At 32.7% G+C, this 72,089-nt stretch overlaps 1 protein-coding gene across 1 annotated transcript; it reads right to left on the minus strand.

Annotated features, from left to right (window-relative positions):
- Positions 1-27,389: 27,389 nt before the first annotated feature.
- Positions 27,390-31,113, minus strand: LOC139898876 (probable cinnamyl alcohol dehydrogenase 1). The gene is made up of 7 exons (XM_071881676.1): positions 31,043-31,113; positions 30,054-30,153; positions 29,643-29,756; positions 29,290-29,520; positions 28,916-29,204; positions 28,669-28,819; positions 27,390-27,877 (listed from the first exon to the last, which is right to left on the minus strand). The coding sequence occupies exons 2-7, from the start codon at positions 30,140-30,142 to the stop codon at positions 27,681-27,683; spliced, it is 1,071 nt and encodes a 356-aa protein (XP_071737777.1). The 5' UTR covers positions 30,143-30,153; positions 31,043-31,113; the 3' UTR covers positions 27,390-27,680.
- Positions 31,114-72,089: the final 40,976 nt, after the last annotated feature.

Consider the following 72,089-nt stretch of genomic DNA (forward strand, 5'->3'; position numbering starts at 1 on the left):
AGCGGATGGCTTTTCATACATGTTAGATAAAGCCGCAAGCAATCCTGCCGTTGTGGTTTCACCCACGATGTTGTAAGCAACGTTCTTGGTCAGAGAAAGTCGAACAACTCCTAGGGCTTGCCTATCCAACAACTCCCACTCGCCTTGACTCATCTCTTTCGGTTTAACACCCTTCAACGGTTGGTAAAGCTTCTTTTGATTGAGCACATCTTCAATTTGCATCTTTCAAAAGCTAAAATCATTCCCATCAAACTTATCAATCTTTACATCACTCTTTTCCGCCATTGTTCCCGTGAAACCGAACCGAAGCTCTTGATACCACTTGTTAGGAATAAAGCACGTGAGCCCTAACAATACTTGATAACCCTAGGTTATCAAACCCACTATCAATAAACGAAAATAGTTGATGTATACGAAGAAACTAGCAAAAACGATAAAGACAAGAGAGTTCTTTATTGATAAAATTCGTGGATACATGTATGGGTTACAATAAGATACTTAAATAGGCAAAACTCAATAAGGAAATAGCTTTGGGAATAAGAAAACGCATTTTTGGAAACTTGCCCGTCAGGCATAGCCGCGCCGCGACCAAAGAGGGCCGCGCCATGGCTCCACTGCAAAATCCAAAACAGTAGCTTTCTCAACTTGACCTCTTGTTCTCGCTCTAGGTCACGTCGCGCCTAGGATAGGCCGTGGCGCGCCTCCACCGGTAAACCGAATTCTTGTTTAACTCGCTTCGCACTCCAACATTATTCCCCCTAGACATGAAAGTCTTATGCTCCACCTCAAATTGATCTTTTAAGCTCCCCCTTGACTAATGAACTACCCAAGCTCTCCCTTATAATATTCGTCAAATTAAACAAACTTAGAGAAGAATGGTTGACAAACTCTGGTTCAATAAAGTCTCAAGTTTGGCTACAGATAAAGAAGAACCATTTGTAAATGTCAATGAAGAAGATAGTGATTTCCTCGACATAGTGATTATGGTTTGAAGGGAGAATGTGTTTATAAACTCGGGTTCATGGTCGGACAAAGAGCTAATTGTATTTGCGGTAGATGACGATGTTGGTGTCGAAACATTTGTCGGGGAAAGGGATGGATGAACTTGGAAGAAACCTTTTTCTATCCATGTTTTCTAATATACTGGTGTTTCTTATGACATTGGTGTTTTCTTTGGGGTCTTATTTCTAGTTTTCTGGTTGCTTGTACCACCATTCTTGGTTTAATAGAAAGTAACTCGGTCATAAATGTGACGACCTGGGAATTTCCGACCAAATTTAAACTTAATCTTTATATAATTCCGACACGATAAGCAAAGTCTGTAATGTTGAGTCTCGAAAATTTTGGAAACTATGTTCATATATTCAAATTACCCTTTGACTATTTCCGACGATTCACGAACAACTATTTGTAAATAGATATGTATATATTTAAATAAATATATATATGATTTGAAATATAACTTATGATGTAATTGTTAGAAATTAATTATGTAAAAAATAATAATTATTATTTAAAACATATCTATATACAAATAAAGTATACTAAAAATAAATATTAAATAATTATAATACTCATTGATTTTCCGATTGATATTAAGTAAGTTAAATTCAAACTGATATTATTTTAAAATAAACGGTGATCCGAAAATGAATTAAATAAATTATAGACTTATTAAAAATGCATTTAGGAGCTATTTGTTTATTTCTTTATGCACAACTGGAGTACAAGATATTTAATATCTACTACTGTTTTGTGGTTTTATACCATTTTAACATTTAATATGCAAATTGCATATAAATCTCCTTTTTGCTTCCACACAACCCCACGACCAAACCATCCAATTTTTCTTTTCCTACTTTCTAATTACTAAGTGACATACACACTTAAATCAACTCCTTTATGTCTTTTTCTTCTCACCTTTAAACTATGCATTAAGTTAAATTTAGTTAAACGTATATAGATATAATTCATCATAACCAAACATAAAATTCATCATCATTCAATCATGAATGAGCCACCTACTGACCCTACTAGGACTAACAACTTTGAGAATTTTTCTCCTCTCAAATCGAAGTGCTTTAATTCTGATGTACATGTTGATGTAAAAGAAAATTATCCACAATATGTTTACTAGTTTGTTAGCTATCACTATCTATCATTTTCTATCTCTATATTTTCCCATCAATTGATAAATCACTTGTCTTCTATATTCTCCTTTCTGTTAAACTCATCTATCAATCTATTTACTTTATTTATATATAACATATATACATATATAAGTGCAGAGATCAAAACTAAGACATATAACACCTCACCACTCTTATTCCTCCTCCTTATCCATATAAACCACCACCATCATCAATTTAAACCATTACAACCTACTAGATGATCACCACCATCGAATTAAACACCACCATCAAGTACTCGTTCTTCTGTTTTGTTTCTGCTCCAATAGTAAACCAACAAGACAGGTTAAAACGTACAGCTACTGTTTCACTCCTGATGCCCGTTTGTTTTCTGATTCTCTATGCAGCCGTTTACCACCAAACAAACTCTGTATACAGCTTATGTTTTACTGCCCTAAACCACCATCTATTGCCACCTGCTCAATCCTTTCACAAACCCAAGACAACCATCACCATTAAATACCATCATCACCTCATACCCGAACCATAAACTCTTCATATCAAGATGTTAGACAAACTCTCACCTTCTGATCATCTTTGCTGCCATGATCAAAAACTATCATTAAACATCATTCAATACATGTTAACAACTAACTATCAATAATTGATATTAGCATTGAATGGTGACACACCTTGAATCTCTTTCCCACTCTTCGAAGATTATTTAACTTGGAACAACGATTGGCGATCCACAAGTAAGACAAAATTCAAAGACGGTTAAATATATCCTCATTTAGAAATGTAATTCGTTTTACCTGTGGACCATGAACTAAACAATCTCACCATTTCTAATTTGGCAATTGCAAAATATAATGAGTAGCTAAAAAAATTCGATTTAGACCTTTGGATCCTACCATTAGAATAACTGAATTACCTACGACTGCTACAGTCTCTGTCTTGCACCACCAATAATCAAACCATCATCAAAAATGAACCAAACATCAAATTACTGTAGTGACCCGAACTTTTCCATGTTTATATATATTAATTGAGATTGATATTTACATGACTAAATGTTTCCAACGTGTTAAGCAATAAAACTTGTTAAGACTTGATTAAATGAATTAAGTTTCATATAGACAATTGATCACCCAAGTTGACCGGCGATTCACGAACGTTACAAAATTGTGAAAACTACATGTTGTGGTATATATAGAAATATATATATGGTTGACATGAGATTATGATGAGTAAGTATCTCACTAAGTATATTAACAATGTGTGATATACATAAGAAATGAGTTTACTAAGTTAAGAAACTCAAAATGATATATATATATATATATATATATATATATATATATATATATATATATATATATATATATATATATATATATATATATATATATATATATATATATATATATAACGATTATCGTTATGATAACGTCTACTAAATACATATGTATCATATTAAGATATTGATACACTATATTTAACATGATAAAATGATATTTAAATATATCATTAAGTGTGTTAAGAATGAACTACATATGTAAAAACAAGACTACTAACTCAAGAATTACGAAACGAGACTTATATGTAACGATTATCGTTGTAACGATATTTTAATGTATGTATCATATTAAGAGATATTCATACATCATAATATCATGATAATATAATAATTTAATATCTCATTTGATATAATAAACATTGGGTTAACAACATTAATTGAGATCGTTAACTTAAAGGTTTCAAAACAACACTTACATGTAACGACTAACGAAGACTTAACGACTCCATTAGAATGTATATACATGTTGTGTTTTGATATGTATTCTTACATTTTTGAAAGACTTCAAGACACATATCAAAGTACTTCTACTTAACAAAAATTCTTACAATTACATCCTCGTTCAGTTTCATCAACAATTCTACTCGTATGCACCTGTATTCGTACTTGTACAATACACAGCTTTTAGATGTATGTACTATTGGTATATACACTCCAATGATCAGCTCTTAGCAGCCCATGTGAGTCACCTAACACATGTGGGAACCATCATTTAGCAACTAGCAGGAAATATCTCATAAAATTACAAAAATATTAGTAATCATTCATGACTTATTTACATGAAAACAAAATTACATATCCTTTATATCTAATCCATATACCAACGACCAAAAACACCTACAAACACTTTCATTCTTCAATTTTCTTCATCTAATTGATCTCTCTCAAGTTCCATCTTCAAGTTATAAGTGTTCTTCATAAATTCCATAAGTATAGTTTCATAAAAATCAAGAATACTTCCAAGTTTGCAAGTCTACTTCCAAGCTTTCTAATCCATTCCAAGTAATCATCTAAGATCAAGGAACCTTTGTTATTTACAGTAGGTTATCTTTCTAATTCAAGGTAATATTCATATTCAAACTTTGATTCAATTTCTACAACTATAACAATCTTATTTCGAGTGAAAATCTTACTTGAACTGTTTTCGTGTCATGATTCTGCTTCAAGAACTTTCAAGCCATTCAAGGATCCTTTGAAGCTAGATCCATTTTTCTCATTTCCAGTAGTTTTATCCAGAAAGCTTGAGGTAGTAATGATGTTCATAACATCATTCAATTCATACATATAAAGCTATCTTATTCGAAGGTTTAAACTTGTAATCACTAGAACATAGTTTAGTTAATTCTAAACTTGTTCGCAAACAAAAGTTAATCCTTCTAACTTGACTTTTAAAATCAACTAAACACATGTTCTATATCTATATAATATGCTAACTTAATAATTTAAAACCTGGAAACACGATGAACACCATAAAATCGGATATACGCCGTCGTAGTGAACCCGGGGGCTGTTTTGGTTTGGATAATTAAAAATTATGATAAACTTTGATTTAAAAGTTGTTCTTCTGGGAAAATGATTTTTCATATGAACATGAAACTATATCCAAAAATCTTGGTTAAACTCAAAGTGAAAGTATGTTTGTCAAAATGGTCATCAAGATGTCGTTCTTTCGACAAAAATGACTACCTCTTTAGTAATTGACATGTAACTTAAATTTCTGACTATAAACCTATACTTTTTATGTTTGGATTCTTAAATTAGAGTTTAATATGGAACCATATCAATTTTATTCACTCAAAACGGATTTAAAATGAAGAAGTTATGGGTAAAACAAGATTGGATATTTTTGATCTTTTTAGCTATGGAAAATGTTTAACAAATCTATACAAATCATATCCTAACTAACTTATATTGTATTATATATGTATTCTAATATATTATGTAATCTTGGGATACCATAGACACTTATATAAATGTTTTGACATATCATATCAACCCATGTATATATATTATTTGAAACAACCATAGACACTCTATATGCAGTAATGTTGGAGTTAGCTATACAGGGTTGAGGTTGATTCCAAAAATATATATACTTTGAGTTGTGATCTAGCCTGAGACGTGTATACACTGGGTCGTGGATTGATTCAAGATAATATATATCGATTTATTTATGTACATCTAACTGTGGACAACTAGTTGTAGGTTACTAACGAGGACAGCTGACTTAATACACTCAAATCTTTAAAACATAATAAAAATGATTGTAATTATATTTTGATCATACTTTGATATATATGTACATATTTGTATAGGTTCGTGAATCGATCCGTGGCCAAGTCTTATTTCCGAGGAAGGAAATATCTGTGAAAGTGAGTTATAGTCCCACTTTTAAAATCTAATATTTTTGGGATGAGAATACATGCAGGTTTTATAAATGATTTACAAAATAGACACAAGTACGTGAAACTACATTCTATGGTTGAATTATCGAAATCGAATATGCCCCTTTTTATTAAGTCTGGTAATCTAAGAATTAGGGAACAGACACCCTAATTGACGCGAATCCTAAAGATAGATCTATTGGGCCTAACAAACCCCATCCAAAGTACCGGATGCTTTAGTACTTCGAAATTTATATCATATCCGAAGGGTGTCCCGGAATGATGGGGATATTCTTATATATGCATCTTGTCATTGTCGGTTACCAGGTGTTCACCATATGAATGATTTTTATATCTATGTATGGGATGTGTATTGAAATATGAAATCTTGTGGTCTATTGTTACGATTTGATATATATAGGTTAAACCTATAACTCACCAAAATTTTTGTTGACATTTAAAGCATGTTTATTCTCAGGTGAATACTAAGAGCTTCCGCTGTTGCATACTAAAATAAGGACAAGATTTGGAGTCCATGTTTGTATGATATTGTGTAAAAACTGCATTCAAGAAACATATGTCGATGTAATATATTTCTATTGTAAACCATTATATAATGGTCGTGTGTAAACAGTATATTTTAGATTATCATTATTTGATAATGTACGTAATGTTTTTAAAACCTTTATTGATAAAATAAAGGTTATGGTTGTTTTAAAAATGAATGCAGTCTTTGAAAAACGTCTCATATAGAGGTCAAAACCTCGCAACGAAATCAATTAATATGGAACATTTATAATCAATATGAATGGGATATTTCAATTACCGCCATCACAAGTCCACGTTGCCACCACCTACTCCAATTGCTTTATTATTGCTGCCATTCTTCTGTTTCACTCAACAAACACACCTGTTACTTCATGTTACCATTCAAGCAATCACAAAACAAACCTAATTCCTAAAATACAAACAATTTCATAATCAAATAAAATAATTGTAATTTACAATTCAATCAGACTAATAAGATCCATAGAATTCGATTAAATTAAAGGTGAATCGAATTACTTACATAAATCCTTAATCGAATATTGATCGCCATAGCGTGATTATGGATTCGGATTTGTGCCTGTGATGATTTGATGAGGATGATTATTAAGGATGAACGATGATAGGGTTATGATAATGATAGTAAAGATTATGATGATGAAAATTGATGCAATACCTGTAATTATACGCTACCGTGATTGTTGAATTCTTCATAGTTGAATCCACCAATTACTACTTCGATTTATCTGTTGTTACTCGATGATGATGATGAATCGACGAATTACGGATTTTCACTTGATTAACTATTGATTAATGAATCGAAGAACACTTGAATCTTGAAACTTTCTCTCCTGCTTGTTGTCTGCTATTTCGATCTATTTGAACCGACAACCGAAACATATACGGTGTACAAATGAACCTGGTAACCCGATTTGTGTATTGGGCCAATTGCTTTGGTTGGGCCTTTAATGGACTGGATGCTAAAACCAGAAACTAATTTGGTATATTATTTATATTTAGTATATTATTATTATTACAATTATTATTATTATTATTATTATTATTATTATTATTATTATTATTATTATTATTATTATTATTATTATTATTATTATTATTATTATTATTATTATTATTATGAATATTACTAAGTATTATAAATATATAGATTGAAGATTTTGGATAATATTAATTTTGTCATTATTATTATTAGTAATATCATTATTAGTATTAAAACAAGTATTATTATTATCATTATTATTATTACTATTATTAACATAAGTACTAATATTAATGATACTATCATTATCATTATTAGTATTGTTATTATTAAAAATTATTATTTTTACAACTATATTATTATTATTATTATTATTATTATTATTATTATTATTATTATTATTATTATTATTATTACTATTATTGTTATTTCTACTACTAGTATCATTATTATTATTATTACAACAATATTATTATTAAAAGAATCATTATTAGTAAAACTATTATTTTATCAATATTATATCTAATTATTAGTATTATTATCTTTATTTTAGTATAATTATAATTACTAACTTTACAAACAAAAGAGAATTATATATAAAAAGTATATTACATACTATATTTTTAAATGAAATGTTATTAACTATAATAATAACTAAATTACATACAGTGTATAAAAATATTTTAAGATATTATAAGTAATAATATAAACACATATATAAATATAAATATTAACTTTAATACATTATATATACATAACAATAAGTTACAATTTACTAATATATTATAATAAGTATATATACAACTTTGTTCGATTACAATTATATGTATTAATATATCCACAAATGATTTAGGTTCGTGAATCCGAGGTCAACCCTACACTTGTTAAATGACGTCATATGTATTTTTACTACAAAATACAGTATGGTGAGTTCATTTGATTCCCTTTTACTCTTTACATTTTTGGGACTGAGAATACATGCGCTATTTTACAACTGCTTTATTAAATGCTTTTGAAATATATTTTGAACTGCGAATACATGAAATGCTTTTATAAATGTTTGACGAGATAGACACAAGCAAAACATTCCTCGAATGAATTATTATGCAGACGGAAGTTCTGTGGATTATTATTGAATTAGTTGGACGTTATAATTTCCACTCATTATTGTGAATATTTCCCCTGATTATTATTGCTTGGTAACCTAAGAATTAGAATCGGGTATGGCCCTAATTCACGCGAATCCTAAAGGTAGCTACCGGGTTTAACACCCCCACCCAAAATGTTCACTAGACGGAAGGGCTAGTGGGCGTGGTGTTTAGTACTTCGAAGTTTATATGATTATTATACAGATGAGATGTTCTGTTTTGGGGATATTATTATGCGCATTATATGTTAAGGTCGGTTACCAAGCCAAGCTATGAAAGCAATGAAAAATGAATGTTATGTATCGAGAGAATGATTTTATACACAGGTTATGTGTATGTTATTTTTGTGCACTAGATATGTGTACGGTTACTAAGATTTATGAAAATGGTTTCGTACACGAGAAATGTGTACTGTATTTAAAAGATATCGCATGTACATTACAGGTGGGTATAGGATTCGGGATCATTTGTAACATACACATTTAAATCTTGTGGTCTATCAAAAGTACTGAATTTTATTGTTTACGATAAACCTATGAACTCACCAACCTTTTGGTTGACACTTGAAAGCATGTTTATTCTCAGTTATGAAAGAAATATTCCGTTGTGCATTTGCTCATTTTAGAGATATTACTTGGAGTCATTCATGACATATTTCAAAAGACGTTGCATTCTAGTCGTCGAGTTCATCAAGATTATTATTAAGTCAATTATAGTTGGATATATTATGAAATGGTATGCATGTCGTCAACTTTCGATGTAAAGAAAGATTGTCTTTTAAAAACGAATGCAATGTTTGTAAAATGTATCATATAGAGGTCAAGTACCTCGTGATGTAACCAAATGTGATGTATTCGTCCAGATGGATTAGGACGGGTCATGAAAGTTAGTATCAGAGCGGTGGTCTTAGCGAACCAGGTCTTGCATTAGTGTATCTAACTAGTAGTTGTTAGGATGCATTAATGAGTCTGGACTTCGACCGTGTCTGCATGTCAAAAAGTTTTGCTTATCATTCGTGTCGAAAATCATCTACTTATTATCCTTAGGAAATTACCTGCTTATCATTCCTAGTCTAGACACATCTTACTACATTGATTGCATGAATAGTGTATAGACAAAATTCATATCTTAGCGTATATGTTATTGTTACCTTTGCCTGACAGCTTCCGTAGATTCCTCCGTAACTTATGGGATTTTAGTATGATATATGCATATGTAAATTATGTATTGTAGGGTACTAATCTACATCCTATAATCTATTTCTTATCAAAAATCCTTCATTTGATCGTATGATATGAATCCCTCAACCAGTTCGAATTCCTCAGATTCCTACAGTTATTCCGACACGGATATTCACCTAAGCTCCGGAAGCAGCGTCACCAGAATGAATCAACCAATCATCTAACCCCAATTCATCTGATGGGTTCGTAGTCGACTTAAACAATGGAGACGCGAAGAAGGCGATCCCTTCCACCAACCGAATTCACCTCTTGGAGAAGAACCTGAAGCACTTACCGGAGAACCTATCCGAAACACCATTTTCAGCCTCATCTCCAGAGTAGCTTGACACGATTATATTCTATCCACAATTCTAAACCTTATTCATCTGCTCGTCCCGACCGACAATCATCCCGGAATAATAGAAGAAGTCAACGAACTTCGCGCTCGAGTAATAAATTTGGAGAATATGGTGCAAAATTTACCAGCTTCAGCAACATCACTGGCACCAACAGTACCATCAATAACAGCACCAGTACCATCAACAATCCATGCCTCGACGTCTCATTCTATACCTCGAGTATAATCATCGTTCTGCGTATCGTTCTACATCATTTATCCTCGTTCGACATGGCGATTATGTAATCTCTAAAGTTTTGGAGATTATTCATTCCAGTTCCAACCAAAAATCAGATGAGATTAATATTATATTAACTCATTAAATCCATGATTACATCTGAAGAAAATATATATGTATATATATTTTCATAAAGATTGTAATTAAAAATTCTTTTGTACAAACTGTTAATGGTGAAAATATTTTAACGGGTAGGTAATACCCGAGAAATATTTAGATTTCACATTAATAAGTTACACTGTATATTCTTCGAATCTGATTCAACAGTCATTTACTATCCTACTTACATCCACAGATATACGTATCTGTTTACCGCAGAATAACCATTTTCCTTCAATTTCATATTTGAATTTTGACCTATCAGAATCCAACGAGTGGCATAATGAAGAAAACATTTGACAAAATAAAATTTGTTAGACACAAACAAATTAACTATGAGAAAATTTGTTAAGAAACCACGCTAACGAAATCTTAGCTAACTGTTCCTAGCTAACTGTTAATTCCGTATTACATTTTATTTATCGCAATTTAATTATCACAATTTTAATTCTCGCAATTTTATTTATCGTCATTTAATTTCTGTTATTTATTTTACGCACTTTATTTATTGTCATTTAAATACTGTTATTTATGCATTTTAAATATCGGGACACGTATACAAGGTTTTGACATATCATATCGACACATCTATATATATTATTTGGAATCACCATAGACACTCTATATGCAGTAATGATAGAGTTAGCTATACAGGGTTGAGGTTGATTTTTAAATAATATATATACTTTGAGTTGTGATCGAGTCTGAGACATGTACACGGGTCACGATACGTATTAATTAATTCGAATATTATATATTAAACTATATATGAATTATTGGACTGTTAACTGTGGACTATCGACCGTGGACTACCAACATTGGACAATTAAAATGAATTAAAATATTGATTATAACATATGAAACTAAACAATTCTTCAAGTTTGCCACTTGATTTCATCTTAAACCTTATTTGTATCTTGATGATTACAATCTGCGTTCAAACCTTTCATGATTCTTGAAAACACCTCGATCGAAAGAATGAACCAACCGCACTTCATCTACGGAAGAAAAGATTGATACATATAGTTATGCACCTGAAAACACTCAGAACCTGAGTAAACATTTAAAACGTATATGTGCTAGCTCCTTTGGCATAGTTATCACCAAAAAAAAATAACTTTGCAATCCCTTTCCAAATTAGCCAATTTTGTCACAGCTCCAGCAAGTTAATTTCGACTTTTCGTTCGAAACAACCTCATTATAACCTTGAAATATATGTGTGCTCTTTTATTATTACCAGAGAACCTTTTATATTCCACCATATTACCATCAGCATTTAATCATCTAAAAACACAATTCTCTTGAAACCACCTCGGATTGATAACTGATGATTCAGATATCGTAGCATTAAATGCAGAGGAAACAGAAAAATTGTAGATGGTCTAAACGTCCAAAAGTTTGATGATAAAGAAGGAAGTGTTAGGAACGCTCGATAGAAAATTTAGTACTGGAGAACAGATTGAGTAAACCATGAAGAAGACCAAGGCCAAATACAAGGACCATACCATATATTCAAAGAATCCAGGTAATTCTGGATCCGATGAAACCTTCAACGAATATCTTGCTCCGTACTCATGTTAAAATCTTGCGAAAAATCTTTCTTCATCAACCATCGGACTTAGAAATTCCAAAATATCGTCATAAATATCTTCGATATTTCTGAAGATATTTTCATAAATATTCTCGTCCGAAATTATTTATCTCTCCGTGCTATCTATATAACATCATAAAGGAAACTACTTTAGTTTCTAAAATTCTTTAAAATTTGAGATTTAATTATGAATGATTTTGAAGTAGTGTTGGAAATTGATGCATGAGTTAGTATAATATAATGACACTTGATCAACGTGGTTATATTACAGTAAGTCATGCTGAGTTTCTAATGAAACATGATGATTCACAGACCATAACATTATCATGTGCCATGTTACACGACTCTTACATTCTATCTAATTTCTAAACATATCAAGAACATATTTTCTTGATAGTTCTATCTTTTTTCTTGAATTCTGGTAATTTAACCAATCAAGATCATGCTATTATGATTTCCTTCTTAGAACATTAGTCATGTTCATTCGAAACTTCATACCTGCGAATTCTGGACTATTATTCGTTTGACTTAAAGCCGAGAATAGAAAACAAAAGGATGGAACTCCAAAATATAAAGGAAACGAAGGGAGTAGATTTATAGTGACATATCAGACGGAGCAATCAAGACAAATCATCGCATTTAACCAAAGAGGATTCTAATTTCCTTAATTACCTGAGAACCAAATCTTATTACAAAGATTTCCTCTAAATCCCTTGAATTCCGGAATTCAACCAAGACAACGTTAAAAGTTAAGACGCACCTTATTTTCTAAAATCAACTGTGACTACATCAAAAGTTAAGACGAACCTTTATTTCCTCATTCCACTATTTTGTGATAGTTTCATTCGAACTCTTCGAATAATCGAATTATTTTATCCTTATTACTTAATGGTAATAAAACTCTATTTATCAACTCATATGAGTCATAAAAACATACTTATTGTCAGCCATGATGATCCCACTCAAATTTCGGGACGAAATTTCGTTAACGGGTAGGTACTGTGACGACCCGGGAATTTTCGACCAAATTTAAACTTAATCTTTTTATAATTCCGAAACGATAAGAAAAGTCTGTAATGTTGAGTCTCAAAAATTTTGGAAACTATGTTCATATATTCAAATTACCCTTTGACTATTTCCGACGATTCACGAACAACTATTTGTAAATAGATATGTATATATTTAAATAAATATATATATATGATTTGAAATATAACTTATGATGTAATTGTTAGAAATTAATTATGTAAAAAATAATAATTATTATTTAAAACATATCTATATACAAATAAAGTATACTAAAAATAAATATTAAATAATTATAATACTCAATGATTTTCCGATTGATATTAAGCAAGTTAAATTCAAACTGATATTATTTTAAAATAAACGGTGATCCGAAAATGAATTAAATAAATTATAGACTTATTAAAAATGCATTTAGGAGTTATTTGTTTATTTCTTTATGCACAACTGAAGAACAAGATATTTAATATCTACTACTGTTTTGTGGTTTTATACCATTTTAACATTTAATATGCAAATTGCATATAAATCTCCTTTTTGCTTCCACACAACCCCATGACCAAACCATCCAATTTTTCTTTTCCTACTTTCTAATTACTAAGTGACATACACACTCAAATCAACTCCTTTATATCTTTTTCTTCTCACCTTTAAACTATGCATTAAGTTGAATTTAGTTAAACGTATATAGATATAATTCATCATAACCAAACATAAAATTCATCATCATTCAATCATGAATGAGCCACCTACTGACCCTACTAGGACTAACAACTTTGAGAATTTTTCTCCTCTCAAATCGAAGTGCTTTAATTCTGATGTACATGTTGATGTAAAAGAAAATTATCCACAATATGTTTACTAGTTTGTTAGCCATCACTATCTATCATTTTCTATCTCTATATTTTCCCATCAATTGATAAATCACTTGTCTTCTATATTATCCTTTCTGTTAAACTCATCTATCAATCTATTTACTTTATCTATATATAACATATATACATATACAAGTGCAGAGATCAAAACTAAGACATATAACACCTCACCACTCTTATTCCTCCTCCTTATCCATATAAACTGCCACCATCATCAATTTAAACCATTATAACCCACTAGATGATCACCACCACCGAATCAAACACCACCATCAAGTACTCGTTCTCCTGTTCTGTTTATGCTCCAATAGTAAACCAACAAGACAGGTTAAAATGTACAGCTACTGTTTCACTCCTGATGCCCGTTTGTTTTCTGATTCTGTATGCAGCCGTTTACCACTAATCGAATCTTTCCCGACTAACACTTAGAGCCGAACCCGAACTTCCATTCGAATCTTTCCTACGAATACCTTCGCTAAGAATCAAATTCGGGATTCCTTCAAAAGTTAATTTAGTAGTTCCGGTTGAACCACTAACCGCCGTAACCGTACCGGCCCACCTCTCGGGCAATGAAGATAGCAAAACCAATGCCTCAAGCTCATCATCGAATTTAATATTCACCGACTTCAAACGAGTCAAAATCAAATTAAATTCGTTAACATGATCCGCCGCCCAGGAATCCTCCATCATCCTAGCATTCACCAATTGTCGAATCAATAAAACTTTATTCAAAGCGGATGGCTTTTCATACATGTTAGATAAAGCCGCAAGCAATCCTGCCATTGTGGTTTCACCCACGATGTTGTAAGCAACGTTCTTGGCCAGAGAAAGTCGAACAACTCCTAGGGCTTGCCTATCCAACAACTCCCACTCGCCTTGAGTCATCTCTTCCGGTTTAACACCCTTCAACGGTTGGTAAAGCTTCTTTTGATAGAGCACATCTTCAATTTGCATCTTCCAAAAGCAAAAACCATTCCCAACAAAGTTATCAATCTTTACATCACTCTTTTCCGCCATTGTTCCCGTGAAACCGAACCGAAGCTCTTGATACCACTTGTTAGGAATGAAGCACGTGAGCCCAAACAAGACTTGATAACCCAAGGTTATCAAACCCACTTTCAATAAACGAAAATAGTTGATGTATACGAAGAAACTAGCAAAAACGATAAAGACAAGAGAATTTAACGAGGTTATATGTAATCACGAATGATTACTTTAATCCTCGGCCACCAAAGAGAGTTCTTTATTGATAAAATTCATGGATACATGTATGGGTTACAATAAGATGCTTAAATAGGCAAAACTCAATAAGGAAATAGCTTTGGGAACAAGAAAACGCGTTTTTGGAAACTTGCCCGTCAGGCATAGTCGCGCCACGCCCAAAGAGGGCCGCGCCATGGCTCCACTGCAAAATCCAAAACAGTAGCTTTCTCGACTTGACCTCTTGTTCTTGCTCTAGGTCACGTCGCGCATAGGATAGGCCCGCGGCGCACCTCCACCGGTAAACCGAATTCTTGTTTAACTCGCTTTCACACTCCAACATTGTTCCCCTAGACATGAAAGTCTTATGCTCCACCTCAAATTGATCTTTTAAGCTCCCCCTTAACTAATGAATTACCCAAGCTCTCCCTTATAATATTCGTCAAATTAAACAAACTTAGAGAAGAATGGTTGGCAAACTCTGGTTCAATAAAGTCTCAAGTTTGGCTACAGATAAAGAAGAACCATTTGTAAATGTCAATGAAGAAGATAGTGATTTCCTCGACATATTGATTATGGTTTGAAGGGAGAATGTGTTTATAAACTTGGGTTCATGGTCGGACAAAGAGCTAATCGTATTTGCGGTAGATGACGATGTTGGTGTCGAAACGTTTGTCGGGGAAAGGGACGAATGAACTTGGAAGAAACCTTTTTCTATCCATGTTTTCTAATATACTGGTGTTTCTTTTGACATTGGTGTTTTCTTTGGGGTCTTATTTCTAGTTTTCTGGTTGCTTTGTACCACCATTCTTGGTTTAATAGAAAGTGACTCGGTCATAAATGTGACAACCCGGGAATTTCCGACCAAATTTAAACTTAATCTTTATATAATTCCGACACGATAAGCAAAGTCTGTAATGTTGAGTCTCGAAAATTTTGGAAACTATGTTCGTATATTCAAATTACCCTTTGACTATTTCCGACGATTCACGAACAACTATTTGTAAATAGATATGTATATATTTAAATAAATATATATATGATTTGAAATATAACTTATGATGTAATTGTTAGAAATTAATTATGTAAAAAATAATAATTATTATTTAAAACATATCTATATACAAATAAAGTATACTAAAAATAAATATTAAATAATTATAATACTCATTGATTTTCCGATTGATATTAAGCAAGTTAAATTCAAACTGATATTATTTTAAAATAAACGATGATCCGAAAATGAATTAAATAAATTATAGACTTATTAAAAATGCATTTAGGAGCTATTTGTTTATTTCTTTATGCACAACTGATGTACAAGATATTTAATATCTACTACTGTTTTGTGGTTTTATACCATTTTAACATTTAATATGCAAATTGCATATAAATCTCCTTTTTGCTTCCACACAACCCCACGATCAAACCATCCAATTTTTCTTTTCCTACTTTCTAATTACTAAGTGACATACACACTCAAATCAACTCCTTTATGTCTTTTTCTTCTCACCTTTAAACTATGCATTAAGTTGAATTTAGTTAAACATATATAGATATAATTCATCATAACCAAACATAAAATTCATCATCATTCAATCATGAATGAGCCACCTACTGACCCTACTAGGACTAACAACTTTGAGAATTTTTCTCCTCTCAAATCGAAGTGCTTTAATTCTGATGTACATGTTGATGTAAAAGAAAATTATCCACAATATGTTTACTAGTTTGTTAGCCATCACTATCTATCATTTTCTATCTCTATATTTTCCCATCAATTGATAAATCACTTGTCTTCTATATTATCCTTTCTGTTAAACTCATCTATCAATCTATTTACTTTATCTATATATAACATATATACATATACAAGTGCAGAGATCAAAACTAAGACATATAACACCTCACCACTCTTATTCCTCCTCCTTATCCATATAAACCGCCACCATCATCAATTTAAACCATTACAACCCACTAGATGATCACCACCACCGAATCAAACACCACCATCAAGTACTCGTTCTCCTGTTCTGTTTCTGCTCCAATAGTAAACCAACAAGACAGGTTAAAATGTACAGCTACTGTTTCACTCCTAATGCCCGTTTGTTTTCTGATTCTGTATGCAGCCGTTTACCACTAACCGAATCTTTCCTGACTAACACTTAGAGCCGAACCCGAACTTCCATTCGAATCTTTCCTACGAATACCTTCGCTAAGAATCAAATCCCGGATTCCTTCAAAAGTTAATTTAGTAGTTCCGGTTGAACCACTAACCGCCATAACCGTACCGGCCCAACTCTCGGGCAATGAAGATAGCAAAACCAATGCCTCAAGCTCATCATCGAATTTAATATTCACCGACTTCAAATGAGTCAAAATCAAATTAAATTCGTTAACATGATCCACCGCCGAGGAATCCTCCATCATCCTAGCATTCACCAATTGTCGAATCAATAAAACTTTATTCAAAGCGGATGGCTTTTCATACATGTTAGATAAAGCCGCAAGCAATCCTGCCGTTGTGGTTTCACCCACGATGTTGTAAGCAACGTTCTTGGCCAGAGAAAGTCGAACAACTCCTAGGGCTTGCCTATCCAACAACTCCCACTCGCCTTGAGTCATCTCTTCCGGTTTAACACCCTTCAACAGTTGGTAAAGCTTCTTTTGATAGAGCACATCTTCAATTTGCATCTTCCAAAAGCAAAAACCATTCCCAACAAAGTTATCAATCTTTACATCACTCTTTTCCGCCATTGTTCCCGTGAAACCGAACCGAAGCTCTTGATACCACTTGTTAGGAATGAAGCACGTGAGCCCTAACAGGACTTGATAACCCTAGGTTATCAAACCCACTTTCAATAAACGAAAATAGTTGATGTATACAAAGAAACTAGCAAAAACGATAAAGACAAGAGAATTTAACGAGGTTATATGTAATCACGAATGATTACTTTAATCCTCGGCCACCAAATAGAGTTCTTTATTGATAAAATTCATGGATACATGTATGGGTTACAATAAGATGCTTAAATAGGCAAAACTCAATACGGAAATAGCTTTGGGAACAAGAAAACGCGTTTTTACAAACTTGCCCGTCAGGCATAGTCGCGCCACGCCCAAAGAGGGCCGCGCCATGGCTCCACTGCAAAATCCAAAACAGTAGCTTTCTCGACTTGACCTCTTGTTCTTGCTCTAGGTCACGTCGCGCATAGGATAGGCCGCGGCGCGCTTCCACCGGTAAACCGAATTCTTGTTTAACTCGCTTCGCACTCCAACATTGTTCCCCTAGACATGAAAGTCTTATGCTCCACCTCAAATTGATCTTTTAAGCTCCCCCTTAACTAATGAATTACCCAAGCTCTCCCTTATAATATTCGTCAAATTAAACAAACTTAGAGAAGAATGGTTGACAAACTCTGGTTCAATAAAGTCTCAAGTTTGGCTACAGATAAAGAAGAACCATTTGTAAATGTCAATGAAAAAGATAGTGATTTCCTCGACATAGTGATTATGGTTTGAAGGGAGAATGTGTTTATAAACTTGGGTTCATGGTCGGACAAAGAGCTAATCGTATTTGCGGTAGATGACGATGTTGGTGTCGAAACGTTTGTCGGGGAAAGGGACGAATGAACTTGGAAGAAACCTTTTTCTATCCATGTTTTCTAATATACTGGTGTTTCTTTTGACATTGGTGTTTTCTTTGGGGTCTTATTTCTAGTTTTCTGGTTGCTTTGTACCACCATTCTTGGTTTAATAGAAAGTGACTCGGTCATAAATGTGACAACCCGGGAATTTCTGACCAAATTTAAACTTAATCTTTATATAATTCCGACACGATAAGCAAAGTCTGTAATGTTGAGTCTCGAAAATTTTGGAAACTATGTTCATATATTCAAATTACCCTTTGACTATTTCCGACGATTCAGAAACAACTATTTGTAAATAGATATGTATATATTTAAATAAATATATATATGATTTGAAATATAACTTATGATGTAATTGTTAGAAATTAATTATGTAAAAAATAATAATTATTATTTAAAACATATCTATATACAAATAAAGTATACTAAAAATAAATATTAAATAATTATAATACTCATTGATTTTCCGATTGATATTAAGCAAGTTAAATTCAAACTGATATTATTTTAAAATAAACAATGATCCGAAAATGAATTAAATAAATTATAGACTTATTAAAAATGCATTTAGGAGCTATTTGTTTATTTCTTTATGCACAACTGAAGTACAAGATATTTAATATCTACTACTGTTTTGTGGTTTTATACCATTTTAACATTTAATATGCAAATTGCATATAAATCTCCTTTTTGCTTCCACACAACCCCACGACCAAACCATCCAATTTTTCTTTTCCTACTTTCTAATTACTAAGTGACATACACACTCAAATCAACTCCTTTATGTCTTTTTCTTCTCACCTTTAAACTATGCATTAAGTTGAATTTAGTTAAACGTATATAGATATAATTCATCATAACCAAACATAAAATTCATCATCATTCAATCATGAATGAGCCACCTACTGACCCTACTAGGACTAACAACTTTGAGAATTTTTCTCCTCTCAAATCGAAGTGCTTTAATTCTGATGTACATGTTGATGTAAAAGAAAATTATCCACATTATGTTTACTAGTTTGTTAGCCATCACTATCTATCATTTTCTATCTTTATATTTTCCCATCAATTGATAAATCACTTGTCTTCTATATTATCCTTTCTGTTAAACTCATCTATCAATCTATTTACTTTATCTATATATAACATATATACATATACAAGTGCAGAGATCAAAACTAAGACATATAACACCTCACCACTCTTATTCCTCCTCCTTATCCATATAAACCGCCACCATCATCAATTTAAACCATTACAACCCACTAGATGATCAACACCATCGAATCAAACACCACCATCAAGTACTCGTTCTTCTGTTCTGTTTCTGCTCCAATAGTAAACCAACAAGACAGGTTAAAACGTACAGCTACTGTTTCACTCCTGATGCCTGTTTGTTTTTTGATTCTGTATGCAGCCGTTTACCACCAAACAAACTCTGTATACAGCTTATGTTTTACTGCCCTAAACCACCATCTATTGCCACATGCTCAATCCTTTCACAAACCCAAGACAACCATCACCATTAAATACCATCATCATCTCATACCCGAACCATAAACTCTTCATATCGAGATATTAGACAAACTCTCACCTTCTGATCATCTTTGTTGCCATGATCAAAAACTATCATTAAACATCATTCAATACATGTTAACAACTAACTATCAATAATTGATATTAGCATTGAATGGTGACACACCTTGAATCAATTTCCCACTCTTCGAAGATTATTTAACTTGGAACAACGATTGGCGATCCATAAGTAAGACAAAATTCAAAGACTGTTTAATATATCCTCATTTAGAAATGTAATTCGATTTACCTGTGGACCATGAACTAAACAATCTCACCACTTCTAATTTGGCAATAGCAAAATAAAATGAGTAGCTAAACAAATTCGATTTAGACCTTTGGATCCTACCATTAGAATAACTGAATTACCTACGACTGCTACAGTCTCTGTCTTGCACCACCGATAATCAAACCATCATCAAAAATGAACCAAAAATCAAATTTCACCATCACAAGTCCACGTTGCCACCACCTACTCCAATTGCTTTATTATTGCTGCCATTCTTCTGTTTCACTCAACAAACACACCTGTTACTTCATGTTACCATTCAAGCAATCACAAAACAAACCTAGTTCCTAAAATACAAACAATTTCATAATCAAATAAAAGAATTGTAATTTACAATTCAATCAGACTAATAAGATCCATAGAATTCGATTAAATTAAATGTGAATCGAATTACTTACATAAATCTTTAATCGAATATTGATCGCCATAGCTTGATTATGGATTCGGAGTTGTGCCTGTGATGATTTGATGAGGATGATTATTAAGGATGAACGATGATAGGGTTATGATAATGATAGTAAAGATTATGATGATGAAAATTGATGCAATACCTGTAATTATACGCTACCGTGATTGTTGAATTCTTCATAGTTGAATACACCAATTACTACTTCGATTTATCTGTTGTTACTCGATGATGATGATGAATCGATGAATTACGGATTTTCACTTGATTAACTATTGATTAATGAATCGAAGAACACTTGAATCTTGAAACTTTCTCTCCTGCTTGTTGTCTGCTATTTCGATCTATTTGAACCGACAACCGAAACATATACGGTGTACAAATGAACCTGGTAACCCGATTTGTGTATTGGGCCGATTGCTTTGGTTGGGCCTTTAATGGACTGGATGCTGAAACCAGAAACTGATTTGGTATATTATTTATATTTAGTATATTATTATTATTACAATTATTATTATTATTATTATTATTATTATTATTATTATTATTATTATTATTATTATTATTATTATTATTATTATGAATATTACTAAGTATTATAAATATATAGATTGAAGATTTTGGATAATATTAATTTTGTCATTATTATTATTAGTAATATCATTATTAGTTTCAAAACAAGTATTATTATTATTATCATTATTATTATTACTATTATTAACATAAGTACTAATATTAATAATACTATCATTATCATTATTAGTATTGTTATTATTAAAAATTATTATTTTTACAACTATATTATTATTATTATTATTATTATTATTACTATTATTGTTATTTCTACTACTAGTATCATTATTATTATTATTACAACAATATTATTATTAAAAGAATCATTATCAGTAAAACTATTATTTTATCAATATTATATCTAATTATTAGTATTATTATCTTTATTTTAGTATAATTATAATTACTAACTTTACAAACAAAAGAGAATTATATATAAAAAGTATATTACATACTATATTTTTAAATGAAATGTTATTAACTATAATAATAACTAAATTACATACAGTGTATAAAAATATTTTAAGATATTATAAGTAATAATATAAACACATATATAAATATAAATATTAACTTTAATACATTATATATACATAATAATAAGTTACAATTTACTAATAAATTATAATAAGTATATATACAACTTTGGTCGATTACAATTATATGTATTAATATATCCACAAATAATTTAGGTTCGTGAATCCGAGGTCAACCCTACACTTGTTAAATGACGTCATATGTATTTTTACTACAAAATACAGTATGGTGAGTTCATTTGATTCCCTTTTACTCTTTACATTTTTGGGACTGAGAATACATGTGCTATTTTACAACTGCTTTATTAAATACTTTTGAAATATATTTTGAACTGCGAATACATGAAATGCTTTTATAAATGCTTGACGAGATAGACACAAGCAAAACATTCCTCGAATGAATTATTATGCAGACGGAAGTTCTGTGGATTATTATTGAATTAGTTGGACGTTATAATTGCCACTAATTGTTGTGAATATTTTCCCTGATTATTATTGCTTGGTAACCTAAGAATTAGAATCGGGTATGGCCCTAATTCACGCGAATCCTAAAGGTAGCTACCGGGTTTAACACCCCCACCCAGAATGTTCACTAGACGGAAGGGCTAGTGGGCGTGGTGTTTAGTACTTCGAAGTTTATATGATTATTATACAGACGAGATGTTCTGTTTTGGGGATATTATTATGCTCATTATATGTTAAGGTCGGTTACCAAGCCAAGCTATGAAAGCAATGAAAAATGAATGTTATGTATCGAGAGAATGATTTTATACACAGGTTATGTGTATGTTATTTTTGTGCACTAGATATGTGTACGGTTACTAAGATTTATGAAAATGGTTTCGTACACGAGAAAGGTGTACTGTATTTAAAAGATATCGCATGTACATTACAGGTGGGTATAGGATTCGGGCCCATTTGTACCATGCACATTTAAATCTTGTGGTCTATCAAAAGTACTGAATTTTATTGTTTACGATAAACCTATGAACTCACCAACCTTTTGGTTGACACTTGAAAGCATGTTTATTCTCAGGTATGAAAGAAATCTTCCGCTGTGCATTTGCTCATTTTAGAGATATTACTTGGAGTCATTCATGACATATTTCAAAAGACGTTGCATTCGAGTCGTCGAGTTCATCAAGATTAATATTAAGTCAATTATAGTTGGATATATTATGAAATGGTATGCATGTCGTCAACTTTCGATGTAAAGAAAGATTGTCTTTTAAAAACGAATGCAATGTTTGTAAAATATATCATATAGAGGTCAAATACCTCGCGATGTAACCAAATGTGATGTATTCGTCCAGATGGATTAGGACGGGTCATGAAAATAAAGTACTTGATCGTTGATAATGACGTGGATTTGGATAAAACTTTGAATATGGGCTTTATCTTCTTTGGTGACACATATTTTGAAAATGGATTGCTTTTATTAAAAACATGTTTATCAGTTTTGGTCTGGTTATACCTCGATCAGTAGGAGAAATCAAACTATATTGATATAACACGAATAATCATTATTCTTTAGGGATTTATATTTATTGGGTTTAGAAAGGTCTTAAGGCTAGTCAAAATCTTTGTGACATAATATGAGGCCTTGGAGGTTTGAACAAATTGTGTTTTTGACTCCGGAGAAATGAGATGTTGTTTTTCTTTTGAATAATCAACTTTTTCATTGAGAACTTGATTCTCTTTTTCAAGTTTTTATATTTTGGAAGACATGTGTTGTTAATGAATCTTATAAACAGACAAGTTGTCTTCCAGTTATTTCTCTAATATGTTAAACATCAAGCTGATTAAGCGAACACTTATCGTGCAACGCATTATTTTCATTTTCAAGCATAACTAGTTGTTTGTTCAAATCATTAACTTGCATTTTATGAAACTCATTTGAAGATTTGAAAACCTCATACTCCATATTAAACACTTGACACACCATTTCGGGTTTCAAATGGTGTTTAGTTTCGACAGTTTGAGTACGCTTGAATAATACACATTGATCTTTCATAGATGCATTATCTTTCTCTAAACCATGAACAAATTTTCTCAAGTCCTTAACTTCAAATCTAAGGCCATTGACGAAGGCATCCTATTTATCTCTCAAGGTTTATCTCGTTTATAAGTCAAACATTTAACCCGAAGGTTTATCTTTTCCTTTTCAATTACATCAATAAACCGTTTATGAACCCTAAGTTCTTCCTAAGCATTTTTGGAAATATATTGTTCGTTTTCTATCTTAGCTTTAGAAATTTTAGGGTGGTGTTCTAAGACATAGTCTGGAGGTATTGCATTAGACGATACATCAGATTTCGAAGAACAAATGGAGCAAACCATCATCCCGAACAATATCTTTCTCCGAAGGCCTAAGATTCCTAATTTAGCTTTGTTATCATTGTGCAATAATTTTGTTTAAAAGCTTTGAAGGTAGAATACACTACAACAATGTCAAACATTTTATTGTAGAAAACTCTGTTATTAGCTAAGTCATAATAATCAGGCACTTTAGACACTGAAGGGTTAAGATTTTCAGAGATATGGAAAACTTGAGAATGTAATGTACCATTTAAGCTTGAAGTTTATGAACAACCAGGGAAGACCTTTCAGCAATTGACTTGAGCTCGTTTATTTTGGTTTGAAGCCTTGGTTTTCTTTCGTTGTATGTCTGAGCTTAAGTCTGCAAAGTCGTGCTGAAGAGTAGACACTTTACGTTGTAATATTTCTTACCCAAACTTTCTTAATGAGAGGAATGAATCCAATTCCTTGATTTCAGCGTTCAACTTTTATAACTCATCATCAACTTCAACTTGACTTGTCACTTTTGAAGATTGATCCGGTAAACATTCTTAGAAATTGGTGATACTTTGTCATTCTAAACCGGTGATGCAGAAACGATTTCGATGAATGGAACCAACAACGTTTGATTGAGTGATGTGACTTTGAAGCTATGCGAATTATCTTTAAGACGTCTCTTATGGAGCTTGACAACGCAAGGAATTTTCAACCGATCATCACACAAACATTTTCCAAAACGGTGCATGCGTTTTTGTTCCGAGTTGGGTGTTGCCAGAGCTGATGTGGGCAAGCACTGCTTGAAAGTCATTAGTTATGACTTAAGAAAGTGATGGAATTAATAACCTGCAAAAGCACATAAAAACATGTGAGACGTCAAAAATATGAGTATTCAGACTAAAATTGATTTTCTAAGTCAAATGGATAAACATATCAGTTTCCCGGTGAAACCTGATAAAACGTAAAATTTCAGGTAAATTAGCACATAAGTCTGTTTCACTCTCTCCCCTCAAAATATGATTCGCGGTGAATCAAATTTTGATAATCGTCACAAAAGGTCCAAATTGAGATCCTCGTGAAAAACTGGTAAAAATAGTTAAATCTGAAAAATTCGCGAAATTCTGAAAATTTTGGTCGAAAGTTGAGTTTTTGATCAAAATCAAATGGTTAAATCTGGTCAACAAAAGTCAAAACCAGTCAAACTTTGGTTAACTTTTAAACTTTGCATTGTTGGTCCTTTTTCTAACTTTGCATTGATGGTCCTTAGATAGAAGGTTAACGGGCTGTTAAGTCACTAAAATGGGTCAAAACCAAACTGAAAGTGGAGGGTGAAAAGTGAAATTTCAGCAAAACTTTGAAAATATGGCAAAAATAACCCTCTACTATTTTGTTTTAAGTGACTATTCAAAAAACATCAAAATATTTCTCAATTGTAATTTGTAATACACAAAAAATTATTTTCCAAATAATTTTATTGTTCAGAATGTTAACAAAAACGCCATTTTCTTCAAAAATATTTTTCCAAAATAAGGTGTCCAAAGTCCAAACGCATTTAAAATTAAAAAGACCCAACTTTTACCAAATGGTCACAACATGCCTTTGATATCAAGTACGTTTTTCAAGGGTAATTTTATAATATTATTATCTCATTTATGTTTTTCAGCTTGTCAGGAAAACTCAAACTCAGATAAGCGAGTTCCAAACACAATCAATCCAAAACCTACTCAGACAAATGCTTCTATTAAGTTTGTATGGCATTTTCGGGAGTATATATATCATATCATCTTACTTAATTACATGTTAAAACATGGAAAGATTAATAATTAATAATCATGGTTATGGTTATCAAAGAGTAACTGATTTATTTATTTTTATTTTTTTGCAAAAATCACAAAAATTGTATTGTATAACAAAGGCACTTTCATCGGAAGATGAAAACGACCAACAATATACAACCTTTCATCTTCTAAGGCCCGTTTGACCACTTTACCATTAACTTTATCGAGACCTTAATTTGAGTTTTTGAAATGAAACGACAGGATGCAATATCATTTTCTTTTTTCGGCACGTAAACTTGTAAGGTGGTGGTGGTACAAAAACGGGACCACAAATTGAATAGACACGAGACTTAAATGTGTAAAGTCGGTTTTTGACGTGTGATATTAACATGGTACAGATATAGTAATGAACTACTAGTTGGGTGCATGCTGTTATCTTGATGACATTCAAAGAATAATAACACATACAATATGACATGTCACCTATAACAAATGTAATATTCATATTCATTTTAAATTATACTGAGCCGTAAATAAATAGAAAAATACTAATGTTGAACTGCAGAGTTGTAGACGATTATTCACGGATCTTAGGTCGCTTGCAAACTATCCTAGAGGCGGAATTCACTAGAATAGAGATAAACCGAGATATGGGTAGTATCGGGATCGAATAAATCAAACCTAGGACAAGAACTAGATTAGATCGACTCCTAAACGATATATTTCGGTGGTATATGGTGTTAGGGTTCTCTGGAGACGAAAAACCAGTCGACTAAGGTAAAAGGGATGAGTAACCCTACAAAAGAGAAACAAACCCGTATATATACTGCAGGTCAGACACTCGGTCGAGTGTCTCTCAGTCGGTCGACTGAGTAACACAGTCGGTCGAGTGTGTACACACACTCGGTCGACTGTGTGTGCAGTTTAACATATTGATTATTTAACAAAGTAAGAACGCACAATCACAAACGTAATCAATAGTCACAAGTAAACGTTATTACATAACCGAATGTGTTAAACGTAAAGATAAACTACGGCTGGGGATTCATGCACCAACAAGAGTTACACCAACACTAAATCAAATTTCTGAAGAAGTTTATAAGAGTATTATTATGCTAACACTGAAAGTTTCGTGGGGGAAAGCACCCAACATAAGCAAATACATATAGATTACACAGTAAGCAACATAAACATTTTGCCAAATACCAATTTAACCTAAAATATTACACTACTTCAAAAGCAATCAAATTTATAACTTTTAGCACCTTTTAGAGGTGCATATTAGATCTTTATTGTAGGATATTGAACTTAAAACAATATGGTAATAATGAGGCTAAAGAATGCATTTGACCTTCGCCATCATGTTTACTTGAGCGAGTTTGCGATATCAATCACAAAACGATATTTGACATCCTTCTTAATTAACCTCTCAAGAGCTTCGTTTGCATACTGAATCGGGACAATATCTATGTTCGGGTATATCTCATGAGCTGCACAGTAGTCCAACATTTCTTGAGTTTGTTTTGTACCTCCCGTTATACTCCCCGAGATGCTTTTCATGCCTAACAATTAAATATCAAATTTTATTTATTACAAACTCAACTCCTAGTCCTTGAGAGCAATGCATGACTCTTATTACTCACGGGACAAGTCTTGCACTACAATGAGTTTTTCCCCAGTTCAGGTTACCGACGGTGGCGAAAACAGGAATTTCACCGGGGGCGGAATTTTTATTTAAAAGCGTTCACATTCACTGCAAGTTTTTTCTTCTATTCTTCCATGAATATACAACCTTTTGGGTCATGGGTTTTTTGGTTGGGGATAAAATATGGAGGCTTTTAGGCAGAATACAACTTTTGGGTCATGGTCTTTTGGGTTGGGGAAAATAAACTTTTTTTTTCAATAAAGAGTCCAATGCCTTTTGGGTCATGGGCTTTTGGGTTGGGGGCAAAATTTCAGATCCACTAGGGGCAGGCGCCCCCTGTCCTACTTTAATTCCGCCACTGGTTACCGGAGATTGGGAGTCTTTTTTACTCATATGTATGCAATCTAATCATGTAATCTAATCATGTACATCCATGAGTTTTTCCTCCGTTCAGGTTACTTGAGGATAAGGAGTCTTTTTTACTCGGATGTACACAACCTAACAGGGCATCGACATGACTGTTTATGACCATTTCCCGAGACACCCCCAAGATGCTCACCTACGAACTTTCGAACTTGAGAGCTCGTAGGACGACATCAAAATCCTTTACAACTAGGCCATGCTGATGATAGCTATGGACTATATGTCTATATGGAAAAAGCTCTAGACAAAAGAGAGATTAAAAGGAAGACGTTGACTATGTCATACCTAGAATAAGGCTTGCGGGATGAAACTTCACTTCTCGAGGGAAACCGACCAACGATAACACAGCCCCGCTCTTCAGTAACGATAAGTATTGATCGAACGGGATATCAGCAGAAGCAGTGTTAATTAGGAAGTCGATTGATTTCTCCATCGCCTATAATAAAAAAAAAACGACATCTTTAACCAAATTTATTCTAGTTTAAAGTCCGGAAATATTTAATCTTACAAAATCTATATATATCTATTTCACCTTCATCTCTTCATCATTGCTTGAGATGACGAAACTGTCAGCTCCTAACACATTTAACGCTTCATCTTTTTTGGACAAACTAGTGCTGAAAACCGTTACTTTTAGTCCAAACGACTTCCCAAACTTAACAGCCATGTGTCCAAGACCACCGAGCCCAATAACGCCTAACGATTTTCCAGGCCGCTGGTTCATTTTATGGTGTATCATAGGTGTCCAAACAGTAATTCCCGCACATAACAACGGTGCAGCCGAAGCTAACGGATAGTTTTCCGGTATTCTATAGCAGTATCTGTACAATAATCACCATCAAAAATATTATTCTTGTATTTAACTATGTTAAATTATTATACAGGATAAGGTAATGGGTTATTAACCTTTCGTGAGCAACAATATATGACGAATATCCTCCTTTGGTAACGGTACCATCGACATCAATACCGTCAAATGTGAATACGGATCCCTTTGAACATTGGACTTCGAGTCCTTCATCACAATATTCACACTCTCTACAAGAGTTCACGTACGTACCTACTCCGACATGATCACCTATTTTAAAGCGTTGAACGTTTGAACCAACTTCTTTTACAATTCCAACAATCTCATGACTAGCAAACAGAAGACATATTTAACGAAAACATTATGAGCATATATAATAAAATAATTAAAAAAGAAAAATAATAGTATAAAGTTCAACTTTTATGAAAATATGTCAAAATATGAGACATACCCTGGTACCAGAGGATACTTTGAGTGGCCTTGCACGTTCCTAGTCCATGCGACATCAGCATAACACACTCCACAGTGAGTGATGGTTAGTGACACATCATCAACTCCGACATCCCTGGTTAATTTTCAGAGCGATTATTGTTTAAACTTTTAAGCATAGGATCCATAACGATAAACAAAATATTTGCTTTTTACAATGCGAAGAGATGTTTGGAATAACTTCATATATCTACCACGTAAATCTGATGGCCCAAAAAATACGTTTAAATGCAAGGCACCATGTCAATAGTTTATGAAGTTAAATAGACCTAATATAGATACTCTTTATGACTTAGGGGTATAATATTATTTTATTTTAACCATGAATAAAAACAACTAACAAGTAACTAGAGAAATTAAAAGGGATGCGAACCTTCGGTTAAACTTGTAAGGGGATAGAAAACCAGATGGATCCCGTGCTGCCCAACCAATGCAATTCTCGTTACCAGAATCGGAAGCCATTATTGATTTCTCTGTATCAGAAATTAATTACATCAATGAGTATTACTCTTAATATACGAAAAGCGCACAAGTATTCATTGCAAATTCTCACACATAATCAATTCATTTAGATCATAAATTCAATCAGAACATTCTCTGCCTTCTGGTTATTTAAGACAGATGATTAGGTAATAGGCCAACTTAAAAAAAAAAACCATCAAATAAAATGTCACTAACAATCAAATTCATATTTTTGGAACATTATACACGCAGGCTGATCGCTTAAAACAGAGCTAAGATGTATGATTATTCGTACAGATGATCTCTGATTACATTTATATTACATAACGGTGGGCTTTTGGCGGTGCGAAACTCATCAGCCAAGAGATTAAAGGTTGTCCTGGTAGAAACAATGTTTATTTATTTGTACATATCAGCCAAGTAAAAATTAAACCCTACGTAAATTAAATATAGAAGTGTACTTCTATTCCATAACAACTCTTAGTAACAGACTTAATGGTTTTTGCAATTCTATATATTTACTAATCAATGTTATGTAACATCTATCTATCTATCTAAAGCAAAATATAAAAAATATAAAAAATGACTGTAAAATAACTGAAAAAGTCAACAAATAATATATAGGTCGGTGATCTAAGAAATGAAGCTAGTTATTCAGTGGTGTTTATAGATAGATAGATTGATAGATACGTGATCCCCTATTCCGAAGTAGTAATGAAATGAGTGGACGATTTTGTACAAAGTAACTGCTTAACGTGCTAATTAACTAGTAGGAGTATTTCAATTTCAATAATCATCATCCATCAATCAATCATCAATAATATTCATAATCATAACTAAATAAATATAAGATAAATGAAATTAGAATATACAAAAGAGGGATGAATCCGATGAGTATACCTGGTAGCAGATAAAAGTGACAGTCGGCTACCTCCTATTCTTGGCCAATAGAAACAGAAGACGGTTATACTTATGCTACTTCAGTTCATGTGTATATATATATATACATCCGTGAAATAGGAATGGATGGTGATCAGCATAGCATCATGCCTTGCGTCATCAAACTAATCAGCAATCACAAAGTCTATCACCCTTTCAATTTCTTTGACCCCTCCTTATAAACACCCCTTTCTTAGCCTCATCGCCTCAAATTAGTAAGTACTTTCAAAATTTGACATCATATTTCATTGAATGGCAAAATGACTCTCGATGGGGAATTCAAAACTCATTATAATTGGGTCGTGTCTGATTCGAGTCTGTCGAATTATGGGCAGGGTACGGGATGGTTAGAAAAAAAAATCGGATTCGGGTTCGGTATGGTTTTGGATACAAACTCGTATACTTGACCCGCATACCCGTATACCCGGCCCGAGAAATTTTAATAATAATTTTTATGTGAAATTTTAGTTTTAGTATTATATTATTAATGTATGAAAGATTTCTCTTATTTGTTTTGAAAAGGAGTATAATTTTATTCAATATAATTAAATACAACAAGTTTTCGAGATGTGATATTTTATATACTTTGAGTATATTAGAAATTTTTCAATCAACTTTTTGTATGTGATATTTTATAATGCTTTAAACATGAAATAGTTAAGTTAATTTTAGATATTTTGATTTGGTAACTTATTGAAAAATAGATACAAAATGACTAATCGGGTATACCTGTTTACCCGTGGGGAAACCCGAAATCCGATAGTATGTAAGTAAATGAGGACCCGATGGGTTTCGGACCGGGTTTGGGGCGGGGTTTCTTAATCGGGTTCGGGTTCGGGTCCGGGTCCGGGATTACCTAAACTCGACCCAAACCCGACCCGCTGCCATCCCTAATTGCCTGCAACAATTACCAGAATTTTTTTCTGAATTCTTAACTTATTTTTAATATTTTTAGGATAGGATTTAGGATATGTTAGTTGTAGCGGGTAGGTTTTAGTCGGTAGCTTTTAGCGATTAGCCCTTTAAATATATTTTAGTGGTCGGCAGAGGAACTGAATATGTTAAATAAATAGTACAATGACAAAAAGTTGGAAGCTAAACGTTACTTTTAGTAGCTTTTAGCTTTTTCTATCTATTTAAAAGCTTCAAACTCGTTTAACCAAGCGGAATTTTTTTATTAAATAGGAGCTTTTTCATAACTCCAAAAAACTCATAAAAGTTTCGGGCCAAATATAGCCTTATTCTTATTTAATATATTTAATATTATTAGACTATAGTATCAAAAAAGAAATGGCACAACCCACTTGTATAGATGGTTTTTTAGGGTTTAGTTAGGTCAATAAATATCGTTCAATATAAATATCGTTCAGTGTAATCATAATACCACCTAACTAAACTCGTGGGTATTATGATTACATTGAATGATACAATACACTGACCTAACTAAACCCTAAAGGCCCATCTATACAATTGGGTTGGACCATTCCTTTTCTAATACTATAGTCTAATATTCCCCCATAATGGAAGCGACAGAAAAATACAGACGCTCAAACTGAATTGTAAATACATAAAACAGAGATAAAAAAAATTAATCTAATCATCTAGAATAATAATAATTAAACTAAAAATATGGTCCGCCGTTGAAGCTCGTAGTCTTGGCGGCTTGTGTAACTGCTTTTGCTTGGCTAACCTTTTTTTTTTTTTAAGGAAAGAAAATAAAATAAGAAATGCATAGTAGGAAACAATACGAAGAAGATATCAAGAATCTTTTTTCTACAAATAAAGAGATAAACGATGAAAAAAATTGTAGAAAGAAGATAAATGATAAATGATAAAAGATCATATATCTTAAGATTTAGATTAAGAATGGATGGAAGAAGACTATACGGTAGAAGTTTATATAAAGAAATCAAGAAGATTAGAATAGATTTATTTTTATTTATTTTTATTTTTTTTTGGAAAGAAATAAAATAAAGAAATATAGGAAGATTTTGAAGGAAAAGGTTATTTTTTATTTATTTTTTTTAAGGAAAGAACTTGAAAAATAAGAAACAAATATTGAAAAGATGAAATATAGAGATTTACGTTGTAAACTTCGTGTGTTTTTTATTTATTTATTTTTTTTTTGAATGAAAAGATTGAGAAATCAATACGCTTATAATGAGAAGAAAAGAAAATATGTAGAAATATGAAGAGAAATGACAGGTAAAAGAAAGATACAGTTTTGATGAAGGAAAAAGAAAGTAGTAATCTTAATATAATATAGTACTTTGTTGCGGTCGACCGAGGAAGATGAACAAGAGGTTTTCTTAAGAGTCGTGGTTAATGACACATCCGTACAATGTGAGTTGGCTAGGGATGAAAAATCGGGTTTGTCCAAATTCGTGCGCACTTATGTGGTCGGTGTTCCAATGGTGAAAGCAAAGGTGTTAAAGTGGACGATTAAGTGTGCGAAAGTGCTCTCGTACAAGGTTTTAATCGGTAATGTCCACATGTTTGTTTTACCGGCGGGTTTATTCTTTGTTGGAATATTAAATCGGGCGAAAGATATTGTGTACGGGTGGATTGCTTGGGCGATGGGGTTAATTGGGTCAGGTCGGACTCAAACGACCCGTCATCTCCAAAACTAAGGAGGTAGGTGTGATAGCCAAAGAGAAGGTCACGTTCCCAAAGCTAGTAACAAAAGAATCGAATTATTGCTCAGCGGTATTTTTTGGTGTCGAAAGACTTCACTTGCTCGAAAGTTATCGGATGAAGTGTGGCGTGATTCGGGTGCGAATCCGACGGTATCAAAAGAAGGTATAATTAGCGGGTCGCGTTGTTGTTGTAGGATGATGATGATGGTAATGATGATGTTAGGTTAAAGATGGGTGTTGTTTATCGTCTCTTCGAGTAGGGGATTGTTGGGAGTGCAAATCGAGTTAAACAAGGAATCAAGAAAACGAAAAACTGCTGCACGGATTCGAGATCGCGAGTTCAAAACTAATGACTGGAGTTTCTGTTCAGGACATATTTCGCGATCGCGAAACTAGTGAAGACAAGGATCTCGCGATCGCGATTTAGGGCGTGACAGGAGAAAAAAATTCTAGAAAACGCGTTTTCTTGCTCCCAAAGTTATTTCCTTGTATTGTTTTAAGTATTTAAACTGTTGGTTAAGAATTCAATTATAATATTCAAAAGTTAATCACTTTGTTTTGATGATGACACAAAAGAGATAAGTGTTTAATCATATGTAAGACGACATGAATTCATAAGCCTACACTATCTCTAGCAAAAGACCAATACATAAAAAATTAACTTGGTAAAACTGCTATGCGGCTGCGCCACGGTCGACTGTGAGTCTGACCGTGGATGATGTATGAAGCGACCCGTCCTAATTCATAGGAACGAATACAATAACATATGATTACATCGCGAGGTATTTGACCTCTATATGATACATTTTACAAATATTGCATTCGTTTTTAAAAGACAAACTTTCTTTACATCGAAAGTTGACAGCATGCATACCATTTCATAACACATCCAACTATAATTGACTTAGTAATAATCTTGATGAACTCAACGACTCGAATGCAACGTCTTTTGAAATATGTCATGAATGACTCCAAGTAAAGTAATATCTCTAAAATGAGCAAATGCACAGCGGAAGATTTCTTTCATACCTGAGAATAAACATGCTTTAAAGTGTCAACCAAAAGGTTGGTGAGTTCATTAGTTTAACATAAATAATCATTTCCATCATTTTAATAGACCACAAGAATTTCATTTTCAGTTCTCATAAATAAACGTCCCATGCATAGAGACAAAAATCATTCATATGGATTGAACACCTGGTAACCGACATTAACAAGATGCATATAAGAATATCCCCTATCATTACGGAAAATCCTTCCGACATGATAAAAACGAATTCGAAGTCCTAAAGCATCCGGTACTTTGGATGGGGTTCGTTAGGCCCAATAGATCTATCTTTAGGATTCGCGTCAATTAGTAGATCGGTTTACTAATTCTTAGGTTACCAAGCAAAAAGGGGCATATTTGGCTTCGATCATTCAACCATATAATGTAGTTTCGATTACTTGTGTCTATTTCGTAAAATATTTATAAAAAATTGCGCATGTATTCTCAGCCCAAAAATATTAAAGGGTAAAAAGGCAAATGAAACTCACAATACTGTATTTTGTAGTAAAAATACATATGACGACATTGAACAATGCAGGGTTGACCTCGGATTCACTAACCTATATCATTCGTATATATATATATATATTAAAACACGTAATAACAACTAACAAGTTTATATATTAATAATTTACATATCGTATTACTAAATAAGTTATATTTATCCTATATACTTTAAGCAGTTAATATTTATTTATATAATATATTTATTAATATAGTAAATACTTATAGTAGTTTAATAATATAATATTTACCATTTATCATAATATATATAAAAATAGAATTTATTTCAAGGTTTATATGTGATAAGAATATATATATTTATATATTTATATGTGATAAGAATATATATATTTATATTAATTAATATATTTTGTATATATATAGCTTACTAAATGTCATAAAAATCTAGTAATATGTAATATTAATATATTTGTAATGTATTTTGTAAAATAATATTTATTTGTAATAATAACAATAATAGTGATAATAATGATGATAATAGTAATAATAATGATATTGATAAAAAAATAATAGCGATAATAAAAATGATACTTTTGAAAATGATAATTTTAATAGGAATGATAATAATACCATTAATAATCTTTGTAATAATAATAATATCAATAATAATGATAATGAAAACAATACTTTTGATAATAATACTTAGTACCTAATAATAATACTAATAATCTTATTACTAATGATAATAGTATTATTTAATGATAATCTAGGATTGTTAATAATATTAGTGATAACAATAATAATAATACTAATAATCATAATTGTAATTAAAATTATGATAAAATAATAAAAATTATAATACTAATAATAATAATGATAATACTTAATAATTGTAGAGCACAACCTTTGAAGAAACAAGCCTAAAAAAAATAATTGCCTCTGCCAAGGCTTGAACCCCAGACCTCTCGCTTCCCCAACATACACGCATACCATTCGTCCAATATAGTTTTTCTAAGATCAACTCACATCAATTAATTATAACTCAAATCTCGCCCAACTAACATAGCAATCCAACAATCTCACTAACCCACTCATCCATTTACGGCCCAATTTGAAGAATGGACCATCTCAGCCCAACAAACACCCTGAGTCTCTCGGCCCAAGTCGGAAGTCCATGAGCATGTTGTAAAAAAAAAAATTAATCGCTGCAGCAAGGAATCGAACCTGAGACCTTTAGCTTAGCATTCCACCGACAAGCCACTCGTCCAGCTCCGCCTTTTTGAATATATATCCCAACCGCATTTATAAATAACCCGTTATTATGTGTTTCATATTATCATCATCTTCTTCGTAATCATAATTGCAACATCTTCAGCATCTTGACATCATAATATCATTACCATCTGTAGCACCATCATCATCATCAATATCATCACGCATCATCTTCATCCGTTTACATTTTCGATCATTATTTTCATTACATCCTCATCATAGTATCGATTATCATCATCAAACATTCTAATCTTCATCAAAATTCCATCATCATCATCTTAACATCAACATCGTTATGTTCATGTCACTGTTTCGTTATCATTCATAGAATGCTCGTATAGTAACCATCTCCATTAATACTCATGAAATATCATTCGCGTGATTTTTAGCGTTTGTTAAATAAAAAAATAGAACCAAGGCAGCGGTTGATTAGTAGTTACCGCAAAATCAGTGAGTGAGACATTGGGGTTGAAGGTGTTTACTCGATGGCGTTTGAGGGTGGCTGTTGTGGGTTATGTTCACGGCAGGAAGATCAAAACACAAAATGATGGAAGTGGTAGTGGCCGTGGTTGAAGATGATGGTGGTGTTTACGAGTAGACTAATGGTGATCGTGGTGGTGATTGAAATGATGGCGATCAACAGCAAAATAAAACGTGACCCTTGGTTGTTTATGTAACGACCCTACTTTTTCCGTTATCTTTTACCGTTAATTATTTAACGACCGTTAATTATTTTTCGTGCCACGTCATTTCTATGACCTATATTATTATTTTTGTAATAATATATTAATTATTATGTGTTATATGAATATTTGTATTCATATCTTTAATTGTACGTTTCTACGTGTCGCGGATTTCTATCCGGCGAATCTTTTCGGTTTTCAAACCAACGGTCGAACTTTTGGAATTTTTAAGTCCTAATTATTTTAAATATGATATTTTGATGTCATATGATTATATATAGTGTTTATATATTTTATTCTTCGCGTATTTATTATCTCTTCGAAAAATCAATCGCGTAGCGACGTTTTCGCGTTTCGGGTTTCGTTCGGGCGTTCGGGCCACTAGGATTTTGTCATTTATCAAATTGGGCCACTATGGGGCCCACCCCATTCATTTCTTGGCCGAAATTGTCAAGGAGGGGGGTATACCCCATTCATTTTTGCAATACTCCTCATTTTTACATTTTATTCCTAATTTTATCAAACCTAATTTTAGATATTTGCTCTCTTCCTCCCCTTTTACTCCCTTGAGCTGTCGCCACTTCCACCACCAACATCATCATCATCAATTAATTTTAAAGCTTGGATCAAGGATTGATTAACACTAACGCGTTCCTCTCAATCTCCTCTACGCGATAACATCCATTGATTATTGATTAGGGTATAAACCCTAACCCTAGAACTTTTGATTTTTCATTTATTTTCTGTATTTTTATGATTATTTAGTAGTATGATGTTTGTGGATTATTGTAATGGTGTTTGTATGCATAGATGTACTCATAATCACATGTTTTCGGTTTGTAAAATTCTGGACAGCAGCTTTTTCGTGTGTTTCTGATATGATGACTGATATAAATGTTAAAATAAAGTATCTAGATGAGTTCCTCTCATCAAGACGTTAATTTTAGACTCCGAATTCATGTCGTTTCAATTCCCGGAACCCTAATTATGATCAAAGTGGTATTTTGTTAAGATTGAAATGTGATTTTGGTATGAACCAGGTTTGGTCCGACTTTGTGACCATATTTGGTGACTTTAGGGTGTGTTAGTGTGTTAGAACTGATGGTGGGGCGAACTTTCATGTTCGGGTCATCTCAATCCAAGCCACGAATCACCCGTTACGTCTAAAACACGTTTTTGATTGAATTAAAGTTCCAAGTAGTGTATTGGCTGTATATCACGACTTGTGGGCTGTTCTTGGTGTGTTCTTGAGTGTACCAAAGTGTCGGGTGGTTTTCTTAGGCGGAGATATATGTAAGGCTCACCGAAAACCGACACCCGGGGCTCAAGATACGACCCGATGAACTTTTGATTAAAACTTATGGTTAAATATTAAAACTTATGAGAAAAATAATGATTTTCATTATTGATTAATTACTTATGATATAAGATGTAATTATTATTATTTAAGACTTATGATATATATTTATTATATCATTTAATTATGACTTATGATTTAATTAACATTTTAATTAAACTTATGATTAATAATAATTTTATTATTAATGAAAAATACTTATGATAAGTATTAAACTTATATTATGAGATTATTATTATTATAGGACTTATAATAAGGATTAAATAATTATTTAATTATTATAAGACTTAGTTATTATTTAATTATTAAATACTTATGATTTAATAAATATAATTAGAAATTTATGATATGATTAATAATTCATTATTAATTAATAATACTTATGATATGATTTAAAATTTATTATTAATTAATAATACTTATATTATGACTAATATTTAATTAATTAATTAAATACTTATGTTATATTAATTATATCATTTAAACTTATCTAAACTTTAATAATTCATTTTTATTTAATTAAACTTATGTTAAGACATAATTATACACTTTTGACTTTAATAAATATTATAACCTATGTTATTATTATAACTTACACTTTTCAAATTAATGTTGACTATGTTTGACCAAGGTTGACTTTTGAGTTGACTTTCGGTTGACTTTGACTTTCAGTTGACTTCTGTTGACTTTCTAAATAAGGAAACTTTCCTAACGTCAAAACTTTCTAAAAATAGAAACTTTCCAAGAATAGAAACTTTCCAAAAATAGAAACTTTCCTAAAATAGAAAACTTTCCAAAAATGGAAACCTGCTAAAAATAGAAACTTTCTAAAAATAGAAAGTGTGTGTCCGTATGCTGTTCCAGTCAAACCGATGCTTGCCGAGTGTTATTCTATGTCTACTTGCAACATGTACAATAGCTATCATACTAAGACTTGACCTAAGTTAGTTATTTATATCGGCCTGCTTTATTTATAGGTCGGCGTTGTGATCTTTCTTGATCACTTTACTTTATTTGCTGTTCGCTTGTTTGTGAGATTTCTTCAGTTGCTACTAAGGTGAGTTATAGTCCCATTTTCTATTTTATATCTTTTGGGATGAGAATACATGCAATTTATTTTATATTTTGGACACAAGTGGAAGTTGGTTTAAATTATTCATTGTGAGTTGAACAAAAATATTCCCTAGTCTGGTAACTGTAATCACTGGTTTCTACTAGTGAACGCGAATCCTACGGATAGATCTATCGGGTTTGACAACCCCATTTCGAGCTAGTCGCGCTAGCAATTTGTTATCGGAATGTTTAGTACTTCGTATTTTGTTGCAGATACACTTGTTCGGTGTATATTATTTATTGTGTTTGGCAAGGGTAAATAAATGGTTAAGTGGTTACCAGGTGGCTCACGGAAAATGGAATAATGTTTTATTATATGTTTTCTAGCATATAATTTGGTGGTTCAAAAAGGAGTTTTTATGTTTTCAAACATAAATTTTTATTGTTTAAATTAAATATTGTTTGCAATATTAAACCTATAATTCACTCAACATTTTTGTTGACAGTTACTCGCATGTTTTATTCTCAGGTTCATGATTGATTGCTTCCGCTGTGCTTAGAGAGTCTGCATATTTATGATGGCAGCTTTTGTTAAACATTAACTTGCATTCTATTTTGTTACATTAAAAAGTGGTTGTTTGTTGACTTTATTTTGGTCAACTTTTGGTTAAAGTATTATTGTATAGTTTTTCTAAACTTATACATTTTAGTAGATTTCCTTTCTAGGAAATCATTTTTAAATAAAGAATGCAAGGTTGTTTTATTAAATTCATATAGAGTTTCGATCAAGCTGTGGGACCAAGTGACGGAGCCGTTAAGTGTTTTGACGGAGTCGTCACAGTTGGTATCAGAGCTCTGGTTGTAGGGAATTAGGCTGCATTGATGTCGTTACCCGGGTCAATAGGGTGCATTAGTGAGTCTAGTCTACAGCCCGGCCTATTATATATTATTATATGTGATTATTTGTGTCGTGTTGGTATGTATATTGTTATCATACATACATTTCTATTATGTTCTGAATCCGGGAGGAACTCCCATTCCAATTTAAACGTATTCTCCGACTCATGCGAGTTCATATTTTAAAGGAACACCTCTGTTAGTGAAACCGAGGGGGTGTCATTCTTGACTTCTGGAATTCTCGACATTTCTATGTCATAATTAGTGTTTATTGATATAACGTTTAAGTTACATTACGTGTTCTATAATTCTCGGCATTTCTATGTCATCTATTATGGTTATGTATATAACGTTTGAGTTATATTACGCGAGATGTCATTCTTGACTTCTAAATGCTCGGCATTTCAATGTCAGCTATTATGTTTAGGTATATAACATTTTTGTTATATTACGTGCATTTGTGCCGTTGTGCCTATGTGCTTTGGTTGTTGAAAGGGAAAACGTCATTCTTACTTTTAGATATTCTTGGTACTTCGAAGACATTTTTATGTCATCGTTACTCCTATTCATTACTTTCGATGTCTTTGTCTCTTGTGCTATCCTTAGCACATTGTTAAGAAATTGTTTTAGGGAAATTGTGTTGAAATTCGAGGTTGACCACGTGTCCTGACCTTATGTAGTGATATTGGAATGGAACTATGAGTTAGTGAAATATAATGGCGTCAGGCCAACGTGATTATATTACTTTAATTCATAAAAAGTCCCAATATTGTGACATGAGGAATAGAAAGCGAGTCAAAGAAAATTTGTACACCACTCATTCGGAAATTCTAACGTTATTACATGAGTAAGGAAGATACTCATTATCTTATTTGTTGATATGCGAGAGACTCATCTTAACCGAACTACCTACCCCATGTTTTATCATTTATAACTCGCTTGTTAGTGACAGCTTCGCACGTGAATAGTTTTGACCCAAGGACTTGTGTTCTGATAAAAGTCAAGACATTATTTAACTCATTGGTTTTCATGACCTCGTAGCATTTATTGAAGAGATGTCGCAAGACGATTCAAGTCCATCACCCGAGCTTTAACGATCTTACTTCAACTCGTAACCTCTGTGAAGCGGATACCCTGCTTTTCATTAAAAATTTTACACATTTGTGTAATTGGGCGGTTCTCACGAGATTTATGGGCAAATAGAAGTAATGAAATACTTTGACATGTATACTATTTATAAAATCATATATGTACGTATGAATTCAAATGGACAAATTTACCCTTACCTATTTTGGCTAGTATACACTAATTTATACCTTCAAAATTATTTTAAAACCACTCTTATTGAGTTGTCTAGTTAACTCAAATTGATTTACGTAAAATGGTACACGTTGTACATACTTCTAAATTTACTAAGAGCTTCGTTCCATTTATGGGGTTACATTAAACGTTTAAAGCTTTTTCAAAACTTCTTTGATTGATTACATTAGAATTTTCGCGTTACTCTACAAAGTGTTTGGATCACATTTCTTCTCATCCTCCGTTTAAGGATGAAAATTTACCATTAAGTCCATTGATAGAAATTCTTACACCAGTTTGGATGCCGGTTTTATAAAATTTGTTGGAAAGTCTTTGCGCTCATAGAATTTTCCCTCTTATGGTTGGACATGGCCGAAACGCAGACCGATAAATCAAGTTTCTGGGGTACACTCGATGGTCACCTTATTGTAGAAAAGGCGCTAGGTGGGTTTCTACCCCAACTGTTGTTATCATGGGTATCATGGATATATATTACTCTAGACCGTTTGAGGAGTTTCTACTCTCAATTTTCGCTGTCAACCGCAACACCCTCGTAAACATCAATCCTAGGATTCGATACTTTAGGGTGCACGAAATTATTTTTGGAGATTCATCTCACCTGGAGTCGGCCATTCTTTATAACCCATGATTCGCGTTCTTTTCATCCGCACATAAATTTAAGAATATGGATGAATCCTAGACTTCCTCGCTCATTGTACAAGGAAGTTCACTCTCGTTGAATTATCACAACTTTCATACGTCTTCCTTTCGGAAATATAATGAAAATTTACTTTGGGGTCCATGATCCTCGTTAACTCCTTTGAGAGAATTGCCTTAAATATCTATGCCACCGATGTGACTACTCCATATTTATTTCTTCCTTCATTATTGCAACTTTATTTCATCCGTCCCAGTTCGTCCCCTTGGGGAGCTCCCGTTTTGTTCGTTGAGAAGAAAGATGGTTCATTTCGTTTGTGTATTGATTATCGTGAATTGAACGAGCTCACTGTTAAAAACCGTTACCCTCTTCCGAGAATTGATGATCTGTTCGATCAACTTCAAGGTTCGTCCGTTTATTATAAGATTGATCTTCGTTCCGGTTATCACCAATTACGCGCTAAAGAAACTGATATTCTGAAAACCGCTTTCTGTACCCGTTATAGTCACTTTGAATTTCTTGTTATGCCGTTCAGATTGACAAATGCACCTGTTGTGTTCATGGACCTCATGAACCGTGTGTGTAGACCCTATCTGGACAAATTCGTTACTGTTTTCATCGACCACATCCTTATTTATTCTAAGAGTGATGAAGGGCGAAGAACATTTGAAGTTAGTGCTTGATCTGTTGAGGAAAGAAGAGTTGTACGCTAAGTTCTCTAAGTGTGCTTTCTGGTTAAGAGAAGTTCAATTTCCTCGGACATATTGTTAGTAAATAGGGAATACAAGTTGATTCTGCTAAGATTGAGGCGATTGAAAAGTGGGAAGTTCCGAAAACTCCTACTCAGATTCGCCAGTTTCTAGGATTAGCAGGCTATTATAGAAGGTTCATTCAAGATTTTTCACGAGTAGCGAAACCTCTGACTGCTTTAACGCATAAGGGGAAGAAGTACGAGTGGAAGAGTGAACAAGAGTCTGCTTTCCAAACTCTGAAGAAGAAGTTAACTTCTGCACCGATATTATCACTACCTGAGGGTAATGATGATTTTGTTATCTATTGTGATGCTTCGTGTCAAGACTTTGGTTGTGTTTTGATGCAACGAAAGAAAGTTATTGCGTACGCGTCACGTCAGTTGAAGATTCACGAGCAGAATTACGTAACCCATGATTTAGAGTTGAGAGCTGTTGTGTTTGCGCTTAAGATTTGCAGACATTATCTATATGGGGTCAAAGGTACATTGTACACTGATCACAAAAGTCTTCAACATATTCTTGATCAGAAACAGTTAAATATGAGGCAACGAAGATGGGTTGAGATGTTAAATGATTATGATTGCAAACTTTTATATCATCCGGGAAAGGCCAATGATGTGGCTGATGCATTAAGTCGTAAAGAAAGGGCTGAACCTCGCAGGTTTAGGGCCTTGAATATGACAATTTAAACAAACCTCGCTAGGCAGATCCTTGAGGCACAATAAGAAGCCTTGAAGGAGGAAAATTTTGTAACGGGAAGGTCCGAGGCTTGAGTAAACAGTTAGAGGTACAAACCGATGGTACTCGGTATTTTGCGGGATGCCTTTGGGTTCCGAAGTTTGGTGATCTACGAAAACTTGTTTTAGATGAGGCTCATAAGTCTAGGTACTCTATTCATCCTGGTTCAGGAAAGATGTATCATGATCTTAAGGAGCTGTATTGGTGGCCTAATTTGAAAGCTGATGTGGCTACGTATGTGGCTAAGTGTTTGACCTGCGCTAAGGTTAAAGCTGAACATCAAAAACCGTCTGGACTTTTGGTGCAACCTGAAATTCCCGAGTGGAAGTGGGAAGGTATTAAGATGGACTTTATTACGAAGTTACCGGGAGTTGTGGGTGGTTATGATACCATTTGGGTGATTGTTACCGACTCGCTAAGTCAACTCTTTTCTTGCCAATTAAGGAAACATATTCAATGAAGAAGTTTACTCGTTTGTATTTGAAGGAGATTATTTCGAGACATGGTGTTCCCGTATCGATTATGTTGGACTGAGGCAGTCCTAACAAGGTGCTCTAGGAACTAAATTGGATATGAGCACCGCTTATCATCCACAGACGGATGGTCAGAGTGAAAGGACCATTCAAACGTAGAAAACATGTTAAGAGCGTGTGTTATTGATTTTGGAAATGGGTGGGATAAATATTTGCCGCTGGATGAGTTTTCTTATAACAGCAGTTATCATGCAAGTATTAAATCCGCACCATTTGAAGCTCTGTATGGTAGAAAGTGTAGGTCTCCTGTCTATTGGAATGAGGTTGGGTATGCTCAACTCACATGACCAGAGATCATTCACGAGACTACCGAGAAGATTGCACAGATTAAGGAAAGATTGAGAACTGCCAGGAGTAGGCAAAAGAGTTATGCTGATAAGAGAAGGAACGATATCGACTTTCAGGTCGGTGATCGTGTTATGTTGAAAGTTTCACCTTGGAAGGGTGTGGTACGTTTTGGTAAAAGGGGAAGTTGAATCCTCGATTTGTTGGACCTTTTGGGATTATTGAGAGAGTTGGACCAGTGGCTTATCGTTTGAAATTGCCACAAGAACTCAGTGCTATTCGTGACGTTTTTCATGTATCGAATTTAAAGAAGTGTTTGGCCGAGGCCAATGAAACTATTCTTTTTGATGAACTTCATGTTGATAAGCAACTTTATTTTATTGAAGAACCTGTTGAAATTATGGACCGAGAGGTAAAGACTCTTAAGCAGAGTAAAATTCCTATTGTTCGAGTTAGATGGAACACCGGACGCGGTCCCGAGTTCACTTGGGAGCGTGAAGGTCAGATGAAGCATAAGTAACCGCATTTGTTCCCAGATGCCGAGGAAACCCCTGCACCTGCTTAAATTTCGGGACGAAATTTCCGTAACGGGAAGGTACTGTAACGACCCTACTTTTTCCGTTATCTTTTGCCGTTAATTATTTAACGACCGTTAATTATTTTTCGTGCCACGTCATTTCTATGACCTATATTATTATTTTTGTAATAATATATTAATTATTATGTGTTATATGAATATTTGTATTCATATCTTTAATTGTACGTTTCTACGTGTCGCGGATTTCTATCCGGCGAATCTTTTCGGTTTTCAAACCAACGGTCGAACTTTTGGAATTTTTAAGTCCTAATTATTTTAAATATGATATTTTGATGTCATATGATTATATATAGTGTTTATATATTTTATTCATCGCGTATTTATTATCTCTTCGAAAAATCAATCGCGTAGCGGCGTTTTCGCGTTTCGGGTTTCGTTCGGGCGTTCGGGCCACTAGGATTTTGTCATTTATCAAATTCGGCCACTATGGGGCCCACCCCATTCATTTCTTGGCCGAAATTGTCAAGGAGGGGGGTATACCCCATTCATTTTTGCAATACTCCTCATTTTTACATTTTATTCCTAATTTTATCAAACCTAATTTTAGATATTTGCTCTCTTCCTCCCCTTTTGCTCCCTTGAGCCGTCGCCACTTCCACCACCAACATCATCATCATCAATTAATTTTAAAGCTTGGATCAAGGATTGATTAACACTAACGCGTTCCTCTCAATCTCCTCTACGCGATAACATCCATTGATTATTGATTAGGGTATAAACCCTAACCCTAGAACTTTTGATTTTTCATTTATTTTCTGTATTTTTATGATTATTTAGTAGTATGATGTTTGTGGATTATTGTAATGGTGTTTGTATGCATAGATGTACTCATAATCACATGTTTTCGGTTTGTAAAATTCTGGACAGCAGCTTTTTCGTGTGTTTCTGATATGATGACTGATATAAATGTTAAAATAAAGTATCTAGATGAGTTCCTCTCATCAAGACGTTAATTTTAGACTCCGGATTCATGTCGTTTCGATTCCCGGAACCCTAATTATGATCAAAGTGGTATTTTGTTAAGATTGAAATGTGATTTTGGTATGAACCAGGTTTGGTCCGACTTTGTGACCATATTTGGTGACTTTAGGGTGTGTTAGTGTGTTGGAACTGATGGTGGGGCGAACTTTCATGTTCGGGTCATCTCAATCCAAGCCACGAATCACCCGTTACGTCTAAAACACGTTTTTGATTGAATTAAAGTTCCAAGTAGTGTATTGGCTGTATATCACGACTTGTGGGCTGTTCTTGGTATGTTCTTGAGTGTACCAAAGTGTCGGGTGGTTTGCTTAGGCGGAGATATATGTAAGGCTCGCCGAAAACCGACACCCGGGGCTCAAGATACGACCCGATGAACTTTTGATTAAAACTTATGGTTAAATATTAAAACTTATGAGAAAAATAATGATTTTCATTATTGATTAATTACTTATGATATAAGATGTAATTATTATTATTTAAGACTTATGATATATATTTATTATATCATTTAATTATGACTTATGATTTAATTAACATTTTAATTAAACTTATGATTAATAATACTTTTATTATTAATGAAAAATACTTATGATAAGTATTAAACTTATATTATGAGATTATTATTATTATAGGACTTATAATAAGGATTAAATAATTATTTAATTATTATAAGACTTAGTTATTATTTAATTATTAAATACTTATGATTTAATAAGTATAATTAGAAATTTATGATATGATTAATAATTCATTATTAATTAATAATACTTATGATATGATTTAAAATTTATTATTAATTAATAATACTTATATTATGACTAATATTTAATTAATTAATTAAATACTTATGTTATATTAATTATATCATTTAAACTTATCTAAACTTTAATAATTCATTTTTATTTAATTAAACTTATGTTAAGACATAATTATACACTTTTGACTTTAATAAACATTATAACCTATGTTATTATTATAACTTACACTTTTCAAATTAATGTTGACTATGTTTGACCAAGGTTGACTTTTGAGTTGACTTTCGGTTGACTTTGACTTTCAGTTGACTTCTGTTGACTTTCTAAATAAGGAAACTTTCCTAACTTCAAAACTTTCTAAAAATAGAAACTTTCCAAAAATAGAAACTTTTCAAAAATAGAAACTTTCCTAAAATAGAAAACTTTCCAAAAATGGAAACCTGCTAAAAATAGAAACTTTCTAAAAATAGAAAGTGTGTGTCCGTATGCTGTTCCAGTCAAACCGATGCTTGCCGAGTGTTATTCTATGTCTACTTGCAACATGTACAATAGCTATCATACTAAGACTTGACCTAAGTTAGTTATTTATATCGGCCTGCTTTATTTATAGGTCGGCGTTGTGATCTTTCTTGATCACTTTACTTTATTTGCTGTTCGCTTGTTTGTGAGATTTCTTCAGTTGCTACTAAGGTGAGTTATAGTCCCATTTTCTATTTTATATCTTTTGGGATGAGAATACATGCAATTTATTTTATATTTTGGACACAAGTGGAAGTTGGTTTAAATTATTCATTGTGAGTTGAACAAAAATATTCCCTAGTCTGGTAACTGTAATCACTGGTTTCTACTAGTGAACGCGAATCCTACGGATAGATCTATCGGGTTTGACAACCCCATTTCGAGCTAGTCGCGCTAGCAATTTGTTATCAGAATGTTTAGTACTTCGTATTTTGTTGTAGATACACTTGTTCGGTGTATATTATTTATTGTGTTTGGCAAGGGTAAATAAATGGTTAAGTGGTTACCAGGTGGCTCACGGAAAATGGAATAATGTTTTATTATATGTTTTCTAGCATATAATTTGGTGGTTCAAAAAGGAGTTTTTATGTTTTCAAACATAAATTTTTATTGTTTAAATTAAATATTGTTTGCAATATTAAACCTATAATTCACTCAACATTTTTGTTGACAGTTACTCGCATGTTTTATTCTCAGGTTCATGATTGATTGCTTCCGCTGTGCTTAGAGAGTCTGCATATTTATGATGGCAGCTTTTGTTAAACATTAACTTGCATTCTATTTTGTTACATTAAAAAGTGGTTGTTTGTTGACTTTATTTTGGTCAACTTTTGGTTAAAGTATTATTGTATAGTTTTTCTAAACTTATACATTTTAGTAGATTTCCTTTATAGGAAATCATTTTTAAATAAAGAATGCAAGGTTGTTTTATTAAATTCATATAGAGTTTCGATCAAGCTGTGGGACCAAGTGACGGAGCCGTTAAGTGTTTTGACGGAGTCATCACAGTTTATTTGGCCGAAATTTGATAATGCACCAAGGTGATGTTTGATGCAAGTGGGGAAGCAACAAAAAAAAATTAATATTAAGAATGTTGAGTAGTAAAAAGGATAAGGAAATTGAGTTGTCATAAACTAATCAAAAGCACTAACTAGCTTATGTTTGAGTGGGTTGGTGATTGTAAATCACGGATGTATGTATAAATATATATATCATTTAAATTGTGGAAAGAAACAAGGAAACACAGTAATCACTTTAATAATTTAATTCACATGATTATATAACTGTTCTTGTGTCGACATGATTAATACGGAGTGATATTTCGGATTCCGTTGATACTCACTGGCGGATAAAAGTCTTCAGAAAAAGCTCATATTTTTAAATTAACAAAATTTATTTATTTTGGTCATTATGGTATAAAATTCAGTTATTAATTTAATAAATAAAAATTACATCAACTGTCCCTCTCATTTATGGGTAAAATATAAAAAGTGTTAAAACTTAACAAATAGTTCCTAAATACATTTTTAATAAGCCTAAAATTTATAGAACTCATTTTCGTATCATCGTTTATTTTAAAAATTATATAAGTTTGTTCAAATAACCATTTGAGTGATAAACGAGTGTTATTATTGTTTCCTAAATAAATTCATAACCATTTATTTTCGAATCACATTATATTTACATAAATATATATTAACTAACAATTTAATTAATTATTCAAATCATCAAATCATATAATGCTTTATTTAATATCTCTAATTATTATTTATATACCTATATATATATATATATATATATATATATATATATATATATATATATATATATATATACACATGTTTATTTACAAATAATCGTTCGTGAATCGTCGGGAATAGTCAAGGTCTGCATTCATGAAAAATAGTTCCAACATTTCGAGGCTCGGTTTAATAGAATTTGCTTATCGTCCCAAAATCATATAAGAATAAAGTTTAAATTTGGTCAGAAATTTCCGGGTCGTCACAATGTACCAACGGCTGCACCTGTTTCTCAAAACTGTCATCTGCGGTCAACCTCATGACAGGCCGTGGATTGATCGCAGTTTTCTCGGTAACCAAATTCATCCACTTTAAGTTAGACCATTTTGAGGCATCTATAATTTACAAAACCTTTTTTAACATACTTATAATAGTTGCCTTCTTTGATTCCAAAAGAGTTTTGAACCAAAAGATGTTAATTTTTACTAATCACACCTAATGACATCTTAATGACATCTTAAGCTCAAATAAGATCAAACACAAAAATGTTTTACTTTTATCTTATTACAAAATGTCATTCAAATACATACTAATGGCGGTCATTAAAAGTCTCAACAAAAGAGATGCTCTCCCATGACTCTTATGTATCGTTTTTATGTATGTGTTATTAATTATGAACTAGTAAATTATTGTAATAATTTCCAAGTAAGTTTCAACTAGATTCAAACTAGTTCATTTGAGATGTAACAATATTTCAAGGAGCAAGATACTTCCATTTAACAAAAAGACATGTTGGTGAAGACATGGGCATGAGATTTGGAATGTAGTGGTTTATCTCTTTATAATTAGTGCAACTAGTCAAAGCTTACCCAACTAGATTCAAACAAATTCAATTGACTTGTAACAATTATCAATTAAGCAAGATACTTCCATCAAAGATGAAGATAAGAGTTTAAAGATTTGGGTAATGAAGTTTGGCTGTTAGTGGTTTTTCTAGGCACAAAAATCTGCATTTACCTTATTAGAAAATCAATGACAATGGTCAAGGACATTGAACTTTCTTCTTTAGCTAGCACATGTCAACCTCCATGCATATGTCCAAGATCAAAGGAGTAATGGAGTTAACTTCTAGGTGTATTAAGCATATTTTAAAGGATCTATATTGGGTAAAGTAGCCAAAAATTCAAAGAAAAAGGATCTCCAACGGATATGTTGAAATGCTGACAGAAGCTCTACGGCTCTCTGCACGTCCAGCCGTGGTTAGACCGCAGTTTGTCTGTCAAGATTTTTCTTGGACTATAAGTACACCACTTTGCCAAACTTGAAGAGTACCTCTTTCCAACATTCTTTCAAAGTCATATCAACTGATCTCTCAAGCCTCAAGCACACATCAATGTAGAGATTATAAGAGAGAAAGAGAGATTCTACTTACACTAAGTAGAATTACATTGTAAACTTCATGCTTATCATTTGTATCTTTAAGTTTACTTTGTAAGACACTTTCTTAGGGGGTCAAGGAAGTTAGATAGTTCTTATGATAGGAAACACCATCTTGCTTAATGATTCAACTTTCTTAAAGGGATCTAGGAAGTTGATCAATTCCATTAGGAATTAAGTTGATGTGACCCATTGAAGAACTATGAGTGATTGTAAGCTTAGTTATAAGTTTACTTGTGAGCTATCTTCTTAAAGGGATCTAGAAGGTAGTTGTGATTTCACTAGGCTAGAGCATTAGGATCTTGTGGTAAGAGCATTTATTGTACAACTACATACATAACTATAACTAGTTTTTCTATAGTTACACTATATATACCCCTCCACATAGTATATATGCACCTGTATCTATTTATATGTATTTAGGCTATATACATGTACCGTTGCATATGTGTGTATCTATATATGTATCTATGTATCTAAGTAACATGTATTGGTGTATGTATGATTGTCTGTCTTGTTTATATCTACGAATTTATCTATATGCATATATGTTTAAGCATGGGTTTTTATCCATGCTTATGTGTGGTATGTGTGTGTGTATATATATATATATATATATATATATATATATATATATATATATATATATATATATATATATGTATATGTATTTATTTTATTTGTCTGTATGTCTACTTGAATTTAAATGGTTTTGTGCTCTATATGATTCATGCTATTTGCCTTACTGTTGTGCAATACTGCTATATGTGTTCCCTTTTTGGTTACTGTGTTTGGTTGCATCTTGCTAGGCGCACATAACTCTTACAAGTAAGTATCTTTTGCCCTATCTATTTCGTTTTTATGAGCACTTCTGGCCGGAGGTCCTTTTTGGAAGCAATCTCTTTTGCTCTAGAGTAGAGGGATGGACGACCTTATCTAGGCGCGAGTTCTATACTCGCGGGTGGAGTAGCGAATTCCTTCTAATCTAGGGTACGAGGAATGATTGTCTACACCCACCTCTCCCATACCCCACTTTTGCGGGATTGGGTATTGTTGTTGTTGTTGTTGTTGTTGTTGTTGTTGAATTCTTCAAAGGGACGTAAGGGTTCATAAGTAGCGGCTTATCGAGGAGCTAGAGTTGTATCCGGATACTCCACCGGGTTTGGGGTATCATAGTGAAGAAAAGTCTCAATTCATAGAATTGGGGAGTGGATTAAGGAGGATTAGTTAACATCCTCCCGAACCACTATAAATCCTCGTGTTTGTGCACTTACATTCTTTACATACTTGCATTAACAAACACGAATGCTTCCGCACTTGAAACTTATTTTTTAATAGCTAAAGATTTCGAAAAAGTTTTAAGAAACCATTAAGTAACTATTTACCCTCCCCTCTCGTTATTTACATAATCATCTGATTGTAAGTCATAAATGTATACACGAAATTTATCAATAGAAGAACTTACTTTTGTGGCCGATGATTAAAGTAATCATTCTTGATTACATATAACCTCGTTAAATTTTCTCGTCTTTATTATTTTTGCTAGTTTCTTCGTATTCATCAAATATTTTCGTTTATTGTAAATGAGTTTGATAACTTGAGGTTATTAAGTCTATTTAGGGCTCACGAGTTTTAGTCCTAACAATAAATCAACACAGTTTACTTTAATTCAAAATTTGAATACGAAAGATGATTAAACAACATAGAAACCTCTAAATTTAGCATAAATCATATGGTAATGACATTTTAAAATGTTACAACGATGCAATATAGCTATCTCAACACATATGATACCCTTAAAACTTGATGACAAATCATTATAAGTACTTAAATTAATTTAAATTAATGAAATTTATGTTACTTATGTAAGCAATGACTTAAACTCGAGAATTATATTTGAAAATTAATCGAGTAACTGACATGACGACACTCATATTGACGTACCCCTGTATTATTGGTTCCAGAGAATTTTGCTTAACTAATTTTCTAACGAACGCCTTTTATTATTATTATTATTATTATTATTATTATTATTATTATTATTATTATTATTATTATTATTATTATTATTATTATTATTATTATTATTATTATTATTATTTTAAAGGCTACGAATACCTTATATAATTGTATAATATATAAAAACTAATTTAAGATATTAACTTTTTGATAATAATAAAAAATCATCCATTTAACTGGTGTTTTTTTTTTTTTTTTTTTTTTTTTTTGAAAAGCTGGGCGATAATAGAAAAAACCCGCAAGCTGCGAGCAAAAACGTACACCGATAATTACATGAACCACTAAATGGCAAAAAGTCTTACAAACTTTAATTTTTTTTTTTTTTTTTTTTTTTGAAAAGCAAGGTGATGTATATATTAGAAAAAAAACAACGGATACATGGGAGGCTTCGGCCATGCAAGTCATAACCGAGCCAAGTCTACACGAATACAAACTAGGTGCTAAGGATGCACCAAAACTAAACTACACAAATGAATACACAAATTACAAGTCGAAATACACGGATGGATTTGTGAGCGAGTTAATCCAATCAATGCTATGATTTTTGAGTCTTCTCCGATCCATTCGAATGACTTCACTTGGATCTCGTTTAAGAGCACCGGAGCACCACTCGATTTATTTTGAAAGACCAACATGTTACGATTCTTCCATATTAAGTACACACAAACCCACGTCAATGCTTGCCAAATTTTGGAACCAAGTGAGGATAAGGCCCGAGAAGTTTTGCCATGAAGCACGTCGGATACATTCGAAAGTGAACAATTACCAAGGTTCCACCACTTGTAGACGCGATCCCAAACGTCAAAAGATAGTTTACACTTGAATAAAATATGCTCAACCGACTCGACATCATCATCACAAACGGGGCAACGGACGCTATGTAGGTCAATGCCCCGTTTGTCAAGCTTTGGGATTCTATTTAGTAGTCCTCTCCACACAAAGATTTCAACTTTTTTAGGGATGAGATTGTTCCTTAAGGTTTTCCCGGAAGGTAGAGAATTGTTACCCAATATTTTCTCATCAAGAAGAGTATAAAGCTTTTTTACCGTTAATGATCCATCACTTGATAATGTCCACTTCCATGCCGCATGAAACGACTCGTCCATATTACTATAAACGCAGTACGTTATTCATTGGTCCCATAGCGAGGTATTTGACCTCTATATGATACGTTTCAGAAAAATATTGCATTCGTTTCATAAAAGCACACCATTATTATACATAATGCATGTTTTAAACAAGTGGGTGATTATTTAAGAAATAATCTCCATGATACATCGGTTACCAAATACTACACACATGACATAACAGTTGAATATAATACATGACAAAGGTTTTATTGAATGCAACACTTCATTTAAACAAAAGCATGAGACTCCATGCACAGCTTGCTCAGATAATGCAACAGCGGAAGACTTTCTTAAGGACCTGAGAATAAACATGCTTAAACAGTCAACACAAAGGTTGGTTAGATATATAGGTTTAGCATCAATATAAATATAGACCATGATAATGCTAAAAACAAACATATATTTCATAGCATTATCCCTCAAGAAAGACAAGCTTTTGATTGCAATTGTTCTATTTACAAGTAATATTCGTTTAAATAATAAAAGGTGAAGACAAAAGACAGATTCGACGAATTGAATACGCAAACGACCAAAAAGCTAAAAAGTACAAAGTACAATCAAAGTGGTTCAAATTATTGATGATAAACGTCTAAAAGTTACAAGAGTACGAGCTGCGAAACGCAAAGTACAAGATATTAAATAGTACGAAAGGACGTTCGAAAATCCGGAACCGGGACCAGAGTCAACTCTCAACGCTCGATGTAACGGACTAAAAATTACAAGTCAACTATACACATGAATATAATATAATATATAATTAATTCTTAAAATTATATATATATATATATATATTATATTATATATTAAAACCGTCGGCAACAAGAAAACAAGCAAATGTGAGCTGTCCCAGGGGGCCATGCGATTGCATGGCCTGGCAGTTATAAACCCATGCGATCGCATGGCAGCAACAGTGAGGTCAGGTCCTATAAAGTTCGCTTGTTTTGGCCGAAATTCACACATCTTTTTCTATCCTCTCTATCTCTCACAATATATATATATATATATATATATATATATATATATATATATATATATATATATATATATATATATATATATATATATATATATATATATATATAATTTATAATTTTAATTTTAATTTAAGATTAATAATAATAAGTGTATGTTAGCGAATGTTGTAAGTGTGTAAGTCGAAATTCTGTCCGTGTAACGCTACGCTATTATTAATCATTGTAAGTTATGTTCAACCTTTTTAAATTAATGTCTCGTAACTAAGTTATTATTATGCTTATTTAAATCGAAGTAATCGTGATGTTGAGCTAAATATTAAAGACGGGGTAATTGAGCTTTGTACCATAATTGGGGTTTGGACAAAAGAACGACACTTGTGAAAATTAGACTATGGGCTATTAATGAGCTTTATATTTGTTTAATTGAATGATAGTTCGTTAATTTAATATAAAGATTTACAATTAGACGTAATTATAAATAACCACATACACTCGATCGGACATGATGGGCGGGATATTTATAAGTACTAATAATCGTTCATTTGACCGGACACGGGAATGGATTAATAGTCAATGGACTCATTAAAACAGGGGTGGATTACATGCAAGGATACTTGGTGTAATTGATAATAAAGTATTAAAACTTTATTACAGTTTAAGTCCCCAATTAGTTGGAATACTTGACTTCGGATATAAGGATAATTTGACGAGGACACTCGCACTTTATATTTATGACTGATGGACTGTTATGGACAAAAACCAGATGGACATATCGAATAATCCAGGACAAAGGACAATTAACTCATGGTAATAAACTAAAATCAACACGTCAAACATCATGATTACGGAAGTTTAAATAAGCATAATTCCTTTATTTCATATTTTATCGCACTTTAATTTACTGTCATTTTATTTATTGCACTTTTAATTATCGTACTTTTTAATTATCGCAATTTTATTTACCGTCATTTTATTTATCGCACTTTAATTTATCGCACTTTAATTTATCGCACTTTAATTATTGTCATTTACTTTACGCTTTAAATTAAGCTATATTTATTTTTAATATTTTACATTAGATTTTAACTGCGACTAAAGTTTTAAAATCGATAAACCATTCATTAAACATTAAAAACCCCCTTTTATAATAATAATATTACTTATATACATATATTTATATTTATACAATTATAGTTTTAAAAATATAGCGTTAAACTTGGCTAGTTTCCTGTGGACGAACCGGACTTACTAAAAACTACACTACTGTACGATTAGGTACACTGCCTATAAGTGTTGTAGCAAGGTTTAGGTATATTCATTCTATAAATAAATAAATAACTTGTGTAAAATTTTATCGTATTTAATAGTATTTCGTAGTAAAATATAAGCTATTTCATATACACCTCGCATAACACCAAGTATTTTTGGCGCCGCTACCGGGGAAAAACAACGCCGAAAGCGAAACTGTAACGACCCGACTTTTTTGACTTGCTTTTGTGCCTTGTGTTTTTGCGAAACTGCGTATTTGTGCGTACTGTGCTACTTTATACTCTGGAATCTTTATGCACATGGCTTACTTTCATTTATGTGTTAAAACGTGCCTTTAAGTACGTAGGTTACTTAACTTAATCACCAGAAACCTTTATGACCGTTAGTGTCACTTGACGTTACGAACAAACTGCGTACTGCGTACACGTTTAACTTTTGTCGTAATCGGAATATTATGACTACGAAATATTAATTATTATTTTATAATAATAATTACTTGGGTTTTTGGATGCTTAATTACGCGTAGTAATTTAATTATGCTTACTAGTTAGTCTTGTTGGACTTTCTACCTTGTTAGACTTAAGCCCACCCTACTCTAGCTAGTAGCCCATTTATTTAGCCCACTTATTAATTACTAGTGACCCAATAATAAGTAAGACAAATGCCCATTTATTAGAGGGAACATGCTAGCATTTATGTCAAGTATTATCCTTAATGTTGCATGGGATCCTAACATAAGCACCAACTTTAGACAACCATTAACCAAAAAACAAACTTTTGTCCCCCTTGTCCCCCTTCAAATTTCGGCCAACTCACCCCACCTTCACCCTCATTTCCTATAAATACCACCCTTATTCCATCCATTTAACACTTGCTCTCATTTGTATTTCACACACACTTACTCTCTTATTTCCTTTCTAGTCTTTCTCACTCTAAAACTTGTAAGTTTTTAATTTTTCTTCTTCTTCTTCTCCTTTCCTTTTCGTGATCATCATCATTCTTTAAAAGATCAAGCTTTTTAGCTTTGATCTTGATTACATCTTGTAGATTCAAGCATGAATCCTTCAAGAACATGGAAGATTCAAGCTTTCTAGCTTTGAATCTTCACCTACTTTATAGATCTACATCTTTTTAGCTTTAATCTTGTTATTTTGTTGTAAAGATTCAAACTTTTGTTTGTAATCTTCATGTAACTTAAAGATCCAAGCTTTATGCTTCAAGATCTTCAAGAACAACCAAGATGCAAGCTTTCTAGCTTGGATCTTCATATCTTTTGTTGGTTCTAAGTTTTCTAACTTATGATCTCATTATTTTTTTATAAAGATCAAAACTTGTGTTTATGGTCTTCATATAACTTAAAGATCTAAGCTTTATGCTTCAAGTTCTTCAAGAACACTAAAGGTTCAAGCTTTCTAGCTTTGTGACCTTATAACTTGTGTGAAAGGGATCCAAGCTCTCTAGCTTAGGGTTCCATCACTTCATTTGATTTAGATTGTGTTAATACTTGTTTGATTGAAGTAAAGTTTGTAACCTTGTTTGTAAATAGGACTTGTATTTGTGTTAAGACTAAGGATATGATGTAACCTTGGTTCATCATCCATCTAAGACTCTTAAATGAGTTGTGTTCTTACTTGGTCTTTACATATTGTGTGTTTATGGTAGAATCTTGGTCAAGGTGATGCTAACCCATCAATGAGTTGTACACTTGAAGCTACAAGCATCAAGGATGAGAGCCGTGATGAGCATCAAGCACCAAGAACCCCACCGGAGCACTTGTTTACTGTTTTTCGGGATCTGATCAGTAACTTGGGCTACTTTAAAGTTGATTTTCAGTTAGTTCGGTATGAGTAGATGATTTTCTGTTTAGGCCTCGTCTTAATCCGAGTTACGATTTAGGATTTATGGCCCTCCGAAAGTCACTACGCCCTTGTAACGTTGTGCTGAAATTTCTAACCTACTCGCACTTAAACTGTCGCCATGGTCAAAAGAAATTGAGTTAGGTTCTGAAAATTGGTCATAGGTTAGAGGACTCACATACGGAGCCATAGCCACTGACTACGAATCTTTTCGATTTATGTAGAGGTCGTAGCAGCTGATACAAGTCAGCCTATTGTTTCGATCTCTATACTTGTTAAACTTACTTAGCTTTTACAATGATGAATGATGATGATGATGATGATGACACTTAAACTTATTTTATGTACTATTAGAACTTATAAGGACAACATACTGACCTAGTAACCTTTGATTTAGGTTGACGACCTTTCGGACCGACTTACTACTCGCACACTTTCGTATCGACTTGTATTGCTTATTCACTGTGAGTTATAGCTTCCCTTTTTTACTTTGCTATTTTTGGGACTGAGAATACATGCGCTTTTTATGTTTTACTTATTTGACACGAGTACTTAAACTTTACATATGTGTGGGTTATATAACGGCATAAACTTTCCCCTTAGCACGGTAACGTTTAACTATTGGTTTTTGAACCGGTAGACGCGAATCTTAGATATGGATCCATAGGGTTTGACATCCCCACTCGGGCTAGTCGCGCTAGCATTTAACGGGTGTTTAATACTTCGAGGACATACGCACTCGCCAGGTGTACTTTTAGGGGGTGATACTTATATTTACGTTAAGTCTAGTTACCATGTGCCCACGGTTAAACATATACTTTTCTTACTACTTTGAAACATTGAAATCTAGTGGTCAATCTTACATTACTGTTACAACTTAAACTATAGCTCACCAACATTATTGTTGACGTTTTTAAGCATGTTTTCTTAGGTGCTTAGAGGTTTGTTGCTTCCGCTGTTAGACTTGCTATCTTGGTGTTATTGATTTGCTGTTAAAGACCTGCTGTGTTAGATTTTCGCTGCATTACTTAGAGATGTCTCAATCATGAAACTTTTATTTTGCATTCGCAACTTATGTTATTTGAATAATGGCTTTGTAATGACCTCTGTGTCACGTTATCTTTTGTAAAACGCTATCTTTTTATGAATGCAAACTGATTTTCAAACAGCATATAGTATTTGACCGTGTAAAGATCCTGTTGTTGACGAATCGTACACGATGGTTTTGTACGAGGTGTCACAGAAACGCTATAAAAAAAATTATTAAGTTTTAATTTCTTTTTGTAAAAATACGTTTTAAATATCAAAAATGTAAAAACAAGAAAAAGAAAAATAAATAAATATATATTACTATATATTTTTACGTTTTTTTTAAAACAAAAATTAAAAAGTTTGTATTTTCTTTTAGTTACAAAAACTAATAGGTATTTTTTTTAAAAAAATTAAGTTTTTATTTATTTTATATAAATTAAAAACAGAAAAAAAAAAATATATATATATATATATATATATATAAAAGAATCGGGCCTGGTACTGTAGCAGCCCAAGACTTGGCCTGGTATTCGAAACCATGCGATCGCATGGCCCTGCCATATAAAACTCATGCGATCGCATGAAGCTTTCTGACAGGTCTGATCCCAATAATTATTACGCAGTAGGGTTTTAATAATTATTATTATTAATTTATTAACCCTAATTAGGGTTTATTTATTTAATTAGTTTTTATTAATTAGTTTTAGTTTTATTAATTAATTTGTATTTTAAGTTTTAATTAGTTTTAAAAATTAATACTTTTATAAAATAAATAATATAAAAATAATATTTTTATAAAAATTGTATTTTTATAAATTTAAGTTTCTTTTTATATTTATATCTTTTTAATCGTTTATTCATAATTGTATATTTTAATAGTTTATTCGTAATATTTGTATATTATTCATTCGTACTTAGTTTTAAATTTAGTATTTGTCGTAGCCATTTTTATTTCTAGATTTCTAGGCTTTGCCGTAAAATCCCTTAAGTGCTTTTTCTTTAGATTAAGATTTACGCGCCTTAGAATTTTACGACGTCGCTTATCGCTTTAATATTTTTATAAATTTTAGTGCCTTTTTAAGTTATTGCCTTTTTGGATATAGAATTCCTTTTAAGCTTTAATATCTTTAGACGCAAGTTTTAATTTTTAGTTTTTAGACTTTTAAGTTTCGACGCTCTATTTTCGACGCTTATTTTTCGACCTTTTATTTTTCGACGTTTTTCGACGCGCTCTTTTTCTTTCTTATTTCTCGACACTCTAGTTTTTAGGACATAGAATTTTCTATTTCTTCTCTAAAATTTCGACGAAAAATTATTTTAAGTGGTTAAATTGATAGACATCCAAAATTTTCTAGTTCGTAGTAATAGTTGGATTTGTTAGTGGCGAGTTGTGGGCTTCCGATTTAAAGGGTCCTGGCTACCTGCTGCATCTTTTGGCTATTCGAAACGTGGACAAAATCAGAAAAGTCTATTAATTTGATAGCTTATATAATTTTTATTTTTATAACTAATAGGATATTCAGTGAATGCACCGAGTAAAGCGTTCACCACCTTTTATACGTTCACCACCTGTAACTCGATCAAGACATCTAGCCAATATTGTTGCCGTTGATTTTTCTTTAGAATCGTCATCTAGTCGACCAAGTACTCCAATTCAAATTTACGATAATCCATTTTTTGAACCCGACCTCACAATTGAGAATCCGGAAGATATTCAGGGATAATTCAAAGATCCCGAACCACTAATCATTCCTCCTGAACTACTAATCACTCATCCAGAGATTGTCGAGGAAGAAACCATTAAATCATAATCCCTTAGTGATTCAGATTCAACAAATTCAATCATGGAAAATCTGGAACCTCTTAGTATGAAAGACCGAATGCGAGTTAAACGCACTGGCCAAGGTCACGCAATTACTCAACCAGACATTAATGCGCCAGATTATGAAATTAAAGGACAAATCCTACACATGGTAATTAATCAATGCCAATTTAGTGGTGCGCCGAAGGAAGATCCAAATGAACATCTTCGAACCTTTAATAGGATCTGTACTCTATTTAAAATAAGAGAAGTTGAGGATGAACAGATATATCTCATGTTATTTCCCTGGACTTTAAAGGGAGAAGCCAAAGATTGGTTAGAATCGTTACCTGAAGGGACGATTGATACATGGGATGTTTTAGTTGAAAATTTTCTTAAACAATTCTTTTCGGCATCTAAAGCGTGAGACTTCAAGGAGAAATTGTTACGTTCACACAAAAGCCAAATGAAACTCTATATGAAGCGTGAACAAGATTTGGAAAGTTATTGAGAGGATGTCCGCAACATGGTTTAGACACTTATCAAATAGTACAAATATTCTACCAAGGATGCGACATCACTACACGAAAAGACATCGACATAGCAGCTGGTGGTTCCATTATGAAGAAAACCGCAACTGAAGCTTACAAAATTATTGATAACACTGCTTCCCACTCACATGAGTGGCATCAAGAAAAAGATATCGTTAGATCATCTAAAGCGGCTAGAGCTAATTCTAGCCATGACTTTGATTTCATTTCCGCAAAGATAGATGCTTTCGAGAGACGAATGGAAAAGATGACTAAGGATATTCACTCAATACGAATTAGTTGTGAGCAGTGTGGAGGACCACATTTAACAAAAGATTGTCTCAGTATTGAACAAACAATGGAACAAAGAGAGACTGTTTCATACATAAACCAAAGGCCTGGAAATAATTATCAGAATAATTATCAACCGCCAAGACCAATCTACAATCAAAACCAGAATTATAACCGAAATGTTCATACAACAACCAACAAGGTCATAGCAATCAACAAGTATCTAACAATACTTACAATCAGCAAAGACCTATTTTTCCAAATAAATCACCACAAACCGATGATAAAAAGCCAAATTTGAAAGATATGATGTCGAAGCTAGTTGAATCTCAAACTCAGTTTTTCACATCTTAGAAACAAACTAATGAATAAAATGCTCAAGCATTTAGAAATCAACAAGCTTCTATTCAAAATCTGGAACAAGAAGTGTGCAACCTAGCAAGGTTGATAGGTGAAAGAAAACCGAAAAGTCTACCTAGCGATACAAATGCTAACCCCCGGAATGAAACGGCTAAAGCCATTACCACAAGAAGTGGTATTACACTTAAACCACCTGAAATACCTGTAATTTCTGATGACTCTATTCCTACTCCACAAGAACCACACCCTGAGCAAGATAAGGAAAAAGAACCGGTAGTTGAAAAGGTTAATGAAGATAACACTGTTAAGGCTAAACCTTATGTTAAACCATACCAACCACCACTTCCTTACCCGAGTAAAATGAGAAAAGAAATACTTGAAGATGAGCAATCCAAATTTTTGGATATGTTTAAACAAATAAATGTAAATCTTCCTTTCATTGACGTAATTTCAGGAATGCCCAGATATGCTAAATTTCTGAAAGATCTAATCACAAAAAGAAAGAAAATGGAAGAACTCTCGGTTGTTACTATGAATGCTAATTGTTCTGCAGTGTTGTTGAATAAGATACCAAAAAAATTATCTGATCCAGGAAGTTTCACAATTCCATGTTTTCTGGGTAGTCTTAGTTCAATAGAAGCATTGACAGATTTAGGTGCTAGTATAAATTTAATGTCGTATTCATTATACGCTAAACTAGACCTTGGAGAATTGAAACCAACACGAATAAGCATACAACTAGCCGATCGATCAGTAAAATATCCCAGAGGGATAATGGAAAACATGCTAGTTAAAGTTGGTATTTTAGTATTTCCAGTAGATTTTATTATTCTAGACATGGAAGAAGATTCTCGAGTTCCTCTCATATTAGGAAGACCATTCTTAAACACGGCTAAAGCAATAATAGACGTGTTCGGTAAGAAACTGACCCTAAGTATAGAGGACGAGAGTGTTACCTTTTCTGTGGATAGAGCCATGCAACATCCACAATCTGCAGATGATACATGTTATTATATTCAAACTATAGATTCACATGCAGAATTGTTAGAAGAATTTCCATAATTACAAGGAACAGGAGAATGTTCTTTAGGAGAAGGAACTGAACCAATTGATGAAGCTGAAAAGTTAGCCACACTCATGGTTAATGGATATGAACCAACAACAGAAGAAATTCAAATGCTAAAAGAAGAAGACAGATATCGATACAAATCATCAATAGAAGAACCACCGACATTAGAGTTAAAGCCACTTCAAACCATTTGGAATATGCTTATTTACATGGTGAATCTGAATTACCTGTAATAATATCGTCTTCTCTTACGGAAAATGAAAAATCTCAACTCATTTCTGTGCTAAAAGCTCATAAACCAGCTATTGCATGGAAGATTCATGATATTAAAGGCATAAGTCCTTCGTATTGCACACATAAAATCCTTATGGAAGAAGGACATAAAACGTATGTGCAACGCCAAAGAAGACTAAATCCTAAAATGCAAGATGTTGTTAAGAAAGAAATTATTAAACTGCTCGATGCAGGTTTAATTTATCCAATCTCTGATAGTCCATGGGTAAGCCCAGTTCAATGCGTACCTAAGAAGGGTGGCATGACTGTCATCACAAATGAAAAAAATGAACTTATTCCTACTAGGACTGTAACAGGATGACGTGTTTGTATTGATTATAGAAAATTAAATGATGCCACCAGAAAAGATCACTTTCCCTTACCTTTCATTGATCAAATGTTGGAAAGGTTAGCCGGAAATAGTTACTATTGTTTTCTTGACGGTTTTTTCGGATACTTTCAAATTCCAATAGCACCCGAGGACCAAGAGAAAACCACGTTCACATGCCCTTATGGTACTTTTGCTTACAAATGCATGTCATTTGGACTTTGCAACGCCCCTGCAACCTTCCAAAGGTGCATGATGGCGATTTTTCACGACATGATAGAAGAATGCATGGAAGTTTTTATGGATGACTTTTCAGTCTTCGGTGATACTTTTGAAACATGTCTAGTTAATCTTGAACGAATGCTTATTAGATGCGAACAATCAAATCTAGTTCTTAATTGGGAGAAATGCCATTTCATGGTTAAAGAAGGCATCGTTCTTGGTCATAAAATTTCAAAGGAAGGAATTGAAGTGGATAGAGCTAAAGTAGATGTAATTGCTAAACTTCCACATCCCACCAATGTTAGAGGAGTTAGGAGTTTTCTAGGGCATGCTGGTTTTTACCGACGTTTCATAAAAGATTTCTCTAAAATTGCCACTCCTATGAATAAACTCCTAGAAAAGGATGCTCCTTTCATCTTTTCGAATGAATGCATCAAATCTTTTAATATTCTTAAAGAAAAACTCACTAATGTGCCGATCATGATAACTCCAAATTGGAATCTACCATTTGAACTCATGTGCGATGCAAGTGATTTTGCAATGGGAGCCGTTTTAGGTCAAAGGATTGAAAAACGATTTCAACCTATTTATTATGGTAGTAAGACGTTACAAGGAGCACAAACGAATTACACAACTACTGAAAAAGAACTCCTTGCTATTGTCTTTGCTTTTGACAAATTTCGTTCATATCTCGTTTTAGCTAAAACGGTGGTCTATACCGACCATTCTGCTCTTAAATACCTATTTTCGAAACAAGATGCCAAACCACGATTAATCCGAGACAAAAAGGGAGCAGAAAATCTCGCTGCTGATCATCTTTCTCGTCTTGAAAATCCTGAATTAGAAGTTCTAAATGAATCGGCCATACAAGATAACTTTTCTGATGAATATCTATTGAAGATAGATTATAGTGAAATTCCATGGTTTGCAGACTATGCAAACTACTTAGTATGTGGATTCCTTGAAAAAGGGTTGTCATACCAAAAACGAAAGAAATTCTTTAGTGATATAAAACACTATTTCTGGGAAGATCCACATTTGTTTAAAAGTTGTCCCGATGGAATAATACGCCGATGTGTATTCGGAGATGAAGCCAGTCAAATCTTAAACCATTGTCACACAGACCAACAAGAGGGCATTATGGGCCTCAACTCACAGCAAGAAAAGTCTATGAAGTTGGATTCTATTGGCCTACAATTTTCAAAGACGCACACCTTCTTTGCAAATCCTGTGATGCATGTCAAAGGGCCGGAAAAATAAGTCAACGTGATGAAATGCCACAAAATGTCATTCAAGTATGTGAAGTATTTGACGTTTGGGGTATTGACTTTATGGGTCCATTTCCAAAATCTCATAATAATCTCTACATTCTCGTTGCCATTGATTATGTATCTAAATGGACGGAAGCACAAGCTCTCCCAACTAACGATGCACGAGTTGTAGTCAACTTCTTAAAATATCTTTTTGCAAGGTTTGGAACACCGAAAGCTTTAATAAGTGATCGGGGTACTCATTTTTGTAACAATCAACTTGAGAAAGTTCTCAAAAGATATGGAGTAACTCATAAAATCACAACCGCTTATCATCCACAGACAAGTGGACAAGTTGAAAATACTAACCGAGCATTAAAACGTATTCTAGAGAAAAAAAGTAGGATTAAATCCGAAGGAATGGTCCATGAAATTGGAGGATACACTCTGGGCTTTTAGAACAGCCTACAAAACTCCAATTGGAACCACACCTTTTAAACTCGTTTACGGAAAAGCATGTCACCTTCTAGTAGAAATTGAACACAAAGCATTTTGGGCTTTGAAGACATGTAATCTTGATTTACATGAAGCCGGACGTCTACTGTTAAGTCAACTAAACGAATTAGAAGAATTAAGACATGAAGCATATGAAAATTCGTTAATCTATAAGGAAAGAATGAAGAAATGACATAATAAAAGAATAAGAAGTTCAAAAGAATTTAAAGAAGGAGACAGAGTTCTTCTTTTTAATTCAAGATTCAAGCTATTTCCTGGAAAATTGAAATCAAGATGGTCTGGACCATTCATAGTCAAAAGAGTTTTCCCATACGGAACAATAGAGTTAATAAATTCAAATGGGATTGAATTTAAAGTTAATGGTCACAGAGTTAAACATTACATAGATAATCCAATGGAAGTTGAAGATGAAGTTAATCACAATTTCGATACCACAGCTAACTAAGTGTGGGAAGATTCGAGTCTTTTAAGGATAATATTTATTTCTGTTAGAGTTAGATATTCTGTTTTCGTGTAGTTTCCGAGAATGGAATCCGAATGGTCTTTCCCTAGCAGACCCTAAAGAACTAGTCTTCTCCCTCCATTCTGAATTTTTATTTTTTTTAGGTTTTACGAGATGAAGAATTCCTTTGATCTGAACCATGGTCTACTACTACACGCTATGATTACTAAATGTAATAATGACACCCTTCCGAGTGAATTGGTATCATTCATAAGAGGCAAAATGGACGGAGTAAGAAAAGAACTCAAGAAAGATCATCATAAGATACATTTTGGTAAAGGAAAATCAAAATTCGCAACAAAAAGAAGAGCACGACACCTTGAAAGATGTTATAAATGCGGAAAATGGTCACACGAAGGTAAATGTTCAAACAATCAAACATATTCAAATACCGAATTTGTTACTCTATGCAGAGAAGGACCGTTTATATGTTTAGAAGAAAAGATATTGAAGAATCGAGGTTACGCTTATGTAGCTATAGAAACCCAAATCACACGACTCTCCTATGAGTCAGCTAAAGCAGGTCTCTGAGAATTCTTTCTCACAGATAAGTATGTACAGTTTTTATTTTTATTTTTATTTTTATTGTTTTTAACCTTTTGATAATAAACGCTAAATCGTTCGCTATAAAGTATTAAATTGGTATTCAATAAAATTAGGTATTCGTAACCGAAATTATTGATATCATACAAAAATTTATTACATCACTGCGAAATTTACTGTTTATTCTTAAGGTATAAATATTTTTAATCAATCGACCCAAAATATTTCAAAAATTCATCAGGAGTAAAACTAGGTTATGGAACCAAAATTACTTTACCGAAAAGAGGGGTGTATATTTTTGATAATATTTGATTGATTAAAATGGGATAAAAGACCAAAAAGATTTTTAATTTTAATTTTTACCATGTTTTTAAAATTAATATATAAATATTAAATTATTATTGTAAATTTCTAAAACCAATATATTTAAGTTTTTAAGTATTTTTAAAAATTAATATTTTTAATATAAGTTTGTAAAATTAATGTATAAAAATATTAATGATATTTATATGAATTTTTAATTTTATACATTTTAAATTTAAGTTTGGTGTGAATTTAAAAACAAAAATTTACTTTATTTCATTAAGTTAAAAATTTGATATCTAAAAATTCGTCGGGAGTTGAAAACTAGGTCGTTGAACCGAAATTGATTTACCCGAGGGCGGGACGAGAAATTTTATTATCATTATTTTTAATCTTATTAAATTAAAGTATGCCAAAAACATTAAAAAACCCAAAAATCTTTGCTTTTAAAACGACTCTTAAATAACAAATTTTAAAACTTTGTTGAGAGACGGACTAGGACAACGATCCGAAACATCTTCATTCTTAAAGAGAAACAAATTTTTAAAATTTATTAATTTATGTTTCATAAGTATAAGATTTTTATATAAAAAAATAAAAAAAAATTAAAAAAATACCAGACCCCATGCGATCGCATGAGGCCAAAAATCTGGTCAGGAACATAAGTCCAGCGAGTGTTCTGCTCTTCACAATACCACACACACAACACACGAACACACACACAAAACAACCCCTAAAATCATCAATTTTTCACCAAATTTAATCAAATTTTGTCCTAAAATCAACTACAATCATGTCTTTCTTCAGAAGTTTTTCAAAGAAGGTAAAAATTTCACCCCTAAACTCTTTAAATTTTTAGTTTTAGTGTTCTTGAGCTAAATTTTACCTAATTTAATTTTGTTAATTTCTATTGTAATTAGAGTTAAATTGTTAGTATATTATGCATGTATAACCTAGATTGATGCTATTTAACATGATTTGAAGCCAAAAACTTCAAAAACTTTAGAAATCTAGGGTTTGTGTTCTTGAGCAATTTGGGGCTTTTTGATATAAACAGGTTATGGCCGATTTTTGTCATGAATTATTGCTAAATTAAGTAGTGTAACATGTTTAGGTAGTTAAATGATCCAAACTTTGGTCCTAAACATGATTTTTGAGAATTAAAGTGGACTTTTTAGGTCTAAAATTCATGAACTTGATTAAATTGATGTAAATGCCATTTGAAACTTGTTTAATTGCTAGTAATGGTTATTTTAACATGTTATTTGAGTATAGTGCTTATGAACTTTGTAAACATTTTCATATATGCTTATTTGAAAAAGTGTAGAATTGATAAAAATGTAAAAATGAGCATGAGTTTAATATAGATTAAACATGTGATTGTAATCGTTTTAATTTGTTATTTTGCTAACACTAATGCATATTTGGATGCACAAATTTTGTGTTTAATGTGTTTTGCAGAGAAATACCGATACTGATGGTGCATCATCATCATCTAGGCCACCTGCTCCGGAACCACAGCCAGAAATGGAATATGAGCCACAATATGAACCAGAACTTGAACAACAGCAACAACAGGAACAACAATATCATAATGATCAACACATACCGTATTATGATCCGTAACAAGAATATGTTAATGCCTACGTACAATTTCCGATTCATCCAATAATAGAACACCCAACGATTCATGAAGAACAGTTGCATCTCAATTTGAGATTTGATTAAAGTTGGAGAGATTACCCGACGTACCAAAGTAACAAATTTAAACTGGTAACGAAAAATGTAGAAGTACCGAGGGTAATCGATTGGGAGCCTTTAGAAAGGGTCCAACTAGCTAACTCAGTTAGGCAGCAACTGATCCAAAGGTATGGGAACTCTTCTTTTCCCGATTGGGAACGTTTATTCACCATTCGTAGGTCTGTATATAAGGAATGGTGTGTTGAACTTATGAGTACTATAGCGTTAGATACGGATGTAGTTAGGTTAGATGATCAGAATTTTCTTAGATTTTTACTTGGCCGTAGGATGTCCATGCTGGACATGGCCAGGGCTTTACAGATTTACACTCCTGGTGAATTACTACTACTACCTGATTGTACAAATTTGATTTATCATGGTGAAAGGGTAGATAGGAATTTTGACGCGGACGCCGTCTGGAGGTGTATGTCAAATTATAATATTTTTACGCTGGGAGGAAGACACTCCTATTTAGATATTAACAAAGCAGAGCTTCGTATTATACATAGATTTTTAGCTAATTCGATTACATAAAGAGGTAAAAACAAGGAGAAGATGACCTTACATGATTTATTTTACCTTAAGTGTATTCAAAACACTAGAAGCTTTGTTAATATCCCCTACTGTGTTGGTTTTTATCTATCCAAAATGGTGGCAGGAATACAGGACGGGGGAATAATAGGAGGAGGTATTTTTGTTACTCTCATTGGAGAGTATTTGGGTGTAGATAGAGATCAAGGGGGTCCACTTATGGTGTGTAGGGAACAGGTTGACACTTTAGGATTGAAGGTCTTTCAGGGTGCAAAGGTATTAAAGAGCAGACGCAATCAGGCAGTACCATATGATGGTCGTCATCCACATGTAGAGAGAGGTTCAGATGAGGAAATGGAGGAACCGAATGACATTAGGGATGTCATTAGGGAGGCTATTACTGACGTTTACCAGCGTATAGATGAGGTAGAAATGACAAACGAGGCTAGACATAGTCAGTTCGAGCAGTGGGAAGCCGAGAATGTGTACGAGCATTCTAGGTAACGACAGCATGATAGATGGCACTATCATCAGCATCAGATTATGAGCCAGCTATCACCTCAGGTACCAAATAACTACGTACCGACTCAACCTGCTTACTATCCTCCACACCAGCCCGATATGCGACCACCATTTACTCTCTACGACCCTAACTAGGCCTATCAGTACACCTATAACCAACCGTGGAACCCGACCGAAGACATGAACTAGAATCCCTATCCAAATTGATACAGTTCCCGTTGGTGATTTCTATGATTTTTATTTTTTATTATTATTTTTATTTAATTATGTTTAAACATATAATATTGTGATACTTTAATGTAAGTTTTAATTTTTTTTTTTTATTATGTTGTACTAATATTTCATATTTGATTTGAAACTGGGATGTTAAGTCCCATTTCAAATTACCATGCATGTTATTTGTATGTATGTATATTGTCAATTGTAAACAACAGGGTAAAACAGTGAACTTTCAAAGACTGGCATTAAGTTCAGCAAAAGCTACTAATTTTGACGAAAAAACGAAAAAACAAATGTGATGTAACAACAAGACGGAATGAATAAATGATGTGCACCATTTATCATTCAACAAACAAACGCCAATATATTTGGAAACTTTGGTAAAATTTAATCATTTTTCTACGCTAATCACCCTCAATAATTTAAATTGTACTGATTTCTTGCAAATGAGGGCATTGCAAGATCTTAAGTGTGGGAAGGGGATTCTTTCGGATTTTTAAAATTGTAAATTTAAACACTTGGTTAATATTAAAAATTCTAGTAATGCAGTAGTTGTATTAGAATCTAGTGCTCTCTGATAATAAAGAACAGCCATAGTCTTATATACTGACTACCAATTCTAGTAAAATTTTTCAAAATTTTCAAATAAATGAACTCAAAATCATGTTTATACATATTTATGAACGATAAAATTAGGTGTTAACACAGAAATTATTGATACCTCGGAAAGGACATAAATTGAGAAACAACCTAAAATGTTAGAATTCATTTAAAATAGAATAGAGGAAAATAAAAAGGCAAAGAAAGGAATATAAAAGCCAAGTGTGGGAAAAATTTACCAAGTTATTTAGAACATATGTCACATATTTTTGTACAAATAATTGAAGATACTTTTGTTTTGGACAAAATTAACTGTTTTACCCGGTAAATTGTAATATATTTGAAAGAAAGATGGATCTACATGATGAATCAATTCCATCATTAAAAGGAAGTAAAGTCTTTCGAAAAAGACACGCGCTTCTTGATTTAGGTCAGGAAGTTGTCGTCCAGACCACTTGTAGAGTCTACGAAAAACCTTGAAAAGTTTTCTCAAAAATTAGCTGGAAATCCACGGACCTCAGCATCAAACAGGGTCGCCAAGTGGTCAGACTTATCCTAACCATGAGAGGATCTGTCTCGTACAATGGGGGGCACCATGCAAATTAGCTTATAAGACTAATGAATCATATCCCCAGAAAGGATAATCTCCTTAAAGATCAAAAATCAGCTTTTAAGACTGATATTATTCAATCCTTGAGATTGACCTTAAAGATTGAGAATTCAAACTTATGGAATTCAATGATATCTAAACTCGAGCTTGAACGAGAAAATATTTTGATCAAAATTACAAACCGATTTATTTTCTGAAAACCCATTTTCAATGCGTTCATTACCATTGAACGTAAAATCCTAGGAATTCACCTGGAATTCATTAGGTCACCTGAACCAAATCGGGTGTCAACCGTAAGAACGGTGGTTGCATAGCATGGTCGAAGACAGGACCTTGTGCCAGACCGAAAAACTATAGGGTGATCTTTACTATTACTCCTACAAAGGATAGTAATTGCATCTGACACGTTATAGACCATAATTAAAAGCATGTCACGGGACATTGCCTCAACAGTTGCTTGTTCAACGCTCTCCTTTACAACCGGATGGTAGTTTACCGAAAGGTAATATACAGAGCAAGTATACTGGACGTGTTGCTTTCCCAATACAAGGTTAGCAAGTGGGTGACACAAAACTGTAAGTTTTGAGCTAAAATTTTCAAATCTGAAACCCACAAAACCCACAAAAACATTTTGCAAACACCGATGAAGGGTTATTCCGGAAAACTTATCTAGGGTAAAAGCTAGATTTAATTTTCAAAAGATCAAATGTTTTCATAAAGATCCAATTTCCTAAAGGATCTAAATTTTCATAGTCATGTGGGACTGTAAACCACATCGTTACTACCATTGTTCATACCGCCGTATAGAAATCA

This window comes from Rutidosis leptorrhynchoides, chromosome 3 (assembly GCF_046630445.1).
Source record: "Rutidosis leptorrhynchoides isolate AG116_Rl617_1_P2 chromosome 3, CSIRO_AGI_Rlap_v1, whole genome shotgun sequence".
Taxonomy (NCBI): Eukaryota; Viridiplantae; Streptophyta; class Magnoliopsida; order Asterales; family Asteraceae; genus Rutidosis; species Rutidosis leptorrhynchoides.

Coding starts and splice junctions, on each gene's coding strand:
- LOC139898876 (XM_071881676.1), bottom strand. CDS start 30,142: ATGGCTTCCGATTCTGGTAACGAGAATTGCATTGGTTGGGCAGCACGG. Junction 29,521..29,642: donor AAGTATCCTCTGGTACCAGG/GTATGTCTCATA, acceptor TCTGTTTGCTAG/TCATGAGATTGTTGGAATTG. Junction 27,878..28,668: donor TCCCGCAAGCCTTATTCTAG/GTATGACATAGT, acceptor TTTAATTGTTAG/GCATGAAAAGCATCTCGGGG.